The sequence below is a fragment of the Pararge aegeria genome, chromosome 10, assembly GCF_905163445.1.
Source record: "Pararge aegeria chromosome 10, ilParAegt1.1, whole genome shotgun sequence".
NCBI lineage: Eukaryota > Metazoa > Arthropoda > Insecta > Lepidoptera > Nymphalidae > Pararge > Pararge aegeria.
The window spans coordinates 14,379,633-14,451,721 of NC_053189.1; the positions used below are offsets into that span (position 1 = coordinate 14,379,633).

Here is a 72,089-nt window from a genome sequence, read left to right on the forward strand (position 1 = left end):
TCGTATAAAAAAAAAAACCTGCATGCCTGAGAGTTCTCCATAATATTCTCCAAGGCCGTGATTGACTAAAGCAATTCTTATTCTTGGTGGGGACCCGTGCCTTGTAGTGGGCCGGTTATGTTTTTTTTTTTATACATAGACAAGTGCTCGAATGTAATCACACCTAATAAGTAAGTGATGATGCAGCCTAAGATGAAACGCGCTTGCCTAGAAGATGCCTATTCACTCTTGATTTGAAGGTACCCAGATTATAGGTATCGGGGAAGACGGAAGATGGGAGGGCATTCCAGGCCTTTGCGGTGCGGATCAGAAAGGAAGAAGCAAAACGCTTCGTACGTGTTGATGGTATTTCAATCTGTGCCTCGCAGTTCGATTAAATGATTTGATATGATGACGATGATGATACAATGCTTACCATACTGTTTCGAGGTGCAAACAGCTATTTTAAGCGTAATTTTGGGCAATAGTTTACATACATATCTGGAATTTGTCACAAAAACTTCTACAACAATTACATATATACACTAGTTTCTTTAGCAGCCAACACTCTTCTCTTTATATTCGACTAGCTGTTGCCCGCGACTTCGTCTGCGTTTGATATTGTTTTTAAAGTATTCAGTATCGCTAAGCCTCAAATGAGTATAGTAGTATATATATAACATGTGACTGTCAATTAATTATAGACAAATAATTTGCAATAAAATAAAATTGCGACTATAATTAAAGATCTAAGCTATCCTATCTCTTAAGTTGGACCAGACTGCTCACGGTGTGTCAATTTAATTTAAAATCGGTTAAGTTGTTTAGGAGTCCATCGCGGACAAACATCGTGACAGGAGTTTTATATATATTAAGATATGTCAGTATCATGTATCTAGGTAATACGGTACAGCGTTCACATTATGCTAATTAAGGCTGAGTACTGATACACTCGATTTTGCTCATACATTTTAATTATACTATCGCGTTTATTGCGAATTTAAAGGTATAATTTACGTTTTTTGACAAGTTTTTATTAATACGCTTATTATCAAAAAGCGAGGAATCGACTGTTGGTTACAAATTTTACAATTGATTTCGAAGTCCCCATTACCATGAAAGTTTCAAGTCAAACTTCATGTTATGATATTAGACCTCTATGTCTGGACGACCTCCCTCTTTTTTTTTTTAAAGGGGGCACAGTAGTTATATCGGACTCGTACCGGCTAAAACCCCACGGTGTTCCAACATGTCACCTGGTGGCAGGGCCACGGGAACGCTTTCGCACACAACCGCAACCCTGCTAGCGGCGCCCGCCATGGCAGACCCTTCTCTGAGACCCTAAAAATATGTTCTACAAATCGCCGAAGGCGCACGGGAACACAGGGTGCACCTTCCAACCCGAGGACTCATCTCCAGCGGGTGACGGATTCCCCGCATCCGTCACCCGGAGGTCCTCATCAAGGGGGCAGGCGGCGTTCATGAGCGAGACGCCTGCGCCCGACTGGACGACCTCCCTGGTCCAGCGTTTAGCTTTGGTTTTAAGATGGAAGTCGCGGGTTCCATCCAGGGAAGGGTATCTGTCAATCAAGTCAAAATAAATGGCGGCCAAGATACGTACAAACAGACAGACATACTGACAAAAATTAAAAAAAATACAGCTTTGGCATCAGTATCGATTATAGAGAGACGTCTAAATAAATTTAACCGTTACAGTTTATTTATGAATAGTCTAAAGTCAGTAGTAATCTTTAAGTTGGTGTTAGCTATAAATGCAACTTAAACCGCACACTCAGTTGGAAGATAAACGCTGTTATATAAATGTCATATTACCGTAACTTCAGAATAAAGTTCTCAAATAACCGTCGCCTTGAGATATAACTTGAACATACTGCGCTTAATAAATGGTTTTCATTTATAACAACTAAATATGAGACCTAAATTTGGCTGACATTATTGTATTGCTCAACAGCAGCTGCCTCGTTTGACGTGTGGTTAGTAAGTTTAACTACGGATTATGAGATTTTGGGTAAATAAAAGTAGGTTTAAAAAAATATACTCCCATAACAATTTAAGTCACTCATCATCTTCATTGACGGCCGACTGGCGCAGTGGGCAGCGACCCTGCTTTATTGTTTTTATTAATTATTTTTTTTCCTATAATTCGTTCAATACATACGCTAAAGTGCTAGTAACTTTAAATGCGTCTTCTCGGAGTTTTGTTTAATTCCTCTAAAAATTAACTGCAATCTCACCTGGTGGTAAGTGATGCTGCAGGCTAAAATAGTAGTCCGCTAACCTGTAAGCAAGTTTGGCGGTTATATTTAACCCTTAATGCTAATCGGTTTATACGCGACATCGTAACGGAACGCTAAATTGCTCAGCAGCACGACTTTTTCGGTAGGGTGGTACTAGCTACGGCCGAAGCCTCCTACCACACCAGACAATAGAAAATTATAAATTCATGAATTCCCAAATTACCCGCGCCAGTATTCGAACCCAGGGCTTCCAACCTAAAACCAAAGTGCCCACCGCAGCGCCAGAGAAGTCATCACGTAGACCCTGAAATTTTTTTGTACGTAACTATATTACATGAAAAATGTGTAGGTAGGTAGTAAGGTGATGGCGATAACCATATTCGCAAACTTAAAACTAAAGTAACGAGGCCAGGGTTCCAAACGCGACTGAAAAAACTGTTTTAATAACAAGCTCACAACCGAGTGTTCTTTTTGTTACTACCATCTCACATTGTTATTCGCAAATATAAGAGAATAGCTAGTTAATAATAAAACCAGCCTATACCCAATTGTCTGAACCACAAGAGGTTTCAGCAAATTGCCTATGAAAGTCACGTATTATTCAATAAACCTAAAATTAATACTAGGAACGTGAGGTGCGTTCGGAAGAGGTGAAGCTCTGTTGTGCCGCCGTAATGAAGATTGGGAAGCCGCAAACTATTTACTCTATACTGTAGTTGCTATATTTCGATAGTTGTATCTACGCAATATCATCCTTACCAGTGGCGTGCACTTCATACATGCAAAAAGCGCTGCCTATCCTAACATTTTTATATGACTGGCAACAGACGGGGAGTTTGACCTTTTATGCCATTTTACTGCTTTATGCTTACCCTGGTCCAAATTCCTATGCACGGCTATATTATAAATGCGCAAGTCTGTTTGGTTGTTTCACCTTCCTTCCGCGAGGCATCGTTACCATTAGGGGTGTGGTTTTTTTTATATAACTGCCATACCCCTAACAGGTGAGCCCATTACCATCTTAGACAGCATTATCACTAACTAGGAGGTAAAATTGTAGTGGAATAAAATAAAATATTGTTGTGTTAGACTTTTTTGCCTTTCCTTCGTCCGCGTTTATAACGGTTTTTCACAATCCTCGAAAGTGAAGTCGAAGTCCTACCCATTGGGCTATCGCCGCTTGATCATACAAAAAGGAATAAACAATTATTAGAACTGTAGTAGGATAGCGGTGAGGCCACGAAAAGATGCAAATAAACATACCATACAAATATCACTTTATTAATTTACTTTGTAAACTATGACAATCTGGACTTATTTTTTGCAACCTCGCATTTCTTCCTGGCCCTATAGAGAACGATCCATCCCGCCAAGAAGAAAAACCCGATCTCCCGCCAAAACTCACAGCCGTCCAGATAGGATCCATTCAATTTGATTGGTTCCCGCTGCCATGTATCTACCGGCGTTAACCAATCGGAGAATGAAAACCGATCGTCTCGTTCAAAAATAAGATAAAATTAAAAAAAATAACAGATAAGTGGAAATTATAACGCTAGTTAAATTTAAATCCTAACAATATTTTGACGAAGAAGCCAACAGAAGAATACGACTATTAGTAAGTAATAATTAGAGTAAGTGCATTTGGGAAACTTAGTCAAGTCTTCTCATCGTTGATACCCCATTGCCTGAAAACCAATTTTCAACCAGTGTGTCCTTCCACGGGAGGACCCGTCACTTACATAGCTCAAAGTATCAGTAAGTTAAAATGGCAATGGGAAGGCCATGCTTGTGGTAGGTGCGATGGCCGTTGGATCAGAAAAGTTCCAGAGTGGAGACCACGGCAGCGTAGTGCGGGACGCCCTCCAGAGTTAGGAACCTCCTCGCCTTCTGTGTACGACCCTTTATCCAACAACCTAGCGAAAGCTTCTTAAGATGTTTGACTGGATCAACTATCGGATTTTTTTTTATATTATGATCGGTCCTTTTTATTTGAGTACAAAGTCAGAAAGACAAATAAAGTAGTCTAACTCAAAAACCTCGTCGTAGCGTTAGGCTTTACAAAAACACCTAGTAATTCGAATTTTCACCTTTTTATAGAAAGGAAAACAAAGTCCTTACGCCACGGTTCACGTCAAATAAAATAAGAAACTGTAATGAGAATAATAAATTATTGTGTTAACATAAATCATGGTGGGTAAACAGGGGGTGAAAAATTGCGTCCTCTCGCCTCTTTGTAAACCTTCACAGTATTCCTTCCCCGCACGCACTCCTAAATCATAATAACCCTGGGAACCATTTTAATATATGAAAACATATAGCACATAAGTCATAAAAGTATATTATTGAAGTTAAAAAAAAACTCTACAATTCAAAATTCACTTATTTCACGTTTTTATAAGCACTGTGGGACGTCAGGACTATCCGTTGGTGACTTTACATAGTTAAGAAGGCTCTTTGTAACGAGAAGAAGCCGGCGAGGAAGTCGTTTTTTTGTAGTGTTGTCGCTCATCTGTTTAACGCCTTTCCGAAAGGAAACGATGGCGTCACGTGACAATTATAGCAAAGTTTTACGAACGCGACCGAGGCGCCATCATGGAAAATCGTGATCGGAAGGTCGTTAGATTGAAGTATATTTGCGGAACTGACGTCTGTCAGGCCATAAATAGTGCTGGAGCATATTTATTGTTAGTTGTTTCTCTTTTCTTTCCAACTTCAACATTGCATAGCTTTACAATTAATAATTATTCTAACCTAAGAAAGCATTAAGTGAAGCGGTAATATCCCTCGCGTAGTTGGAAAATCTTTCTGTAATTGACCACCGTGGCAAAAAGCCTAAATCCATACTAAGTCTTATGAACTATCCGTTATAGTCTACACTTTATATATAAATGAAGAGGTTTTATTTGTAATTTTTTTTAATTACATCTTAACTAAATAATGGCTTAAAATTTAACGTCCTGCGGTAAAAACTATGCAAATATATTACAGATTATATATATATATTTATATACATTTGTCGACATGCCACGCATAATAATACTTCTTATTGTAATATTACTTTTGTTTAACTTTTTTTCTAATCAGTGTGACTAGCCACAAAATAAAATAAATATTCGTGTTTCCTTTACTATGAATTGTGAACAAGCTGTTGGTGTTCCTTTAATAAATGAAATAAAAAATAAAATAAATAATACTCTGTGCAGCTCCGAAAGACTTCGAATCGTATCCTTATACGTTTCCAGCTGCGCCAAAGCTTCACAAAAAGCAACATAAACAGTAATTCGCTGCGTAAAGCTCGCATAAACTGCCATTATCGAGGTCGGTTGCAGTTTTAAACAGTAAAAGACACAACTGCTGAATTTTATCAGCATACAAATTCGTTCCTTAATTGGAACTTCGTGTTTCCCGTTAATTTCATGCTCATTTGCATAATGGGATTACACGCGCATGCAACTCTGTCGGCATTTGCAGCAACTAAAGGTCCTTGCCTAGTTATAAACAGTATCCATCGTCGTCAAGCGATGATAGCCCAGTGGGTAGCACTTCATCTTCACTTTCGAGGGTAGCTAGTTTGAATCCCAGCACGCACCTCCAAATTTTCGAAAAGTGCGTTTTTTTAGCAATTAAAATACCACCTGCTTTAAACGTGCCTCGCACCAGATCAGACCAGAGAAAATTTAAAAATTAAAAACTCCCTTATTGAATCTGCCGGGAATCGAACCCGGGACCTCGCACTTGAATTCACAGCACGCACCGTTGCGCCAGGGAGGTCGTCAAATTGTATATTCTCTGCTGTACCAAAAAGTACGTAGTTTTGCTTTCGTGCCGTGTGGTGACGGCAGATACAGTATGTATACAGTTGTCAACAACCTTCGTTTTCCCGCTGGTGTCATTAGAGCCGACTAAGGGAATACATCGGAGCAGCCTCCTCTGTGCTACTACTACCATCTACCCAGCGTGGTGATTCTGAGCAAACCAGTGGGAGAGGCCTTTTATAGTCCAGTACTGAACTATTATTGGCTATCGAATTTGCATATGTAGAAATTCCACCAACCTGTGTTGGAGCAGCATGGTGGGTCTATGATCTAAAACCGTCTCCCCTATGAAAGACGAGGCTTGACCCGAGGCGCATTGGGACGTTAATAGGTTATGATGATGATTTATAAATATAGTCAAGAGGCCCCGTGAGTTTATTAATGTCTTATGTCTGTCCAGTGGGTGTGAACTCTATTAAATGAGGTCGATAGACAATCATCCTGACGAGAACCACTCAAAGTATTTAACAGACCCATTTATTGGATATTAGTATAGTTTAAAACTCTATTTGGGTAACGCTTTAGTTGGCAACACCATTTTGATGTTTGAAAACCTATTATCTAAGTGTCCAACTATATAATGACTTTACTGTTGCGGTTCATATTGCATAGAACTGATTTTCGATGCGATATTGTCGAAGAATATATTTGCTAATATTTTGATTTTCGATATCCAGATAGTACTCAATGTTCTCGCTAATATCGCTGTATCGTCTTAACAAATAGTTGAGGTTGGCAAATTGCAAACGAGACAATGTAGGTGTTACGTTCGCATTTAGTTCAGTTTAGTTCCAATTTAGTTCTCGATGATTCGATAAAATAATGGAATCTCTAGAAAACGGACTAATTGACTAATAGTTGTAAAGCTTAAGCACGCCTAATCCTCCACCGCGATACCTATAAAAAAGATATATAGAACAAAATGGACGGCCTATTGGCGCAGTTTGCAGCGGACCTGCTTTCTGAGTCCAAGGCTGTGGGTTCGATTCCCACAACTGGAAAATGTTTGCATAAGCATGAATGTTTTTCAGTGTCTGGGTGTTTATATGTATATTATAAGTATTTATGTATATTATTCATAAAAATATTCATCAGTCATCTCAGTACCCAGGGGCTAGATGGCGATGTGTGCGTTGTCGTAGCATATATAGTATGTGTATATAAATATGTGTATTTAAAACTAGCAACATAAGGTTCAATCAGCATTTAGTTTCAAAAAAGATTGGATGTTAAAAATCCTATATACACATACACACATACTGATCGCATAAAAATATTATCCAAAGAAATACAGCTGACGTCATTATCAGTCGGTTCATAGCATATTCGTCTTATAGATACTGTCCTATTTGGTATACCCTCTTAGTTAATAGATCAGGACACTAATTCTTTAGGGCAATTAAATCTCAAGGTCACGTAAATTTTAATAGTTATTTCATGGAGAAATGTTAATTTGACATCATTCATTCATCATCATTCAGCCATTATTGTGTGTAGTGTATTGTGTCCAAAAACAGTGAAAACGCCTGCGCACGTCTCATTTTACACACGCGGAATGTTGCTAGCTCACAAACCTTTCCCATATTTCCATTTTATGGTGCTTAGAACATGAAAGGTAAAATAATTACTGTTAACTGCTAAATGATATGAATTGACTAATTGTTCGAGAAACCATTCTAAAGTGGAGTGGTTTTTGATGCTTCATTATAAGTCGTGTACACGGTTTCTGTATCTTCTTAATTCTGTACATTTAGGTATGCAGAATCAGGTCCGTGTTGTTTAGAAACAAAAGCTAACAAGTAGGCAAGAGTAAGTCAACAAAAGGCGCTTCTTAGCATTCTCAAAAACTTAGTCAAGAATGCAAATAAACAGGAGAGGAGAGAAATTTCTGCGGAGGCACGCAATTCACTTGTTGTTTTAAGTTTCGCTGAACCTTCGTCGCACAACTTTTTAAATTAACATGCTTTGCGTCGACGCGCGCTCGTAAACAAACTGGGATGCTTAGGAAAATACTCTTAGACCGTATTTTGCGAGATTTTCTTTTAACAATTTGTAATTATTTTAATTCAAATCTGACCGGATTACACTTATTTCAACCGATTTCGACAAAGAAATGGTGATTTAATGAACAATTTTTTTTAATTTAAACTTTTTACCGGTGACTGGGTTCCAATTATATTTTTGAGTCGATCGAAATACACAACGTGTCAATGAAAACCGAAATAATATTTCACAGGCTTTAAAGGTACATTATGCACTGTATCTGAGACTTATCTGTAAAACCGAAAACCTAATAGTTTTTGAGTAAACAACTGGTATAGTTTTTATTGAAAGAAATTAGATACAGCCCTAACATCACATGCAAAATTAAAATCACGTGACTCCTGTCACTTTATTAGGGATGTGGACGTGTCGGTCTTTTATCTTCAATAGGGTTGTCATAAGTAAACACTTAGAATGTTTTGAATTCGTTTGTGTGGAAAATAATGCTTCTTTATATTTAATATTTTTACATGGTGATTCGTTATAAAATATACTTATGCATCATTCAATATTATTTCGTAATTCTGTTACACGTTGTATAGAGACGATCTGCAGTTGAATTATAATAAATTAGGAATTTAAAACAGTTTTGTTATCACCCTTAATTTGAATTACTTACCTATGTTAATAAGAAGGCAATTTCACTAATCGAGAAAAAAATAATTTATCTATCCTGCAAAGAAATTATTTTCATGAGTAATTTTGCGTAGTAGATTTGGCGAAATTAGTAGGTAATGAAAACGAATAGATAACATTTATTTCACATTTTACCCATAAACATTAAACATGGTTCATCAGCAAAACAATTTATAAATGAAATGAAATCAAATAAACAGATTAATTTAGAAAGTTTTAGACACATACATTTCAAAAAGAAATCTAAAGATTATATTAAATTAAATCAAATCAAATCAAATAAAAAAGAAAACAAAACAGAACTAAAAATAAAAGATATGGTATGGATTTTTACTGGAGATTGCAAAAGCTATAAAAACAAGTTCAATACCCCCATATTCGTGTAATAACGTATTTGTTGTATTATACAAGACAGTGGAAAAGAGGTAACCTAACACAGTACACATTGTGGTACAAGGAAACTCCATTAGGGAGCTTGTAACTCAGCTTTATGTCGCTGATTCTATATAAAAGTTTAATAATGTGTAAGTACTGTTCACTAACAATATTGCTAAGAATTTTCTTAGAAATACTCTATTATATATTAAGCGGTGATAGTCTTATTGATTAGAGCTTCGGCTTCCCTTTCGGAGGGACCTAGTTCGATCCCCGGTACACACCTCAACTTAGGGTTTATTAGAAGTCAAAATAAACTCGTTGTGCAGTTTACTAGGCTACACAAAAATGCAAATTCATTCAAGGGCAATTGTATATTATTTTATAACAAATTACCAAATGAAATCTTTGAGATGTCTCTCAATTAGTTCAAAGGTCATATAAAACGTAAGCTTAGATACAGAAAAATCCTATTAAGGATTACTTAAGCGATAAAAAAGCTTGGGTATGAATTGCTCTAGCTTCATAGCTTAATATTAATTTACTGTGAGATGGTAATAACAAAAGAAAATTACCCGGCTAAATTTGTTGTGGGCTCTTCTTAGACCAGCGCGCGAACCCCTTGTATCTTTAGATTTAAGTTGGCGAACGAAGTTATCACCATCCCCTTACAATTATGTAAACAAATATGTATGAACGCTTCATAAGTGCCTGCGATAGGCATACATGAATAAAGAAATTTTGAATTTGAATTTGAATTTGGTGTGCTCCTCTTTAAAATTATAGGTTTAAAGAAATCTATCTCAGAAGAAACAGTTTCACTTAATGAGAAATTAAAAATTACCATAAATAAGTGGTAATATATTATCTAGTTAGTGTGGTACAAAATTAGCAGCTTAAACATAGAATTACGACCATACAGAATCCTCATTCAGCCGTTGTGTCGAGACACACTAAAAACGCACACGTCTCACTTTACACCAGGCGGAATGTTGCTAGGTCACACGTTTTTTCCCATCTTCCTATTTAATGGTGAACGCTTTGAACATTAGAGGTAAAATACTACGACTAATCGTTTGTTCGAGAAACCAGTCTAAAGTGGACTGGTTTTTGATGCTTCAATATTAGTCATGCACACGGTTTCTCTATGTTCTTAATTCTGTGACCTTAAACTAATAACAACTTTATTATAAAAGGTAGCGTTTGGAAGATTATAAAACAATGCTTTTTATATGCAATAGCTTATTTTTAAATGATTTATCACAAACAATCTCTTTAGGTAGAGTATTGTATAGAAGAGCTCCCTCAACCTATATAGCTTTACCGCAATACTTAGATCTAGTCTTGGGTAATCTTAAATGTATTGTTTTCTTCAACGGTAATGGAAACTTAGTGAGAAAATCCGCATGACTTTCTTTTTTTTTTGGTGTGGTGGAAAAGCTTTATTGCTACTTCCGCATGAAAACCTTTAAAACCTGCATGCCTGGGAGTTCTCCGCGATGAACTCATAGGTGTGTGAAGTCTACCAATCCAAACATGGCCAGCGTGGTGGACTACGGCTCAAATCTGAGAGGAGACCCTTACCCTGTAGGGCCCGATAATGATGAAGTTGACTTCAATAGATTAAACGTGAAAATATCTGTTTATGTACAATAATGGTTATGTATAATAATAATAAAAATTTTAACAAATTTTTCTCTTATAATTTCACTAGTGTAAATTTAAAAAGAAAGTAGCGGGAAGTCCCGTAACGACGGACGGCACCTACCGCCGGACATTCCTATTATCTAGACATGTTAAAACGTGAAAAATTAAAACGTTGGTAAAAATGGGTGTACGACGGTGTATCGGTATAGGGTCACACAAAGTTTGTTAGTGAAGCTCAAGTCGAAATCGGGAGAGGTCGATATCTGTTTTAGGCTGAAGAACACTGCGTCACAAAATATCCAGGTGAGTGTTACAGCTAAATTTATGTGTTTAAATCTGTTTGGTATTTATTAGTAAATGTGGGGTTCCATAATTATTCGTAGCCTATGGAACTTTTTTGTGATTTTCAAAACTGATCTTGGTTTTGAAATATAATTATGCTGTAGTTGCGTTTTTTTTAATTTTTATTAATTTGAAAGTTTATTGACTTTATTAATTAATAAAGAATGTTATACTTTTCGCAATAGTTTTGATTTTATTAGAAAACCTTAGGTGTCCGCTACTAGGGGACTTCCCCTATAAGTATAAAAAAAATGAATGATGATGATGAGTTGTCATCGATTAGTAATAAGATAATAATAGATATATTATTATCTTATTACTAATCGATGACAACTTACCCTGTAGGGACGCCGCCTTTTGTATGCTACTTCCCTTTTCGGATTTCTATTCTTCTTTTATTTCCCTAACTTCTTACTGGTGTACAAATAAAGAGTCAAATAAATAATAAATAAGCAATGCAAAAGTTTGATTGTTCGTTTTTATATGCTTCACGCCCTAGCTAAGCCATTAATCAACTGGATATTTGGCATAGAGTTATTTAAAAGATCGGAGTGGCTACTTTTTATTCCAGGAAAAAAACAGTTTTTTTATTTATTAAGGGTTTTTTTTACAAACCGGGATTTGTAAAACCTTTATTAAAAACCCTTAATGAAAACGCCCAGCGAACGCGGACAACAACCAGTATAAACGAAAAAACATGCAACGTAGCTCAATACACCATTTTTTTATAAATTTACCGTATTCTTCCATTAAAGTTGTGATAAAAGACATGTTATGTAATCCAATACAACGTAAAAACCTGCCTTCAAAGTCCCCAACAAAGAACAAACGTATTATTTTCATGACGTCCGTTTGCCAACGTAATAGCTCATAATGCTAAGGCAAACCACACTTTAAATGCCTTATCGTACTAATACCTTAGCTAAGGGAATAGCGTGCACAGGGCGTAAGGGTGTAAGCTAGGGCGGGCATTAAGCAGACAGTTTTATTAATTACTAGCTGTTGATTTTGTTTTTTGATGTGGCATTAAATTTAGTTGTAGTTCTAAAAAAAGAAAGTATTCAGTATCGCTAAGCCTTAAATGAGGGGTTTGCTGCTGTCCTCTGAGAAGTTCTGTCCTCTATCTCCAACCATAGTTTGGGCAAAATTAAACACATATTATAACCTTTACAGTACAAAAATAATTATTTAAATCGGTTATAATCGCCAACACTTTCATCCCCTATCCCAAAGGAACCGAGCTTAATGTCGGGATAAAAAGTATCCTATATTACTAACAATATGTGTACAAAGTTTCATGAGGATCGGTTAAGTAGTTTTTTCGTGAAAGCGTAACAAACAAACTTACATTGACATTTATAATATTAGCAGGGATTAGTATATGATAATTGACGGACAAAGCATATGGCCCATTTAAATTGGAAAAACATCACCTATAAACCGAGCAACAACGCCTGTTGCCTATAAAAAAGGAGCACGTCCAACAAAGAACTGCACTGGGCCCATGAACCTGGCGGTGATAAGACCCATGCGACTGTAATCACTCCGGAAACCACGCCTTTCAGAATATCATGTAGAACTCAGCATGACGATTTCCTCACGTTGCTTTCATTCACCGTTGAAGCAAGTGATATATTAAATACTTAAAACGCAAATAAGTTAGAAAAATAGGAGGTGCTGGGATTCAAACTTGGCGCCACGAAAGTGAAGTCGAGCTCCTGCCCACTGGGCTATCACCGCTTTTAGTCTTTATAATGGCTGTAATATAACTTCTGTATTTTTAACTGGTTAACCCGCTATGATCTAACATAACTTGCTGTGGAGATACAAAAAAACTACTTACTTACTTGGATAATTCTTTAATTTTGCTGTCATAACCACTTTTAATAACCTTTATGATGAGCTTCATTCCAAATACAATGTGTCCATGTGTGACAAGCCTAAAGAAAACACGCCTATCGACACGCTCGATACATCACACAACATCCGGTGTTTGAGAGGACACGTTAACGACCTTCGGCCTGGAGTTATTCCAGTCTACAAAATTGCCTGCCCCGACACACCCTCGTCACAAAAGACACCCGACACTGAAAGCTGTTATGAAGGTAGAAAATGCGAATATTTTCGACTCGATCATTTTGTGAGGGTAATTTTAATAATGAGGGTACTCTGAAATGTTGAGTTCAATCTTTCTTTTAGTTTTTTTTGTTTTACATTCATACATGAACGCTTCATAAGTGCCTGTGATAAGGTCTACATGAATAAAATAAATTAGAATTTGAAATTGAATCTCTATCTTGTTATATTGTTTTTATTGTTGTTTTTTATACCACTTTAAGTTATTTTACAATGTCACCTAGCTGTAAGCGATGATGCAGTCTAACCACAGAATTATGAACACACAGAAACCGTGTACATGACTAATACTGAAGCATCAAAAAATACTCGAACAAGCGTTTAGTCACTTAGCAGTTGACAGTAATTAAAATATGAAAATCAGAAAAAGTTTGTGAGCTAGCAACATTCCGCGGTTGTGAAGTCGGACGTGCACGGGCATTTAAACTGTTTAAGGAAACTAAGCACTTCATCCAATAATGGCTAAATGTGAGTTCTGTATGTTTTTAATTCTATGAGTCTAAGATGCTACGGTCGGTCTTACCCGTAAACGTAAGGGGTTATTTTATATATATATATATATATATATATATGGAGGAGGAAAATCCTCATGGATCCCATTAACTGTCATGCCCGACTTCCCCACTTATTAAATATGAAGTGACCTGCGGACTAAAAATCTCCTTCATCCTCCACTGTACTTTCCGATATGCATGCAAAAAAAATATAAAAAGGATTTTTGACAGCTAAGACTGCAAGATCTTCGCCTATAACAAGCATGTCGTGAGATACGTAATCACCTTGCGGGTCTCCTCCCTTGTGGCATCACGACGGGTCTTCACCCACATTGAGCAGGTTTTACGCCGTTATCCACCTCGCTGGCCCAGTGCGGATTGGTGGACCTCACACACATTTGAGAACACTATGTAGAACTCTCAGGTATGCAGTTTTCCTCACGATGTTTTCCTTCACCGTTGAAGCGAATGATATCTCAATTACTACATATCATCTGATGAATAAAAATTAGTTAAAGCGCGCTAACCCAGATAAGCCTATTCACTTTTAGCTAAAGGCATGGTGGTAAGACATAGTACGTTTCAGGAAATACGAACGCCGAAAGAGCATTTCACAACGTCTTCCTATTCTATGGTAAAATGGTGATGAAGGACCAAGATTATGACGTTCCTAAGCAATTGCGTCAAGCTTTCAACTTGACTGCAATCTCGTCATGTGTTGATCAGTCACCCGCTAGACCAGACCACTAAAAAAAAAAACTATAAACTCATCAATTATAAATTCCCCCAGGGATCGAACCGGGGGATCACGTCAACGAGGTCAAGGAAAGCCAAGCATTCTGAATATTGAATTGCATTTAATAAAGTAATAAATTTATTAAATTGCATTTAATATTCAGATTGCTTAGGTCCATTTCTAATTCGAATAGAAAATTTTCTTCTACGTTCGCTTATAGGAAATTCCTTTGACACAGTAAAGTTTTTTATTAAATCATAAAACTTTAATCCAATTAACGTTTCCATCAAAGCTACACCACAGTTACACTTGGAAAAGGTATTTTTATTGCGGAACAAACTACTATTCGCTATGTCAATTTTAATTGAAGTTTAAAGTAGTTACAGTGAAAACTCTCTGTGGTACGAACGGTTTTTCTAATTGGATTCTCGTATGGTAATTTAAATTATAACGTTGTGCTACGACACACTCACTTATTGACAAAAAACGCACAGCTTAATTTAGCAGTATGAGATTTCACAGGACAGGATTAAAAAACTGGACCTGGATCTTTGAAAATACTTCCCTAGAGAGGTAAAACCTTCACAGCATTATCAATTCATTACCCTCTTGAGTTACCGATGTCTTCTTGGAATGAGAGGCCGTGGTCCTCTACGCTCGTCAGGTGCGGATGGGTAGAATTCACACACTGAGAACTAGACTATCGCTGCTTGGGTGAAAATTTTTATAACAATAACTGCCCACTGAGGGTGAAGAGGGTGGAGAGAGAAAAATGAAGAGGATTTAATGCATAGACTCACCAAGCTGCTCCAATGCGACACGATGTCCAAGGCACTTAGAAAAATCAACTGAAAAACTTAATACTTACCTAAAAATTCTTGACCTGACATAATATCACAACATCGAAAAATTCGAATAAAAAAAAACTGGAAACTTTCTACTGTAGAGGAATAATCTATATATATAAAAATGTTATGTTAGTTTGTGTACCCTTCAAAACTCAAAAAGTTCTGCACCGATCGAGCTGAAATTTTAGCATGATATATAATACGCATCAAGGATTGTTTTTATCTATTTTTCTCAACTATTCAATCACAATGTGCCACAGCGAAGCGTGGCCGGCTACAGCTAGTTAATTATATTTGTGTGGGATAAACCATTCCATTGGCATTTCCCTCCTTTAGTCCAGGAGAGGACTGTTATCTATAGGTTATTGAAAAACCAAAATTGCAAGTGCGACATCTTTGACGGCCGATTGGGGCAGTGGGCAGCGACCCTGCATTCTGAGTCCAAGGCCGTGGGTTAGATTCCCGCAGCTGGCAAATGTTTTTGTTATGAACATGGATGTTTTTTGTCGGGTGCTTATCTGTATTATAAGTATTTATGTATATTATTTATAAAAAAATTCAGCAGCTATTTTAGTATTAATAAGACAAGGTACACTTACTTTTGGGCTAGATGGCGATGGGTGTTTTGTCGTTGTATATTTTTATTAATATTCTAAGAATTCTTATGATGAATCGTCCAGTAGGTAAAAGGGCAAAGTAGCAGACTTCTACTAATTAGAGACACTTTATCATATTCAAAACATGACAAGACCGTGACAAGGCCCGAACAAAAACGAAATAACGACAAGAAGACAAAGCAGGAGTGTCCTAATGAAAAAATGCAAGCATTTTTGTGAAGGTTCTAAAAAGTTTAATTAAAGTTAAGTAACTCATGCTAATTTATGTTTGTCCGTCACAGCCCTTACATTTTACGAGCCGTCGAAATGAATTTTTTTGTTGCAGATGCTATTATATCTTTGTCTTTCCGTGTCACAAAACTTAATAGGAATGACTAGAACAAAAAGAGAGCTTCGGGGTAATTTTCCTTATACATATATAGTACTTATACCACCAGAACCAGAAGTACCCACAGTTTTTGTTTTTGATGAGGACAAAAATTCTCACTAAAAATCAGAGATTATAATTAAATTGGTGTAGCATTATTTGATCGGGACATATTTGGAACCCGTCTTTAAAATCCCCCTTAATTACATCAATGAAAACCGATCGTCAAATTACTAAGTTGTCGACAAAAAAATAGTAATATGTGCCAAAACTTTCGAAAGTATAATATCCCTACTAATATGATAAATGTAAATGTAAGTTTATTTGTTACGCTTTCACGCAAAAACTACTTAACCGATCCTCATGTAACTTTGTACACATATTCTTGGAAGAGTTAGAAGTACTTATAGTTAGAGTTAGAGTAAGAAGTACAGGATACTTAATACTTTTTATCCCGATATTAGGCTCGGTTCCTTTGGGAGAGGGGATGAAAGTGTTTGGGATGAAACTCCGACAAATTATAACCGATTTTAATAATTATTTTTGTATATAAAGGTTTTAATATGTATTTAATTTTGCCCATACTGTGAAGATCTGATAAATGTGGTTGGAGATAGAGGACATAACTCCTCAGCGGACAGCAGCAAACCGCTCATTTAAGGCTTAGCGATACCGAATACTTAATTTTTTTTAAACTACATTTAAATTGAATGTCACATTAAAAAACTAAATCAAACGCAGACGAAGTCGCGGGCAACACATACGCGGCGGTGATAGCCCACTGGGCTGGGTAAAGTCAAAGTCAAAGTCAAATATTTCTTTATTCAAATAGGCACATAGATGGCACTTTTGATGCGTACATTACGTGTAAAATATGACATAGGAGTGAGTTGATGGCGATAAACAAATTCGTCAACTTAAAACTAAAACTACGAGGGTTCCAAACGCGCCCTGGTCTAAGAAGAAGCCCACAACTAACTTAGCCGGTTGTTATTTTTTTTTCGTTATCACCATCTCACATTGTCATTTAAATTGGCTAAAACTGTCATTACCTAAATATCTTTAAATTTATCTCTCAATGACTCTCTCGGACCCATTTTATAGATCGCACGAACATCCCTCTTCTGCAGCACAACAATAGTGCCAATATCAGCAGCATTACCCCATAGTTTAATTCCATATGACATAATGCTGTGAAAGTAGCTAAAATAGACTAGCCTAGCAGTTTCTATGTTCGTTATGTGGCGTCACTGCATAGGCGGTAGAACTAAGCCTGTTCGATAAATTATTAACATGAGGGCCCCATTGAACTTTAGCATCTAACGTTATTCCTAGAAAGGAAGCACGCAGCTCTAACTTTTCTAAGTTACGTGCGTTTTCAGCAATTAAATTAAAATTGCTTCAACGGTGAAGGAAAACATTGTGAGGAAACGAGAAACCTGCATACCTGAGAGTTCTTCATAATTTTCTAAAGGGTGTGTAGAGTCCGCACACACGAATCCGCACTAGGCCAGCTTGGTGGTGATAGATGCAAAAACAAACATACACCACACTATACTTTTATAATTATCCTATACAAGTACAAGTACAAGTACAAGTACAAGTACTTGTGGTGACATTACATAGAGTTTGAGAATTAGATATATTTCAAAAGTATCGAAGAATCAATACACGAACTGCCCACTCACTTGTAAATATAGACGCGCAAGATCGTTACTCGAACCGCTTACCATTTTTCAATATATAAATGTCTATCAAACGATACGAGAACCGATAGCTAAATAAATGCATTATAGTAAAGTACTATGTAAACACATATTACATATACGCAATAAGGTAGGTAACTTTAAATTGGAGATTTTACATATTTAATACTACCGAACAAAAACCGAACCACACCCGTCTTTTACTGAAAACTATTCAAAATAATTATTGCTATTTTTCATTCTCATTCAAATATAAAATTTTCAGCCTTAACCCCTTCTCACTGTGGGAGGAGACCCGTACCCTGTAGTGGGCCAGTTATGGGTGGATATGATGAATTTAATATTAACGATCTAAAATATTATCTGTGAGCGCAGAATTTTGGGGCCATTGGACGACCGGCGTCGTTAAAATTGACAAAGGAAATGAAGCTTTAGAGACTGAAAGCCTTGTTGACAAAATTATCTCTAATAAGCTCGTTATCTCGGCGCGGTGATTGAGGTCGGTGCGGGACTCGCGTGAAATATTGCCGTCTTTGCTTTTAAAACCTAATTTTACGACGCGGGGCGAGATAAAGCTCGATTTTGGCCTTTTAACTCGGTGCTGCTCGTAGCTTGGCGAAATTATAATATCGACGGGATCGTATCTAAACTCGCGAACAAAGAATTTGGGTCAGCCAGGGGAACCTTAAATCATGTAAAACTGACAAAGTATTGCTGACTAACACCTAACTTACCTAACCGCTAAAACCAGGCCTGATTTTCTATAGCAAATTTCTAATAACCAAGTTCAATAGTTTGTTATTGTGAACAAAAAACCTTTTTTGTATGTGGTTTATATCAAATTTGTATGTGGTATATGTATATGTATATAACAAAGTTGTTTATGTGCTATCACATCACGCTAGTGCGCGACACTAAGTATGTGGTTTGTCGGAAGGAAATAATTATATGAATATTGGTTAAATTATCAGAATTTATACGCACACGAGGTTCCAGGGACGTACATACTTTAATTTTAATCTTTCTTCTCCTTTTTCTTCTTAGGGTGCCGTCTCCTTGCGAAGGATGAATTAGGGCTATCTCAACTTTGGACACCGCTGCTCTACATAATGATTTGGTGCTCTTTCTAGAATGTCGTAGGTTTTTGAGCCATGATATTCTCCTACGGCCAGGCCTAACATTTTACCTTGTATTTTAAGTTGTAGAAGTTCATACTTTTTGGTATTCCGCAACGACAAACTATACTACACGCCCAAATTACTTGATGTGTACAACGTTTTTCTACATAAGACTGCCTTTTTTAATAGTTAATATCTGAAACCTACTAAGTGCTAGAATACGTTTGTTACTTCTGAATAAAAAAGCTTTCTAAAAGTGATAGAATTACATATAAAAATCGATGCAGAATTGTCTGCTTACAAACAAACAAATAAATATTTTTTCTCAAAGATTTGTTTTTTGTTTGTTGGTGAAAGAAGGGCAAACACACTTGCGCTTCGGATTATTCATAAATTATTTTGGGACTTTTAACACCAGTGAAGACACTTGTGTAAAAGTCCATCAAGGTAAAAAAAATTGTTTCAAAGCATTTTTATTGCTACGGCTTTTTGGGACGTTATATTTATAGGACATATTTCTTTGAAAGCATGTTTTCCAATATTTGAAGGGATATTTTCCAATACCTTTAACGTTAACGATCTTCAAATTATAATTTCTTAGAAACAACAAATAACTTTTGTATGTACGAAATATCACATTGATTATTATTCATTTCATTTTATAGACGTGTTTCAAACGTTCCTGTATCCTGTATATTATCTGAATGAAATATCATTTGTCGTTAAAATTGCTGGTATCAAGCAACACATCTAAGAGTTAAGATACTGCACTCTAACTTGATATATATTTCTAAAGCGTTCATTTCTTGCGGGTGGAAATTGAAAACACTCTTTGACAAATGCAATCTCGTTCATCGCAGCCTTGCATCATGCAGAAAATAAAATATTACTCCTATAATTCACAATAACTTCGACCTCTATAATATACACGTACATCTAACTGCCTCCTTGATCTATTTGTGTTTCGCAAAACTGGGCTCAGCTTCCGTCCACATTTTATAAGATAAAGGATAATACGAATAAAGAAGTTATACTTTATTGCACACAATCTCCAAAATATTCATAAAATGAATTAGTAAACAAAACAAAAAATTTATGTTTGCAAAGGCGACATTATTGCGGCAAGCAATGTCTTACGGGCAACCTCTTTAAGAAAGGAACAGCTGCAAGAAGAGATACAAATAAACATATTCTTCTTAGTCGTTACAGTCTTGACAGACTGGTCGTGGTCGTCATCTGGGTGTTGTGGCTCGCTTTACAATCCTTCGCCACTCTTCTCTAACGGTTGCCTTTCTTGCGCATTCATGTAGAGGAGCCTCGATTGTGTCTCGAGTGGCGTTCACTTGGTCCGTCCATCTCACCGGTGATCTACCGCGTGCTCTGGTACCTTCTACTTTCCCTTGAACCACAAGACGCTCAATGGACACGTTATTACGCCTGGACACGTGACCGAAGAAACTAAGAATTCGCGCTTGAACTTCAGAAGATAGGCTGTTTGATGATGAGTTCGTCAAGAATTGATTCATTAGTACGGAACATATTCCAGGTAACTTCCTACATTCTCCTCCAGCACCACATCTCAAGAGCATCTATTCTTTTCTTCTCAGTCTCCCTCCGGGTCTACATCTCCGAAGCGTAGAATAATTTGGGGAATATCAGTGCTTAAACTTGCCGGATATTTGTGGCATTCGTTATATTACGATTCCTCCATATCCTTTGCATACATATCATAAACATTAAAAGATTAAATATATAAGTACATAGAATAACAAAATACAAATTAATAAAGATATTTTTTATTAATTTAATTTCAAAATCTTATAACTGTCTGTCACTATAATTTCAAATGATTTATAGAATTTATGGTGAAGGTGATAAATATGTATTTTATTTTTCAATACTCAGCCCAATCAATATGCAGTTTATATTTCCTTTGAGTAGCCAATGTTCTTTCTCAGAAACGTATAATTGGCGGCGCTCAAGATTTTCTTTGCCAACGAACAACTGCGTAATTACACTTGTAAAATAAATAAAAAGTTTGCAGTAAGCAAAATAAACATTACCTCACTATATTTTCGGATCCAGTGGTCCCATAATAAGGCAGAGAAAACATGCGTATAATGCCTGCTCGAAGGAATGGGACTCATCGCTTTTTCTTTTTTTAGAGCGGCCCTCTACCACGAACATTGTTTTTTAATTGACAGTGATACTTTGATCGCTCTTGGCTGGATTATCCTTCTTCTTTTTGTCTTTAATCGAAGCTGGAACGTTCGATTTCTAGTCCCGTTGAACAGTATTATTTTCGATAAATCATATTTTAATACTACACTTATATATAACATACATTTGTCCAGATACTACCTTTGTTTAAGTTTACTATTGTATTTCTCTCTTTCATGATTTCGTACTCCTTCGTTCATTCCTACGTCAGATGTATCTAATCATATGGTATTATTATAATTTCGTAGCAGAGTAACACCATATTCTTAAAGCACAATTTCACCAATATGGCCTCAAGCCAAATATCGCTTTTAAGATTCCAAGATTGCCCCAAGGCGTCCCATTACCTATACTCTGTCGAAGTTTAACCATTTCCGTTTTAAATTATTAGTCTCGTAGCCGAACAATGAATAGCACTTTCATACTTTGTCTTAAATTCGTGATCCGATTATTGCTGTTCATTTTCTACTGCTAAACTTGTTCGCAGTTATGAAAATGTATCTGAAGATTCTTACATTTTGATAATATCCATACTATCAAGGTACGTAATATAATAAAAAGAATTATTTTCTATAATGTTCTTAGTTTATAATACATAAATGAAAATACCTGAATAACACCTGAATAATGAATAGGTGCTGCTTTTTTTTAAATATAATAAAATTTTATTTAATAATGCATTAAAACGAGCAAACAATTTGAATGAACCGCTTTTTTCCATAGACGACAAAGCAACAAAAATATTAAAATGTAAAAAAACATAGTAAATTCAAAATGACAAGAACCCAGATCAAAAAGAAGGTCATATAAAATGGCGGAAAAAATAGAGGTACAGAGGAGTACAGACAGAAGTGTGAAAGGAAGATTGAAGAGGTATCTCTTTGCAGTTATCTAATTAGCAGTGGGCTATAAGTTCAGATAGATTGATGTTTGAGTTTATAATGCGCCATGTTGCAATAAGATACTTAAACGATTAAACGTTGCAAGATATGATAATGGTGTTTCTTTTACCTAGTACATTTTGAAATTGGGGACTTTCATTTGTTTTACTGCCTAGTTCATGATTGTTTTTCTTTGAAATGTTGGGTATGTCTTTACAACGAAAATTACTCACGTAGCAAAATATTATAGTCTAAGTACACACACCGGTTAGAACTCAAGCCAACATTCCCAGACAGATACTCAACTAGAATCCACGGAGGAAACGCAAAGGGAGAAAATAAATCTGAAAAAATGTTCTCTAGCAAAAGCTAAATAAATCTCACTGTAACCAGCACGTTACTATGCAGAACCGGTATGAAATCATCATCATCATTATATCAAGCTATTATAGGGCACAGGATCTCACCACATTTTAGTTATTTTCACAGCATTATGTCCTACGGCATACTATTATGGGGTAATGCTGCTGATATTGATTCTATTTTTGTACTGTGAAGAGGGCTATTCGTGCAATATATAAAATGGGCCCAAGAGAGTCTTTAAGAGATAAATTTAAAGAAGCTAAAACGATGACGGTGCGTAATAAATACATATTTGAAAATTTAATTTATGTACATAGAAATATAACAAAATTTAAAAAGAAAATGGACGGTAACAATATTAATATTAGAAGTAAAAATAAACTTTTAGTGCAGTTTACTAGGCTGCATAAAATTAGTAATTCATATAAGGGTAATTGTATATCATTTAATAACAAATTACCAAATGAAATCCTTAAGATGTCTCTCAATAAGTTCAAAGTTTATATTAAACGTAAGCTTATAGGAAATGCCTATTATAATATTAAGGACTACATGTACGGTAAAAAAACTTGGGTATGAATTGCTCTAACTTCATAGCTAAACATTTACTCGACTGTGTGATGGTGATAACAAAAAAAAACCTGGCTAAGTTTGTTGTGGGTTTTTCTTAGACCAGGACGCGTATGGAACCCTCCTAGCTTTAGTTTTAAGTTAAGGAATGCTAACTGCATTCCTTAACTTAAAACTACCAACACCATTACCTAACATTAGCGTTAACATGCAAGTTAACAACAAGTGCCTGCCTGTGATAGGGTCTACGTTAATAAAACATTTCTGAATTTAAATTTGAATATTAAGAAGGATTTACATGCCTCAGTCGTACGCACTGTTACAATGAGTCATTTACCATCAAGGAAGTAAAAGTGTTAAATGATCTTCCACGTGACATTTTTAATTTATTTGACATTATTAATTTATTTTATATATGTACTGTTTTTGTAATTATTAATATGTATGTATATTTTTAAAACTTTGCGCACCGTTATAAAGATTCACATGTGAGTCAATTCCTGATAATGGTTGCCTGGAAGAAATCAATATAAGTTATAAGGCCTTTGTTACACAAATTTAAATTACTTGTTTTCTTTATCTATCTCTCTGTTGTTCTTGTATGCAGTAAATTATTATTGATTAACACTGTGGAGAACTCTCAGGCACGCAATTAAAACGCACATAGCTTAGAAAAGTTGGAGGCGCGTGCGAGAACTCGGCCTACCCGAAATTGAAGCCGGCATCCTAACCACTAGGCTATCACGGCTTTGGGTATTTGATATTCTCTCCTCTTCTTCTTTCCCAATAACAGGTATCTAAGTGGTAAGTTCTTAACATAATATTAAACTGCTTTAGCTCTACCTCTTTATAAAGACTAATACACTTTAACTTTTTAATAGTGTTTTTACCTCAACCTAGGAGGAAATATATCAAATAGCTACATCTTTAAAATGCATATAAAGTTTTCGGAACTAGCAGGTCGAACCTGCATTTCTCCGGCTATCGCGACCTGAGTGCTCGCCGGAGCTTTTAATACATTAACTAAAATATTTTTTTGTAACTATTTTTTTACACTGGCACTTGTAGCTCTGTATTTTAGATTAAACGCGCGCGTGTCTTTTAATAAATATTTGTAGTGGACAAGGCGATTTTTGACCCTTAGAACATCGGGGTCGGGTTCGAACTCGGCATGGGCTTCGGCCTTGGCTAGTTACCACCCTACCAACAAAGACGGCCCGGATGGTAGGGTGGTAACTAAACGATTTAGTGTTCCGTTACGATGTCGCGTAGTAACTTATTAGGCATTATGGATTAAATTTAACTGCCATAAACCCGTGAGACCGATACCATATTAGTCAGCATCATCACTTACCAGGGTGATACGGCAGTCAAGGGCTAAGCTTTTATTAGAATTAATTTACGTAATCTATACTTATAATAAAACTGTTTTCTGTACATTTAATATATTTTTAAAATTATGACCACCCGTTTTCAGTAACGTCGAACAAGACAATGATTTAATAAGTAACTCCTAATCTAAGGACATACCTAGGCATACATCAACCGTTCACCAATAGTTATCACCTGAAAGTTGGTTAAACGTTTTTTTTTTCTGTAGAAATCGCCTTGATCATAAGCCATTCGTAATAGGCGATGCCAGAGTTTTGTGAAAACGGCCGTAAGTCATAGGTTTTAAGATGCGCGCTCGCAACTTCAACGTGGGATCGCAACGTGCATGGGGCATGTATAACTGGATTTAGTACTATTAAATAATGACATTAAACAATATAAACTAAATGCCAGCACTTATTGAAACCATAATAGCTACAACACATAACCGGCCAATCAGAGTGTTGCCAAATTACTGCATTTGTCCCGTAATGACCCGGTGCGCGCTTGCAAATATGCACATTTCATTTTATATGCAAATCTAAACCCGAAACTTCACTCTTTATGTACCAGGCGTGGAATTTTATATTAAAATGTATCAAATTTTCATGAGTTAACCTTACATTGTTTACGTGCTCATTTGCATTACACAAATTTTCGGATGAAAATTACCTACTAAATATGTATTTTTTTTGTCTCTTGTTTTAACCTTGTTTTGGCAGCAACTTTGGAAAGTTAACAAGCTGGAAAGTGAAAAATGCATTTTATTTGATTTTTCGCAAAGTAATAATTTACGGAGTAGAAAGTGAAATTGGCTTCTTTTGATCACCAGAAGTGCATCTGTTGAAAATAAAGCGAAACTCTAATATTACCTCGTCATGCTGAAATTTCTTGAAAGATGCTTAAAAGTTTTCTATAAAAGGTTTATTGGAATAAAACACAGCAATGATTTTTCACTAGAAAACCATAATACGCTGTAAAAATTCCAATTTATCTCTTTCTCTTTTTTCATAGATAAGCCAATTTTCAAAATAATTATGGAAAATTAGGTTTACTAGGTAACATTCTATTTTAAAATAACATAAAATTTGCTTGCTTCCATCACGTGGATAAAATATTGGGTAAATAAGTTTAAGAAATATTTTATGCAATATAATGTATAAAAAATAAAGTTTCTGGATACCAGATTTAAGCCGAGTGAATATAAAGACAATCAAACATGGAGCAATTACTGTCATATAGTTTATGTTGGACTTACTAGGGTTGTGCGAATCTTGTTCGAATCGATTGCATCGGGCAGTTTGAAGCGAGTTCTGCTTCAAGCAGAAGTGTATTTGACATTTAAGTTGAATTTCGAACAGTTTACGAATTAATGGTTCAAATAGTTTTAGAGATTCGAGCATAGGTACATAAATCAATAATACAAAATAAAATAAATATTAAACATGTAAAAAAAGCGGCGATAGCGCATTGGGTAGGAGCTCGACGTCACTTTCGGGGTGCCGAGTTCGAATCCCAGCACACACCTCTAATTTTTCTAAGTTATGTGCATTTTAAGTAATTAAAATATCACTTGCTCCAACGGTGAATGAAAACATCGTGTGGAAACCTGCATGCCTGAGACTCCTACATAATGTTTTCAAAGGGTTTGGAGTCCACCAATCCGCACTGGGCCAGCGTGGTGGACTGCCTGCCGGCCTGCTGGTCTTAACCTCTTACGCCCTTCTCATTGGTTGATGTGATGATGATGAATAAATGAACTTGTTCTAATTGAACATAAATTGTAAAAAGTTTTAACCTGTTTATTCGTTCCGTATTGCTTTGGACGGTGCCATTTTTTGTTTCCAGTATCGGCAAAGCACCTGAGACAAAAACTTTGATACTTAACAATCTGCTTATCCAGCTAAGAAAGTGAAAGGTATAATATTCGATTTACCTATCAGGTCTACAAATACACATCCCTACAAATTATAGTAATTGTAACGAAATGAACCGATGGCCGCCTACAAACACGATCATTTGATATGTAAATCGACTTTAATGATATAGGTGCTCAATCTCATTCAATAACAAATGTGAATGTTACAGATATTGAGATATACAACGTTCTGGAATTTAGTTGTGTACAAAAAGGAGTTCCTTTGGTCACAATGAAACGATGTCTAAAGGTCGTAGCCCATTTAAACCGCACCGCAGCAAAATGTGCAGGAGTTTAAGCTCTTGGATGAACTTTTACAATACGAGTATGTATATCGGTGCTCTGGCAGATTTACGTTTTGTTTACCGCAAATCATAAGCGAGCAGCATGGACGGTCCACAATAGGTTAGGTTGGGTTTTGGACAGCGAGCTTTTTATCTTCATCTTCTTCTTCATACTGGGCCGTTTTCCGCACGCAAGATATCCCCTTGTTGTATACGTCGAACTCAGTGACGGGCACTTCATACATGCACAAAAGCACTGCCTACCTTTCCTCTATACACCTCTGTACCGTTTTATGCAGTTTTCCATCATACCCTGGTCAGAAACCCAGTGCACGCTACTGGTCGAACACTACCCCGCTGAGCTTGCTACTCCAGCCATCCAAGGGCGTTCCAGAAGCCTAGCAGGTCGTGCATGTGTTGCGTTATAATAGTTTTGTGTGAGTTATGATCTTCAAGGTCACTCATTATAACTTCCCAGCTTCTTCGCCAGGGCAGAAACGGCCCAAACCAGCTTGAATGAATCCAACCGTTTGTCGACATATCACTACTGCGACTGCTCTGGCGAGGTTACAGCTCCTGCCACCTGGTATTAAGGGCCCCATCTCTGCCCAATCTCGGCAAAATAAATCTGCCAGACGTTAATGGTATTAAAGTTTGTTCATTTTCATTTTATTCCATTAGTAACTATCACTATGTAGTTGATCGATCACTAGCGCGTAATATTTGTGCAGGGCTTTTAATAAAGAATTCAAAATGAAAAACTTACGGTAAGCGAGCGAAAAAAGAAAAACTTAAACAAACAGCCCCCGTTAGAGACTTGTTTACCAACGGAAATTTTATTTATAGTATAATTGACTCTTTTTTTCGGAGTAGATGCTAGGTCATTAAGTGCCCTTCCGACCGTTTTGGGCATGCGATGCAATATTTAGTATTCTAGATAATTCAGATCAATGCAAAAAAGCTTCTGGTTTCGGGACCGCCGGATTTTCAACCTGAGCTATCATAAACCTTGTAGATATGATGGCGTAATTATCTTCGTATTCTATTGATATTGTAGCAATTTTTCATTGCTTTAAATCACTGATAAACCGACGTTTTCTATAAATGCAAGCTAGCTTAATCTATTTGCCCGAAACCCTCTGGATACTAAATGTCATAAAATCTTTGAAGCCGATTCCGAGATTCAGATTATAAATATCCATAATATATATTTACAGGAAGCGCTAGTTTAAAGGTATTAGATAGTTAGTTAGTAGTTCGGTTGGATACTAAATATAGTTTGTGAATGTTCGAGTAACTGGCCAATAGAAATGGTCAATAAATTTTGCTGCTATATGAAATGTTGATTGATTAGTAGTATTTAATATGAGTTTGCCTCGTTAGTGTTTCGGAAAAGTTTCGTTGTTTTTTTTTCAAATACTAGCACGTAGTTAAGAAATTGGCGTTGACCACTGTGCCTGGTAGGGTACGCTATGTTGCTTCGGCCCATTGATCCAGACATTAGAATCGGTTATAAATATTAAATTATAGCTGTTACCCGTGACTTCGTCCAGGTTTGTCAGGATTTTTCGAGAACCCCGTAATGTGAAAGAAAATTCGAAAACTTTATATACTTTATTTCTTTATTTGGTCAAAATCAATTTTGCTGTTCAGCCACTCTTTCCCTGTCCCTTAATACTTTTCATTCCCCATAACAAGTAACTTTAATATTCACGTACAGGAATCGACCAGCTACTATTTTATTCCAAGAATCATCATCATCATATCAACCCATTACCGGCCCAGGGCACGGATCTTCTAGTTGACTACGCTGGCCCAGTGATGGCCCAGGCCCAGATTGGTAGATCCATACATCTTTGAGAACAATATGGAGAACTCTCAGGCATGCAGGTTTCCTCGCGATGTTTTTCTTCACCGTTGAAGCCGGTGATATTTTAATTGCTTAAAACGCACATAACTTTGAAAAGTTAGCAGTACGAACTAGGATTCGAACTCGGTCCCACGAAAGTGAAGTCGAAGTCCTACTTACTGGAATATCACTGCTTCTTATGATAAAATACTACGACAATACACACATTGCCATCTAGTCCCAAAGTAAGCGTAGTTGCTTATAATATACAGATAAACAGACATACCAGACAGATACTGAAAAACATTCATATTACAAAAAAACATTCATAAACATTAATTACAAGAATATATATAGATTTAATTAAGATATTTCTAACACACGACCTCGTTACTAAACAATTTTTGGGTGTTATTTAACCGGTTTTGTGTTTCATGTACCCGGGAATTGAGTTCTTGTGATCGTAGTCAATCATCACTAAACCTACGCAGCTTTTTAATTCACATTTGTCCATCTTTTAATTTTTTATTCAGTCAATCGAATTACGTTCAGTAATTAAGAACTTTTTTAATAAAAAATGAGTTTTAAAATTGAATCTCGCATTCGTGGTAATTATTCATTCAAGTGTATTAAATTAATAAGAAAAATAATAAATACCGAAACTCATAAATGAAAAACAAAATATTAAGTTCAAAAATTTCATTGAAGTAGGTTCATGTAATCACATATTCGGTGCATACATTAAAATTAAGTATATAATATCTGAAATTCATTTTGTGATTTTAACGTTCAATTAAACAAACATTTTACGCAGACAAATATGGTTAACCGAGATTTTAAAATTTACCTATCTTTAATTAATCGCAACTATTTTATGAAGCATTTAACGGTTTGGTTTGGGTCAACGTTCTAAACAAAGTATTAAATTTTAGACCGCTTACTAACATTTTAAAAATACTGTTTTATAAGACAAACTTTGACATACCTAAAGTTTATTTCTTTACTAATTGTTTGTAGGAATTTATATCAAACAAGAACGTCAATAATATTATAATAATACAGTTTTAAGCGATGATAGTAAGCCTCAAAGTCTAATAACTTGGGGGCATATAATATTGTAAGGCATAAGCTAAGTATCATGCAACTTGACAGCAGAGTATTCGTAATACCGCTTTATCTTTCTCTTTTAGTACGGAACTTCACTTTCATGCGGGTGTTTTGAAGGATGATGATGATTTATATACATGCCTACAAGAAGGTTTTTAATTCATCACCATAATTACATCAACCTTTTAACAGCCTACTACAAGGCACGGGTCTCCGCCCACAATGAGAAGGGTTTAGGCCGTAGCCCACCACGCCAGCCCAGAGATAGAACAATAAGGAAAACATGGAGGCATTCAGGATTCCTCAAAAGGTTTTCACGTTGAAGAAAGTGATATTTTAATTACTTAAAACGAACTTAGAAAAACTAGAGGCTCGTGCTGGGATTCGAACTCGGCCCACCGAAAGTGAAGCCGATTTTCACTGGGCTATCACCGCATCAATGTTTTAATCATGCGAGTATAATTAAATATCTTTCATCTGTTAAAAACTCCTGTACAAAGCTCGATCAACGGATCAAATGTACACACAAGCATATGCGTCCATGTGTTTTACTGAAACCACCAATTTCATTACCATTCTACACGACTGTAATGAATACGTCGAAATTAAAAAGGGAATATAGATACGCGTTAATAAAGTTTACCAGCTATCTCGTAGATTGCATAAAATAATCCCCTTCAAATTTTCAGTTTGTTAAACGTTATTGTACCTTTTATGTGTGTCTTGTCCATGGCTCTACTCGCTGGCTATACTTGGCTCCGTGTTGGCCTTTAATTACGGAAACCGAAAACCTAAACATTCAATACCAAGTTAAGATTAAACAGTAAATAGCAACGAAATATCTCTTGGATGGTACATCCATAAATAAGTGTTATGTAGTTAAAAAGTCTGGTAAAAACAAAAAAAATACAATAAACGCATCTGATGCATACACAATATCTGCGTCCATGTGTTTTAATGAAACCACCAATTCCATTACCATTCCAACCACTCCACGCGTCTGAAATGGGTATTAATTCGAAATTAATGAGAGGATTTACGTGCTTATAATATTGATACGCTTTCTCGTAGATTGCATAACATTGTAAAACCCTGGATGGAACTTGCAGTTTGTTTAACATTATTATACTTTATGATGGCTTTTGTTCGTGACTCGACTTGTTTGAGATTTTAATTAAAATGGGTAATGGGTTAGAGTGTTTACAGACACATAGAAAGCATTTTATTAGTAGCACAACGTGAGCAAAAGCCGTCATGTCTTTTTAAATTCCGGTTCAAAGCGCGATCGACGTATGAAATGTAAACAAGCACATGCAACCATGTGTTTTAATGAAACAACCAATTCCATTACCATTCCACACGTCTGAAATGTACATGGGAATACGAAGTCGAAATGATCGGAGGAATTTACGTGCTAATAAAATTGATTCGGTTTCTCGTAGACTGCATTAAATTGTAAACCCCTAGATGGAAATTGCATTTTTCACAACATTTGACATATTTTGGTAATTTACGGCTAACATCTTCACCGCATTAATCTTTAATATTACTAGGCCGTGTGGTGACGGTACATACAGTTGTAACCACTCCTTCATATGCAAACATATATAATATATATTTTACAACAAATTATCCCTGGACTGCAATTTCACCTGCTGTTAAGTGAAGAGGCAGTCTAAAATGGAAAAAACTAACTGGTTTGGGAACATGGCAGTTATATAACCCATACCCCTAATGGTACCTACTCGACATCTTTGTCGGTAGGGTTATAACTAGCCACGGCCGAAGCCCAGACCAGACCAGAAAATTCAGAAATTAATTAAATTCCTGAATGTCTCCTCTTCTGCCGCGGGTTTTGTACGAGGCGACTCAGAGAACATAAATAGGAGAGCAGCGTATAATTAATTTAAAATAAGCTAATAAAGCTTTTGGGTTCATGCCCCAAATATAAAGGAAATACCTTTTTATTAAAAATAAAGTGCCTGATAAAAGGATTATTTATATAGTGTGTTATATAGTGATTATTTTAATGTAGAATGTTCTGATACGCGGAAAGTTCGATTTCAGGACTGAAGAAATCCGGCGCAACCACCAGATTTTAATGAATCGGACGCAGTGCAAGAGAGTGTATTTTAGGCTCTGTAATATTATGTTCTGATTTCGAGAAACGGAACACCAATCGAGTACGCAACAACTCGTACAAATAGTAGGTGCTACGGCTATTTCTCAGCTGGAGTGTGTGAAGCACTGAAACCTGAAACGCGGTCATGTCGCCCGGTCCGTAACCACGACTTAGCCCGGATGTGACCCAGACATGACATGAATCGCACCTGACCCGACTATGTTAATAATAACCAATAAGAAACCAAAGCATATGTAAATAAACCAAAGAAGTGTCATTACCTACGTTTGCATACACTGATACAGTATAGCTTGAAAACCGTACTGTGTATTAGAGGCGAGAAATAAGGGTGGATAATAAATACTGAGTTCGTATTTTGAACTCCCGAAGGACACAATATATTAAATCCCCAGTTGTTTTCCTCAGATTACTATTTTGTGTTTACATGGATAAAATAACCCGACTTGCAAAGGCAATTATTTTATGCAAATGTGAATAAAATGAACGCAAGACGCAGTCTCCTAATTATTTCATTTGTTAGCTAATTAATCAAAGTAGATTGCTTATTCAAGTTGTAATGAATAACGGTTAGTGGTGGCATGCAGTTTTTGAACTGATTACACCTTAGGCTGGAAATATGGTGTTGGCAAGTGGTCCTTAGGCATATCGAAAATTTTTAAACTTTTTCTCACTTGGACTTTTCACACAAACCTTGGGTTTAAATGATTATGCAGTCTAAGTTGGTAGTAGGCTAACCATACTCATACTCGGTCTCTGCGCGGCATCGTACCGGAACGCTTGGCCCTTATTTATCAGTTGGGTGGACACTGGCTACGACCACCAGACCAAACAATTCCCTGCCGTAAATAAAGGCGACTGCCTTTATTTACGCAGGTCAGATGTCGGACATGATCGAGGCTGAAACCAACACACGCGATAATATTTGTTGGAGCCGATAAAAACCCCATATCATAGAGATTACAGGTCCCGCTCGCTGTTATAATTGGTGAGTTAAATAATTTCTGTAACAAATGGGTCAAATTCTAATGATATAAACCTGTTACCTGCGGCTTCGTACGCGGTTTTTTGGTTTTTCGTAAATTCTGCGGGAGCCGTACCTTTTCCCGGGATAAAAAGCAACCTATATGTTAATCCAGGTTATAATATATCAGCATTCCAAAATTCAATCAAATTGGTTCCATAGTTTTTGCGTAAAAGATTAACAAACATCCATACAAACTTGGTTGTCGTAGGTGTATTATCAGCTTTTCTGACAGGTTCCCAACCTCTATACAAAATTTTGTATAAAAATTTAAATGACTAACAGCTGTGGGAAATGTAATAATATGGTATGAGACCTTCTCGATGCTCATTACATATTTATGCAGATTTTGCCTGGTTTATAACCCGGGAAGAATTACATTAAATTAAACGAAAAACACACTTCTGTTTGCATGAGACTAAATAGCTGTTTCGGTACCGGAGACCAATTTTAGTATGCCAACATGAAACAAAATAATAGTTATAGCATATAGTTCATAATCGTATTTAAATACCTACGAGTAATGTGATCGTTAACACTTCACTTTTCAATATGACTGACATATTATATTTGTGTTTGTATGAGGCTAATTTGGGTCTATGCCGGGGACAATAATTTAAACATGTAAAAACGAAACTTAAAAAGTATTACGTTGTACGTGATGAGAAAATATACGTACGTACGACAAAAATACTTAATATTTAATGTTAATAAAAACTGAAGACTAATCTTCTTCGACGCTTAATTACAATCGGTTTATTATTAAAGAAGCGTAGAACTTTAAACTAAATAAAAACACATTATTGTGTTCGTTTAAGACTAGCAACAAGTGTTTCGACACTAGAGACCAATATAATTTTGTACGAGTATGTTCACCAAACGAAATGAGCGCTGAGCGTTAGACGAGGTGAGGTTTTGATGAGTGAATTTACATACCTAAGTAACATGTTCTTTAACATTCAACTCTTTATATAAAGGCTTATCTTCTCAACGCTACGTTACATATGCAAGCAGATTTTATGAACACGAGGAGCATTATATTAAACTAAACGAGAAACATACTTGTGTTTGCATGAGACTAGCAACTCGTTTCTCGACACCGGAGACCAATTTCATTATGTATACACGAAACGAAATGAGCGCTGAGCATAAGGTCGTAGTTGATGAGCAAATTTACATGCTAATAAAATTCGTCTGGGGTCGGTTAATTGCATAAAATTGCAACAGAAGGAACGCGAGACTTGCAGCGGGTTTACGTGATTAAACTTTGCTGCACTTGGTGTTTTAACTTTGGCTGGACGTACTATCAATTTTTTTTCCATAATTATTATCGAAGTAAAATAGATAGCAGGAATAGGTGGGGAGATAGATAATTAGAAATACGTACTAATAAAAAAAGTCCGCTCCAGCACGGCTAGCATGGGCAAGAGACAATTATCTCCCCGGGGAAAGAATAAAAATTTACCTTCTCCCACAGCTTTATCAACTTTAAGAGCAAATACTGTCCAAATAATATATGTGTATTAATAAACGGAGGTAAACTTCTCCTATTCCATGTTCCAGTGTTCTAGCTGGTGGACACGTTAATTATATCCCTCGTCAGGGGGATATTATCGGGGGATATAATTTTTATCTCCCGGCCGTGCTAGCTTTGCTGTTGGACTACGGCCTACGCCCTTCTCATTGTGGAAGGAGACCTGTCCTCTGTAGTAGGCTGGTAATAGGTTGATATGATGATCATGATGATATTAATGATGATAAGCACAAAACTAATGTCACTACTTATTATAGAATAACTTCATATATTTATCTAATTATAGAAACAAGTCAGCGTTCTCACCACATGTAGTAAGGCATTTACTGTATTTAATTTAGGAGTCATTAAAACCAGCACTAAACTGCAGTTGCATCGAGTTGCAAGCTAATACTAATTACAGCGGTCGAAGCGGATACAATTTTTAGAAAAGTAGAGAAATAACAGCTCCACATATACTTTTGCGATACCTTAAACAACCTCTGTCTTTGACAATGTCAACAGTTTTTAATTTACCTTTGATACAAATACCTGGTAACACCTCTTCGCAAAGTTTATACGTAAATCATCCGTAAGTTACGCCTGAACGCATACGTAATTTCGTAATAAACTTTGAAGTGTTTGTGCGAAAATTTTGTTCTAATACTGTTAATTTACGTGCATAACTTAGTATTTCACATTATTGTATGCGAGACTAAAAATTTTAATGAAAATATTTACCATTATTTCGTTCACCATTTTTCAACTTCACCCGGCTTCAATCCCTGGCAAATACCACTAACTTTTTGGAGATGTGCGTTGAAAAAAAAATATCGTGAAGAAATCTGCATGCCTCAGAGTTCACTATTCTTCTTCGTGAGTCGTTTCCTGAGGTTTACTGAGGATTGTGGCTCCTAAATGATGTTGCTCAATTCACTATGTTTCTCCATCTCCGCCGATTCTCCGCCGCATATTTCACACCACTCCGCTCGGGCGCTGAGCATTGCGCATATCTATCTCTTTTGTAACTTATCGTTAGGAGGTTTGTTAGGATAATCGCCAATGGTGGGGTCCCATATCCTTCCATGCCAGTCTTTTAGGCATCTCATGGCCACTGCCTACCGCTTCTTTTCTGCTCAGACAAAACAGGTATTGGGCTATTTACCTCCGCCCTGATTCAGAATTCTCTATAATGTTCTCAAATGTACCAACGTCTCAATTCTAGCAGTCCGAACTAGGCCAGCGAGGGTTGGTAATTATAAAAAAAGTTGGTGATGGAATAGCCGGTAACATTCGTACTTAACAAAAAAAATCGTCGTTGTTCCTTCTTCGGGCTACAAAATGTAAGAAGTTTATCTGTAGCAGAATTTTCAGTACTAGCTTGAAATTGGTGATGTCCAACCCATTGAATTCCACTAACCCGCATTGCAGCAGTTTTGCCAAAACCATTTCATCTATATCAGAGGAGGTCTGTGCCAAGGAGTGGGACTGAATATGTGGATGGCATAAATCTCTATTCATCAATTATTCATTGTTAAGTCAACATCTCCAGAAGATGCTCCGGTTTCGAAGCGAAACGTGCGAAGAGGGTATATTACCGAAGATCTGTTTGGTGTGGAGTATAAGGATTGAAGAAATTATAAATTACACCATACAGATTCTCCTGCTGTTCGCGGAGTATAGCAAATTAAGCTTAATTTTCATAATAAGTACCTTAGTGACAAATATAAGAATTGCACATATTATGTATGATGACATATGCAGTCGGTAAGCGAGTCTATTAATATGGACCAATTTTTTATTTCAATTAATAAATTTACATACATTCAGTAGTAACCTTTGTTAAAGCCAAATAGAAATAAACCATATTTCAAATAAATAGCTTTCCACAACTCGATACGCAATTTATGTTTACGAGGTGTGGAATTCCGTGGAAACTGTCAACGAATTCGCATTTTTCTATTTTCGTGAACCTCCCTCAATGTGTTATCAAGCGTATGATTATTCATTATACAAAAAATGGCTTCGTTGGTAGTCACGTACCTCGCAGCTCATACATCTGGATGCCTAGTTTGAAATTTCCAACTTTTACTTATTCGATAGCGTAAATGTTAACTACGATTTATATGGAATCGAAATGGCGCCGTCTAGTGACAATATTGTTTCCTAGCAAATCCAGCTCCACTTCGAAGAATGTTATAATTATATACCTATGTAAACATATCATATGCCAATAGTAAGCTATTGGCAGCGAATTTGTTAGCGTTATTTTCTTTTTGTATTTCTGCAGGCACCATAAGTATTGCCATGATACAAAGTATCCAATGTCCATCTCCAGCATGCAAGCCATATATCTGGTAAATTTAATCAACATCGGTGCTGTGGTTCAGCCGAACATATACAGCAAACAAACAAATAAACAAAGACACAGTTTGGCATTTAAAATAATAGCATGAATAACCTATGCTACGCATAGATGTGCTTTCTAGTGTTGAAAGGATATTAAAATCGGTTTAGCAGTTTTTAATGTGATTATAAACAAACAAACAATTTTTTCCTCTTAATATTATTAATGTATATTTCATTTATTTTAATCTTTACACCAACTGTAACATTTCATAATTACAGATGTTTTGTTACATATGTATGAATTGATATAACAACCTTCCTGCCGATAAACTCTGCGGTTGCGTTATAAATAGCAAAACGGTTAATACGCACGTCTTTGCCGATAGGGTGATAGCTAGCCTCTGCCGAAATCTCTTACATGACGAAACGGACGAAAAAATCTCCTAGATGATATATACGGTATCTATTATACCCCTACCCTAGAGTTCCCTTCGTTATTTTTTACTCCTAAATATATTATACTCCACAATAATTAATTGGCCAAAAATGTTGCGTAATACCAACATACCAAAATCGATGCAATATGAAATGTACTGTACACAACTGTAACACAATCCAGCGATTGCTCCGTAAACAATCCAAACAGTATATGTGTTTATTGAATCCATTGTTCTGAACCCAACTATCACGTTTGTATAAATACTGCACTGTTTACGATGTGATACTATTTACAAACACAATATCGCAATAGGTTACGACTCTATGTTATTACTTGAACAAAATTAAAAGCTCAGTTTTGTTTAAGTAACTATTCCACATATATCCAGCTATTGTAAAATAGTTATTACATCTGTAAAATTTCACTTTGTCGAACTGTTTGCCTATCCATAACTCAGAGCACTAATATTTCTGAATTAAGGAACGCAATAACTTGAAATTAACAAATGTTATGTAAATCTACGATGGAAAGACAAAAATTAAATAATAATTAAAGAAAAATGATTAATGAAATATTTTTGAAAAACACTTTTCTTCAAGTTACGTTAATTGTGACGATGCTGCCTCGATCTTTATAACATTAAAATCATATTTTAATTTTACTTCTGTATTGTGAGTTTTAGCATGAAGACAAATATATTTCATAATTAATTCAATATAATAGAGATCCAATATCTGGTCAATTGGACAATTATAAGACATAACCTTACATGTACCTTTTAATTAAAAATACATTACGCTAAACTTAATTTACTTATGCTAAATTACATTATGAGCTCTTAGTTTAAATAAATATTAATATACAAAAGTCATGCTAATTCAAAATCTATTCAGGCAAACTTCATTAATTTGCTACACCATTTTCAAATGTTACAATAATTATATTATATACTCGCATATTCACACATTTAGGCACCTGTCACTGGTGACTAGATAGTTCCAACCTAGCCCAAGTTCTAACAGTATTACATAATTCTTAATAGAAAACAAACAAAACCAGTCATTGAAAAGAAGGGCACCATTCTGAATCTAAAACTAAGCACAAATTACAAGCATCCTCTCTTATTAGTTTTACATTCATCCACAAATATTCTTAATAATTTATAAGTATATTTACACACCTTCAGTTTGAAGACACTATTTAATAAAAGTGTAATATACACAAATATGTAATTGGAATGTTGTAAATTATTCTACCGATAGATTTTATCGTCGTGTGGTGGAAGACTAATAAAATATGGTGCTGGGGGTGGTGGCGCGGCTAAATATCGCACTGACCCCGGACCTGACTGTATTTTGTGAGGCAAAGTTGCTGTCGATAATGATGGAGGTGGCAACGTGCCTGCATAACCAGGCCAAGCTGCACCCCATAAGGGAGCACCACCGGCTCCTGGACTATTGGCTAACGGACCACCTCGGTAAGACGTTGTAGTCATCCGAAGACGAACTATGCATATAGCGACAATTAGAATAGCAATGAATGCTACAACTCCTCCTACAATTCCAATAATCAAATTATCATCGTTTGAAGAAGTAGCGACGCCAATAACTGGCGCTCCTTTGGGCTCCCCTTGAGGTTTTGGCCTTTCGTGTGACGGTGCTACTGACCAAATAATATCAGGCTCAGCAGAAGTTCGGTGAACAAGACGTGGAGGGGCTGTTGTTGAAACGCTACTAGAAGAAGATGTAGCGGTTGTTTTGCGCCGTGTATCGCAAGACAGCTCGTCGTCACCAATTTCAATTAGTAAAAATCCCGATAAATGCTCAGGAGAACTACATCGTATCTCATCAATCCCAACAGTAGGAAGCCATCTTCTTAAAGCTCTTGAGTTACAATCACAGCGGATTGGATTGGTGTCTAATCCAAACATTGACAAATCTGCCTTACGATCATCAAGTGCAACCAACAATTGAGGTTGCAGCGTAGTTAATTGACTTCCACCTACATCTATAGTTATTCTAGATGATCGTGGTAAAGGAAATAGCAAGGCTGGTGGCAGATTTGTTACGGATGTATTTCGTAACCGAACGGTAATACTAGGAGCTTTCAAACCTGCGAGTACACCCGAGGAAACAGTTCTTAAGCGGTTGCCTCTTAAACCTAGTTCCTCGAGACGTGGATGCAATATTGAATGCAATTGATCTGGGCCAATGTTAGTATCTTTTACCTCAACGTCTAACTTCTCAAGTGCCAATAAATATTGTAAGGCGCCTTGCACATCAAAGTATCCTAGCCTTGGATATCCATAAGCTCGGAATTCCACTAAGTTTGATAAAGTTCTAAAAGCATTCTTTTCAATTTTGGTGCTTTTTTCTAAATTTCTCATATCTAATATACGAAGAGACGTGAGGCTTTCAAAGTTTCCTTCAAGAATCATTATAATTGGGTTATCCGAAATATTTAGTCTCAAAAGGTTTTTTAATTTCGGCCAAGAAATAGCTAGTGAATTGGAAACATCTCCGAATTGATTATTCGACAGATCTAATGATTCTAGTAAAGTAGTTCTCGTAAAGGTTTTTTCAGTAAGTTTTGATATATTATTGTACGATAAGTTTAGTTTATGTAAAAATGGAGTTTCCAACTGACCAACCGATTTCATTCCAGTTCCTGCCAAATTCAAATCTCTAACAGTTTTTGGCTCAGTTAAAACGTTGCTAATAGTTTTTTCTGATAAAGGGTTAAATGATAAGTCTAACTTTTTAATATTAACCATTACGCTATCTTCAGCTGGTATATCCATAATATCATTATATGACAAATCTACGGATGATACGAAAAAGTACTGTTTTTGTAATGCTTTTAATGGAGCTTGTTCAAACAGATTATGACTAAGTAATATTGTCTCAAGCATATGCAATCTTGATCTATCAAAAATGTTGTCAGGAAGTTCAGTAAGAACATTTCCTTTCAGATTAAGAGTTTCTAATCTAATAAGACCTTCAAAAAGTCTATCACCTAACCGATCAATTTTATTATATGAAAGATCTAAATGTTGAATCTGAGAAGAATTATGGAAAGCCATTTCACTCACAGTTTCGAGTTCATTTCTGGCCAGTAAAATTGATCTCAATTTAGGTAACCGAGCAAAATCTAACTCGTCGACGTTCTTCAAAGCGTTTCCAGATAAATCAATAAGTTCTAAATATTGAAGAGTACTTATAAGTTCAGAAGGGAAAAAATTAAATTTATTATTAGTCAAGATAATTTCTCTTAACCTTGGATGAATCTTGAATGAAGATGGGAATAAATAGCTTAACTGATTGTCAGAAACGTCAATCACTTCTAAACTAGTTCCTGTATTAAAGAACTCACCTTTAAAAGCATTTAGCTGATTTCCTTTTAATGATAAATACTGAATAGACATAACATTCACAAATGCAGGTGTTCTAATCGTGGCTATATTATTATAGGACAAATCAAGATGAGTTAAATTCTTAAGATTTTTAAAAGAACCTTCGGATATTTCTTGCAAATTATTATGGGATAGATAAATTTGTTCTAAATTATGAGTTTTTGAAAACAAATTGACTGGAAGTGCTTTTAAACCAACGTGGCTTATGTCAACTGTTAGTAATGCATCGTTATAATTAAAGACATTTTGAGGAAGAACGTTTATATGTAAATTATGACTCATATTCAAATGTGTTAAGCTTGGAATGGATTGAAAAGCGTTGACTGGAATTTCTGATATTTGATTTCCTGAGATATCTAAATACCAAAGGCTCACAAATTTCAGTTGCTCCCCAGTAAAGCCCAATATTCTGTTTTGATTTAGAGATAAAAATTCAAGAGTTGTTTCTAAGCCACTAAATACTTCTGCTGAAATTGAGTTCAAGAGATTTCCTGATAAATCCAAATGTTTTAAAGTTTTGAAATGCTCAAAAGCAGCTGGTGGTAGTTCTCTTATGACATTCCTTGAAAGAACCAAAGAAGTTATTCTATCAGAAACAGCTCTCAATATGTCACTTGACAATGCTGTTACTCTATTAAACCCTAAATGAACAGACGTAACACTAGGCAATCGAGACAGTGCGGTTGCAGGAATGAGGAGAATATTGTTGTCTCTTAACAACAGAGTTTGAAGACTTGTCAAACCATCAAATGCGTCATCCTCCACCTGAAAAAGAGAAAAAGATTAGTCTTACATATTCAAGCTCGGAAAGCAAAAAAAAATTATGTTTGTGTAGTTTATTTTATCTTCCAGAAAGAACGTATATTTTATTATTTATGTTATTTACATTTTTTTTCTTATAAAATTACTATACAAATGTGTGCAAACGAGGCATAATGCTAAAGCTAACAAACAATTATAGGTGAGCAATTTAGGCTAACCAGAATACATCTATGCACAATGTGGTATAACCAATAGCAGGACTGTACAATATACTTACAGTACGTAAGGAATTAACTCCGATGTCCAAATATCTTAAATCTGTCAGTCCAACAAAAGTACCAGGAGATAACTTTACTAGATTATTTCTGCTCAAATCCAACACTTGTAGGGAACTCAACGAGTTAAGATGGCTAGGGTCCATATTCTGGAAGAAAAAAATGTTAGATAGAAACCAAAAATGATAACATGTTTGTCAATAAAGGTTGATAAAGTAAAAATTAATAAATATACGTAAATTAATTGCATATTAATTATTTATACGCAACCGTAATTAGAACGAACTGTCCTTTGACATTTACATATTATCGCGTGACCTGACATTTGAAACAGGTATTATAGGTGATTAATAATGATTTTGATACAAATCTTATCTATATTATTATTTATGCTTATTTCAATTATAAATTACGCATAAATACATAATTATTTTATGAGTATTTCATAAAGGTAAAATCTGAAGCGCGATATGAAAAAATCTTTTTTCTCTACGCTGATTGTATCCATAAAAGTTCTATCCTATTATAAACCTTAAAACATTTTAGCTTCCACTTAAGGCTTACCAGTACGGCATACGTAACAGGTATTTTTTCTATAGCGATAGACGACATAAATGGTAGACCTAATTTATATAGATTTCATGCATGAACAAACTTTATTTTATAATTAAAGGAAAACTTACAGAAATCATGTTGCTTGATAGATTTAAATGCTTTAGATTGCCGAAAGATTTAAGTGCAACTGTCGGGAAATCAGCTATGAAGTTCTCAGATAAATCCAATCTTTCCAAGGTTTCTATACCTTGAAACACATCACTGTTAATCTTGGAGAGTCTGTTACGACCTAGATCAAGGCTTTGTATCTCACTCAGGCTGATAAATGCACCGCCTTCGATTGTCGAAATCATGTTTCCGTGCAAATCTATTTCTTCTAATGTCTTCTGTGATACGAACGTAGCTTGCCTTATTGTACCTGAAACCATAAAGAAACATGTATAAATATTAGTAATATTAAAATTTTTTTGGAGGTTAATAAGATTTTTTAGAGACAAAAACATGGCGTGTGGTGATGGTAGATCAGAATAGGTACAGATGTCTCCTCCCCTACTCTTCTAGTGGGACTTACGTGTGTTGGCAACACCGCGCGTTTTGTGTGCGACAATGTACAAAGATCGACGCAAGCGCCACCTCGGCAGCTTGTCGGTCGTTGTGACGTCAGTATCCGGTCACCAAGAGGGGGAAAAATATGGCGGCTCTGGCCTGAGGGTGGGATGACACGACAGGGCACTTTTGGCTGTGACTTCGAATAGGACGCAACCATTTAGTATAATAAATCGAGTGTGCATATTGAGTATCGGGGTGTGTTTAATTTTTACACGTGGTGACAAAGGGAATTTAACCGTGAACGAACAGCATAGTCCTCTTTGCTATTATTACACCTACTGCCATCGCCAACCCGTCTGACCAGCTTGGTTCGTATGGGCAACCCAGAAGTTCAGAATCAAAAGCCTATAACAGTCCACTTCTTGACTGGCTATTGAAGATTGTCTCTGTCATTCAAATAACGCAGCTATCGAAAATTTTACTTTTATACATTTATATTTTGTCAAACATTTATAGGAGGGTAAACCTGATTTTTGGCGTGGCGACACAGGCCGTGGCGACACATCGCTACGCTATATGATTGAATTTTTGTATTTCGTATGTAACAATTAAATTAAATATTAATTTTGTAATAAAACCGTCATTATTAACCGATTTACAAAAAGGAGTGGTTATCCATTTGGTTGTATTTATTTTTATTTGTGAAACTAATTTGTAATGCTTTATCTTTTCATTATGCAATATCTGCAATAACTTACGGAAAACAATTTCGATGTTTCACATCTGCCAGGCGTCCCGTGACGGCTGACACGTTTTTTTAATTAAGTTTGTACCCTCTATCATTACGTGTGGCATCCCATGGATTGCAAGAGAAGACCCGGTAGGCCATTGAAAAGATGGGAGGACGACATCGCGAAAGTTGCGGATAAGACATTGAGTACTGTTGCAAGGGACAGGTGCAAATGGATGAATATGGAGGAGGCTTTAACCGCCGGTCCTTACATAAATGTTATAAATTAGATAGTATAAGTACAATATATTACTTAGTTAAGAAAACATTATAAATAGAAAATAAGAAATTTTAACTGTATTATATCTAACTCTATTACTTTATTTATTTTTAAGTTAACTTATCTTCTGCTATGACGGCCGAGGGGCGCAGTGGGCAGCGACCCTGCTTTCTGAGTCCAAGGTCGTGGGTTCGATTCCCACAACTGGAAAATGTTTGTGTGATGAACATGAATGTTTTTCAGTGTCTTGGTGTTTATCTATATATTATAAGTATTTATATATTATATTGATAAAAAAATATTCATCGGCTATCACAGTACCCATAACACAAGCTACGCTTACTTTGGGGCTAGATGGCGATGTGTGTAATGTCGTAGTATATTTATTTATTTATTTTATTTATTTGCTATGTAACATGTCTATTATTTCTAATATCAACACAAATATTTTTGTTTGTATACCTACCCTCGTTTTTATGTTTATTTCTTGTTATTGGAAGAGCGGTTTCTTCTGACACAGGGGTAGTAATACTAGCCTTAAAAGAAGGCTCCATTAGTGTTTACAATAATTTTATTTACCCATATAAACTTTTTTTTTTTAATTTTTAGCCAGTAAGATATTTAATTGTAAGGAATGTAAATAAAGCTTTATGTTTAACCATTATTACGTGTGGGTAAATTGCGCTTTTGCATTATGATAAAGTTCGGTGTATTCATTTACTTATAATAATTATAAAAAGACTAAATTTAAATAATATAAATTTATATTATTACGCAAAGAAAACGAACGTAAATAATGGACCCTTCAGAAATATCAATTTCACAATTCACGTAGAAACTCTTCAACTGAAAATGTCTCCTTGAACTTCCAATAATAATAAGACATTGTTACATGAAACGTAAGTTAACAACAGAGAAAATGAGGACCTATGAGGAATTTATTACGAACATATTCATTATATACAGTTGAACTAAAGAAAACAAAACTCATACAGGCTTCCAAAATAAAAGCCTTCAAGTTAGACAACTTTTTGAAACTTGTCAATAGCTTTTGCAGTAGGTACCAAGAACAGGTAAAAACATGTATAATAGTCTAAGAGAAAACTGCCAAAAGTTCCAAGACGTTATTCATAAAATCAATGTTCGTTCTAAAAGCACTCCTTTCATAACATTCCGCAGCTTCACCCACAGGTAGGAACTGTATCCCTTCTACCCTTTTTGCCCTTAACCCACGTCATGTGGGTTCGCCGCAACATTACTTTTACAAAGTTAAAGACGAGTTTTTTTTTCATTTTAGCATATTTTTAACCGACTATTTACCTAGTCATACCCCTCCTTTGTTTTTACATTTTATCTATCTTTAACATTTAGAATGAATACGAGCTTTTACCCACGGTTTCCCTCACGTGGTAATTTTAAAAACTTTGCCAGGAGAAATAGGACCCCGATCATGAATACAGAACAGTGCACTATTCCAGGACGCTTGTGCCCCCTTTATTCTGCATCCTTTCAACTATTTCTTCATATAAATACGTTTAGATACTTTGTTAGGACGTATATTCTTGTAAACCACCTTTAGGACTCCGATGTTTTCCAGGAACAAACGTAGCTCATGTTTCTCTCCGTCCTCTAAACTACTCAACTGTTTGTTTGTTTGTGTGTGGCATAAAGATAGTTTATATCTATGCAAAAAATCACATATTTCCGTTGCTCTGTTGCTGCGTTATTGATGGACAAACAAACACACTTTCGAATTTATTATATTAGTATGGATATGAATAAGTTTTTCGAGACAAAAGTATTCTACTTTATGACTATGTGCCTTTGTAATAGTATATTTTTGTCCAAATTAAGAAGTCTATGTTTCCCTTTAACTATCTCTAGCACATCTTTAAGCAGAAAATCATAGTAGTCTTTAAATTTATTGCTCAAAGAAGAACAAAATCACTAAACAAATTGACTCACTTTAGCATTTATAACGTTAGTGGGGTTTGGACTATTACATAATTAGAAGCATGGTTTACTTTGATGTTGAATAAAGCACAAATTCGTAAATGCGGTGCGCTCGTGATCTACGCTCAACCGCCTCAAAAGATCTTCCGGGCGAGGTACTCGAGTTCTTCATTTTGGTCTACTGGTTTCCGTTCTGAATTTATATGTTTACTGTATTATAACGCTCGCAGTTGAATACTTCGTTAACACGGCATTGAGTATAGTGTAGAAACCACTAAACAATTTTGAAGTAGAACTTCTTTAGAAAATAGTTAATTTTTGATGGGAAAATAGTTTTATATCGTTGAGAAAAATGTTTTAAACTATGAGACTTGAAACGCTGGGCCAAACCTCGTTCAGATACGAGAACCGGAGTGTATGCAGTAATATTATTTTACTGCACAGTCTGATATATTGGTGTATTTAAAACTATAAAAGGGTGAAAAAAAAGCCATTTGAAAATGGAAAATTTGAAATGATAACGCCACCATCATGTGTGGCGACGATATTATTCTGCTGTTTTTGTTTTCGGAAATCGATATAAATGTAGTTTTAATATTCATACATCCAAAAAGTACTGATATATAATATCGATACTTTTTGGCATTCGCGGATCCCTTTATTCGAGCTAATAATTTTTGCGACTTGTTTTTATTAGATTTCTTCCACCCGCGACTTCGTCTGCGTGGACTTCAGAATTGGGTCTAAAGCTTCACTTGTTAACAATGTCAAATTTTCCCTCGGGACCTACTTGAGGAATAAAAGGTAACCTAAATTCTTTTCCATGTTGAAGGCTACATGCATGCCAAATTTCATCCAAATTCGTTCAGCAGTTCTTGCGTGATTGTATGACAAACATCCACACTTCCACGTTTATAAAATTGGTAGGATAGTAGGATTTATGCTGCGTTTTAATACTGAAATCAGTAGCTATGTTTAAAATTCCTCGACGATAGTCGGTCGAGGGTGGAAACTTTAAACGTGGACGAAGCCACGGCATAGATTGGTTTTATATAATTTTAATAAAAATGTTAATAATAATGCCTAGTTTGGGCAATGCGATTAAATCATTACATAAATTATATTACCATTAAGTTAACGAATTAAAATACGAACATACAAAACATATTTGTTTTTATTTTGTTGGCATTTTAGTTTCTTATAAACAAGCCAATCTGAAATAAATGAATTTTAAATTTATTTGGTTTAACTGCAGAATACAGTTGTCACGACCACCTCTTTCCGTGGCAGTCGTACTAAACGACTTGGAAAAGATAACAGAAAACGGGCAGCTGCATGCTCAGTGCTACTATCTACTGCGAACTCTCAACTCAGCGTAGTGATTATGTTCAAAACCCTCATTGTACAGCAGTGAAATGTTATAGGCTGGTAAAGTAACGATGGTCTCTTATGCTATACCCATCCTCCTTTCCCTTACTTACCTATTCTGTTTTCCCTCAGCGAGAGAACTTTTAATGACTGTGGCCCATTGAGTGAGGAGGACGGCGCGGAATTCATATTGTTACGGTCGAGGCGCAATACCTGAAAGTAGTTTTATTTTAAATTTTTACTCTAAAATTATTAAGTAAGAACTCAGTACGATCGTTTTTATAACTAACATTATTAAAACTAATATATTTACCGTTCCACTACAGGACGCGGGTCTCCTCCCACAATTAGAAGGGTTTAGGCTGTAGTCCACCACACTGGCCTAGTGCGGATTGGTGGAACACGCCTTTGTGACCATTGTGGATAACTTTATACTGTTTTCCTTACGATGTTTTCCTTCACCGTTAAACCGTTTTAATTGCTTAAAACGCAGATAACATTTGAATTCGAACTCGGAAGTAAAGTTTTATCTATTTTAGTTTTATAATATATTTAGTTTAGTTCCGTTTACATAACGTGTCTGGAGCCAACTAAGGAGGCGATAACTTAAGCTGCTTTCCCACCAGAGCTGTAAAGCTAAGGATGAGTATGATATCCACAAATTCTGTCGACCTCCCAGGTGCAGTGGTGAGCGCTGCATTCTCATCCGTAGGAGGTCCCGGGTTCAATACCCGTCAGGTACAATTTGGAAATTTATCATTTCTAAATTGTCTCTGGTCTGGTTAAGTGGGAGGCTTCGGCCGCGGTTACAATGCCGCTTTATTACGAAAGGAGAATGTGTTTAACGTTACACACATCCCTCTGAAAGGTTAGCCCGCTACCATCTTAGACTGCATCATAACTTACCATCCGGTGAGATTACTGGCCTTTGCTAACTTGTAGTAAATAAGAGAACAGTTCAGTATTGTATATCTTTTTTTTATAACGCAGAAAAGTTATTTGATGACTAAATAATATTAAATAAACAAAATTAAAGCATACCTTTAGAACGTCACATCCAATCAGGAGTCCTTCTTCAAGGCCTCGTATGCTGTTCCCACTTAGATCCAGCTCCTCCAAAGCAGGCAGGTTATGGAACTCTGCAGTCGAAAATATCGGATTTAAGTTGTCACCCAGCAGGTTATCAGACAGAACTAACTTCGTGATGTTTCCCCGAATGCCCGCTAGAAGGCGATCGGGCAGTCTACGAAGGCTGTTGTGGGAAAAGTCTAGTTCTTTTATGGGCAGGCCGTAGGATGAGAATATCTGGAACAGAGAGAGACATTGTTAATATCTGAAAAACACACATTATTAATTTTGCGGAAAAAGTTTTCTTTACTTGTATTAACAGAAAAAACAACATACGTGTATACGACTAATATTGAAGCATAAAAAACCACTCCACTTTAGTAGGTTTTCTCAAATAGTCAGTTAGTAGCTTCACTCCAGTTAGTTGACAGTAATACGTTTACAATAAAATGGGGAAAATCGGAAAAGTCTGTGAGCTAGAAAAATAAAGCGGGTGTGAGGGGCAGTTTTCACTGATTTTGGACACAATGCACTGTATGTAATAATGGCTGAATGAGGGCACTGTATATTCATACTTCAGTTTTTGTATTAAACCACAATGTTTTCCAATATAAAACAAGAATACACTTATTTTAATAAAAGTACTTAGTCTTGTTAACGTGATGATTTTTTTATGCCAGTGTGACAAGTAGTATAAATATAATGGTTTAAAGAAAGAATATTGATATCGAATTAAAAAAACGTTACTTCAATAATAAACTAGCTACTGGCCGCGACTTCGTCCGCGTTAACTACGATATTTTAAAAGTGATAATTATCCCGGGATTTTTTTTAAAGGAATCATCATCGTTATTATCAACCCATTACCGGCCCACTACAGGGCACGGGTCTCCTGCCACTATAAGGGGTTAAGGCCGTAGTCCACCACGCTGGTCCAGTGCGCATTGGTGGACTTCACACACCTTTGAGAACATTATGGAGGTATGAACTATATAAGATACTAGCGGACCCCAGCGCCATCTGTCGGGCTGATTTGTGAATCTAAACCATCCAGGGTGCCACCCAAACGCGCTCCTCCAATCACCCCCGCCAGCGCGACAACGCAGAGGCACAAATGGTGACATCGATGACTCAAGGCCCATCAGAATTAATAACATCCCCGCGCGCGCCGACGACGACTACGCTGACAGTGACGCCGACATTTCACGGACAAGACAAACCAACAGGCCCAAAGCCAATGATGGCGGGCCCTAGCCCCTAGACAGGGGCTAAAACAACAATTACCAGGGCAGCATAGCTGCCCTGCGAATATGACCCGGGTAAGGAGGCGTTGCCTCGAGGCCCGTACCCCCGACCGGCCTATTGGCCGCTTGGAGATGACCCACACGCACGCACCCAAACGCATACCGAAAAATTCATTTAAATCGGTCCGGCCGTTTAGGAGAAGTTCAGTGACATACACACGCACACAAGAAATATATATTCAATAAAGATGAACTCACAGGTATGCAGTTTTCGAAAATATATTCATCAGTCATCTTAGTGCCCATAAAACAAGCTGACGTAGTATATATATAATTTTGAAGTTATACTTCTTTTGGCGCGTTAGGGAAAAATTGTAAGAGTAAAATTTTACGATGCACGCACACCGTCACAAAAAACCGACACCATGAAGTTTTGAAGAAATTTATTCAAAATTTTAGCTTTTCTTAAAAAGGTTTGACAGTTGACTTACAATAATTCAAACAATACTTTTTTTTCTATTGTTAGTGTAGTTTTTTCAATCTTGTTACGCCAAAGAAGTATCACTTCTAACGCGTGTACATTAATACACACATTTTTTTTTTTATTATCAAAGCATGTTTCCTATATCATCAAAAGACCTGTAGGTAGGCAGGTAGGTCCGTAACCTATAAGTTCTACCGAAAATCCAATATAGTATATTGATACAATATCTCGAAACACGCTGTATAAATAGTCAAGTTTGCTGTTCTGTTATATTAAATGTACTTATTGTTTGCTATTTATAATATACAAGCGTACCCAGCCCACTTCGCCGGGTTATATTTTGCTTTATTTTATTTAAACAATAAACTTACATCATTCAATTTTTAATTTAGGTCTCATAATATATTAAATCATTTATTTCTCTCCGTATTCATTCTCTTCTATTCTCTTCTCGAGCGGGTGAAGATCATTATCTACACCCATGTACACCCAACAATAGAATATCATCATAGTAAATAAAAGCTGTATTTGACAGTTCAAAAATAGGAGTGCTCCGATCGTCACCAAACTTTACAGGATTACTCGCCAGGTCAATCCGGAGATTCCTTGAAAGTTTCATTGAAATCGGTCCAGCCGTTTCGGAGCCTATACGGAACATACCCACACACTTTCTCTTTTATATATATAGATTTCGTATTTGACCGACTTCGTCGTCATCATCGTCAAATCAACCCATTACCGGCCCACTACAGAGCAAGGGTCTCTTCCCACAGTGAGAATGGGATAAGTCCGTAGTCCACATGTACTCCACACAGCTTTGAGAACATTATGTAGAACTCTCCGGCATGCAGGTTTCCCCACGATGTTTTCCTTCACCGTTGAAGCAAGTGATATTTGAATAACTTAAAGGCACTTAACTAAGAAAAGTTAGAGGTGCGTATTGGGTTCCAACTTGGCCCCCCGAAAGTGATATCGAGCTCCAATTCAATGCCAACACCGCTTCTTAAGTCGTTTAAAAATATACTTTAGCGATAAGGCCGCCAAATTGTACGTTCTACCTTATTGTGCTGTTGTATTTGTATCTCATATTCTCATAGACCATATTCTAGTATTATATAAATAGTTATTGCAAAAAAAGGTATAGGTGATGCTAATAACTTAAAGTGGTGATAGCCTATGGCTTTTAGTGGATTAGGCCTTTTTTTACACAATGCCTGACATACCACTCCGTTGGGGTAAACGGAGTAGTTATGTGGGACTTGCTAAAAACTCTGTCCCTCGATAGACCTATAAGACTTCGTCCTACCTTTATGTGGAAGTCTCGGGTTCGATTCCCGGCAGGGGCATGAGGGAATTTATTATTTCTAAATTTTCTCTGGTCTAGTCTGGTGGAGGCTTCGGCTAGTTACCATCCTACCGACAAAGACGTGCCACAATTGTTAGTAATAAATTGCTTCTGCGCGCTTCGTCTGCGTCGGCTTTGGAATTGGGTCTAAAGCTTCGCTCGTTAACAATTTTTAATCTTACCACGGGGACAATTTGAGTGATCTGTATAGAAAGTACATGTCCGTTTCATAGAACAGGTGACATGCATACCAAATTTCAAGGCTGTCTGCCAGCGGCTCAGCTCGTAAACAATTTTCGATTTTCCCTCGGGAACCACTTAAAAAATCGGGATAAAAGGTATGCCTATATTCTTTTCAATGTCAATGGTTATATGCACGCCAAATTTCATCCAAATCTGTTCTGTCGTTTTAGCGTGAATGAATTACAAACATATAAACTTTCACATTTACAATATTAAAATAGTAGGATAGTAGGATAGTAGAATTAGTAGGATTATTAGGATAATTTAAACATAAACTTAAGCTTAATGTTCGAGTACAAAATATTACTTAATTAATAATTAACAGTCCACTGCGGGACTTAACGCCTCCCCTAACGGCAGGGTTGTCATATTCCTTAAACAATTTAGTACTATTATCTATATAAATAACACGCAAAGGTGACTGACTGACTGATCTATCAACGCACATCACTAACCACTTGACGAATAGGGCTGAAATTTTGCACAACGATAGTTATAACAACTAAGGCATCCGCTAAGAAAGGATTGAAAATTCCAACCCTAAGCGGGTCAATTGGGGGATGAAAGTTCGTAAAAAATCCTTCATTTATGAATTTATTTTTCAAGTTGCATCCATAAAACTTTGATTATAGGTTTTCGTTTAAAAATATAGAAATACGTGTTTCACAAATTTAAAAAATTCCACCCCTAAATACGAAATAAGGGTGGAATTAATAGGGGTGAAAAATTTATCTGAACGTTTCTGATTTTTTAAGCATATTTTTCTATTAGCAGCAAGACATTTTATTAAACCTTCGTAGTTAAAATTTACCAAATAAAAAATTGAACTTAACGTGAGCGAAGCTGCGGGAAAATGCTAGTAATTAATATTTATTTGTACACCATAACACAATACATTAATGACAAACAGAAACACCAAATTTTTCCATGCTTGTTAATTCTTGCTTCCATCTAGCAAAGTGAACGAAGAAAATTAAGTGAAATATAAGTCCCAGATTCTAATAAACAATATATAAAAGAGATGCATCGAGAGCGATGCCCGACTGCGGTTATCAGATCATGAATGATCGCGTGACATCGGAGGTAGAAATCAGATCAGTGTTTCAATGGATCTTTCTCAATTACCGGCAACATTCTCGGAAACTGCACATTTGCTTTTATGTCTCTTAAACATGTTCTTTGATATATTGCGTAAAGATATTAACATATTAGTGCGAAATAATTTATGCAACTATGCTTTTTGTAAACGAATGCAAAAAAAATATTACGTCTAGACATAATTATGGCTATTCCAACATTTCGGTTATTTGTTATTAGAATCGGAAATGAAAAATAAGAGCTTCATTAATTTATTAGTCCGGAATCAGAAATTATCCTTATATACCTCCTCTTTCATGGTAGAATGAGTTTAAGAAGAGCCCATGCTATCAAAGCTTAATCCCACAACCCTGTTCAAAATTGGCCGTTTAATATATAGTTAAATATTTAATTATTGAGCGTTTTAATATCTTGTCTATTCCTGAATGCAAAGAGTATACAATCACAATGATAAACTGAAAGCAATACTTCAGTTGAAGTTTAACTGTCAATTCTAGGTTCCTCCCATTTTTTAGTCATTGGAAATAGAACCTAGGACCCATAGTGGTGTTCGTCCGGTTGATCAAACTGAGTAGTCAAACTAATTTGTCAAAGATGTACAATTTTATACATATTATCCATAACACAGTCATCATGATAACAACTGAACCAACCAGTCATTTATAATTAAATTTGCCACATTTAGAGCTTTTTATCTATTTTGTTTGATTGTGACTAATTTAGATTAATTGAATATAATGACGCTTTTAGTTAAGGCCATTACGGACACAAAGAAACAATATGAGTCTTCAGTGGAGCAAGCAAAATCACTGATCACGATGAAACGCTTCTATTTCATCATGAACTTGAATCGTGATCGAGTTTTCTGCATGAATTTCCATACTTGTCAATTCCTCTCAAAGTCAATTTGTCAATGCTTAATGCGGAATGTATGATTGAAAACACAAAGAAAAATGTAGTTATCGAGATATAAACACATAGAGGGTAAAATTATTTATTAATTAATTATTTTATTGGGTGGCCTTATCTATATATTTAAAATGCGAAGGTGACTGACTGACTAGTCTATCAACGCTCAGCTCTAGACACTTGACGGATCGGGCTGAAATTTTGCGCACAACGTAGGCATCGGCTAGGAAAGGAATTTTGAAAATTTTAACCCTAAGAAGGTTAAATGGGGGAAATATAAATAATATAAAATCCTTCATTTATCAATTTATTTCTCAAGTTATATCCATGAAACTTTGATTGTAGGTTTTCGATTAAAAATAAGAAATAGGTACGTGTTACACAAATTTTAAAAATTCCAACTCGGTATCAAATAGGGGATGAAAATTTATATGAAAGTTTCTTTTTGATTTTGTAAGTAATTTACTTTGCAGCAAGACATTTTTTTAAACCTGTGTATTTAAAGTTTACCAAATCAAAAATTGAACTTAACGTGACTGAAGCGGCGGGCAAAAGCTAGTCAATGATATAAGTTGAAGTCGATGATAAGATTTAACTTTTATCAGCATGCTTTCCATTGCCAATTAGTCCAATGTGGCTAGAGAGGGCTATGTTAAGAGTTTCGCTGAAGGATTCACATAGAAATCTCAAGGAGAACATGGGATACTGACATTGCCATCAGCAACTGAAAGTGTCAGCGAGACAGTTCCGCTCAAGTCCTGGCGCATTGAGCAAATTGTGCAAGGTTATGAAGTATATATATTTGTTTGTAGCTACTAATACCTAGCTATAGAATAACTATATAACCTATTATAGCATTAAGGAAAAAAAATAACAACCGGCTAAGTACGTTGTGGGCTTCTTCTTAGACCAGGGCGCGTTTGGAACCCTCTTAGCTTTAGTTTTAAGTTGACGAATTTATTTATCGCCATCAAGTCACTCGTATGTCATATTTTACATGTAATGTACGCATCAAAAGTGCCATCTATGTGCCTTTTTGAATAAAGAAATATTTGACTTTAACTTTATATTTTGTAAAAAGCTTCCCTAGCTAGGAAAATCTAGCAACAAAATAACTTACCTATATATTGAAAATTAAAATGTATATAAATATTATAAAGCTGAACAGTTGGTTTGCTTTGTTGAGCGCGCTAAGATTTATTTACAATAAACTTTTGCATGGTAATAAAATATGTCCTAAAATAATGAATTAGAGGCCAAAGGTGTTTTCATAAGCATGAAAACACCTTTGGCCTCTAATTATCCAAATAAATGCACACGAAATGGCGGGCAACAAAAAGTTTTTAATAAAAATAAAAATATTTATTGTACCTTGCTAAATTAGCAAAAGCTAATTACAAAGTATCTGTTTGTAAAAAGTGTTCTATTTTGTAAAAAGCTATCTAAAAAAAATCTAAATTTTTCTACATAGCTTAGCAAAAGCTTTGTGTCTAAATATCTTCCTGTATTCCGAAAAGCTAGCTACATATTATCTTTAGTAACTCAAGATTCCTTATAGAGTTAAAAATAAGGGTGTGGAACTAACCTGTGTTGGCAGCGACTGCTGTCCGGCCCATCGTTGGCTGAAGGCGACAATAGGAGCACCATAAGGCAGGGGTGGGAAATCCCCAGCGAATACTACGCGGTCGCAGTTCATCAGTATTCTCAGTTGCAAAGCCCTGTCGACTTGGACTTTGCATCGGCAAGGGTATCGAAGGTCATCGTTCAGTTCGGAGCACGGCACCCACGGCTGCTGGCCGAGGACTAACGGCATGAACAGAAGCAGCAGGATCCACATTTTGCCCTGGAAACAATGAAAACGGTTCTTGAGCAACGTTTTTTACGCATTTTTTTGCACACCGACGACCGATTCTTTTTTTTTTTTGTGTAGGTAAGGAGGAGGGGATCAGGACAAACAAACCCTTGACTCCAAGTTCACCGGGTGATGGTAGAGTCTAAAATAGTAGCAGGTCAACCTGTTAGGGGTAAGACAGTTTCCTAACTGCAATGTCAGGCATTTTGCTTGGTGACGATGGACTTTAATATGGTGAAGTCTATGGGGTAAAGCAGTTATATTAAGCCCATACCACTAATCGGCTGCTAGGTTGCATAATACCTTAACAAGCATATCGCTATTTTATAACAAATTACCAAATGAAATCTTTGAGTTGTCTCTCAATAAGTTCAAAGTTTATATAAAACGTAAGCTTACAGAAAAATCCTATTATAACATTAAGGATTATTTAAACGATAAAAAAGCTTGGGTGTGAATTGCTCTAGCTTCATAGCTTAATTTAAATTTACTGGAAGATGGTGATAACAAAAAAATAAATTTACCCGGCTAAGTTTGTTGTGGGCTCTTCTTAGACCAGGGCGCGTTTGGAACCCTCGTAGCTTTAGATTTAAGTTGGCGAACGAAGTTATCACCATCCCGTTACAATTATATAAACAATTATGTATGAACGCTTCATAAGTGTCTGTGATAGGCCTACATGAATAAAGAAATTTTGAATTTGAATTTGAATTTGCTTTGTGGTAGCTTAAGTCTCCCGGGAATCGAACCTGGGACCTCCTCCATAATCAGTGCTTGTAACTGCGCCAGGGATTTCGACAAATAATCACCATCATCACGTCAACCGAAAAACAGACAGACAGACTGCTGAACATAAGTCTTGAGTAGGGAGTTACAAATGCCACAGTCCTGGGCTGCATGTATATGTATTGATGTCGTCTGCCCATCTCGTTGAGGGCCAACCAACGCTACGTTTGCCGGTGCGGGTGTATATCGCTAGTAAATAATATATATATATATAAATAATACCATTAGTTAATATCTTTAAAATTGGCATTTCCCATTCCAATTTTAAATCAAGTCTTTTTTCATACTGTTCAGTCTGGCTTTACAGGAAGCGGAGATCCGGTAACGATAGTTGATTTTCGCTATTAACACGGGATATCGTCTCAATCCTGAACTGTAATCCAAACCACTTGTAAACATTTTATTTAGGAAGATTTATCGCATAAATTGCTTTGAGGCCTCGAAAAAGCCAGATCACGTTCCAGGTGTTTAACTTCGACGTAACAACAACAAAAAAGCTAGATGTTTTCATTGAAAGTTTATGCTTTTTTACTCAAGAAAAAGGATAGTACATGCCTACTTTTTTAACAAAAGAAGATTGGTGAAAGCACTTTTTTGTTTTCTTCGAATTCTATTTACCTCCGAATCCTTAAAAGGATCTTAAGGAAAAGTTAGGAAGACCTAACGTTTTATCCGACGTATTTTTTGTACTTGGCTTAAATAATATTGTTGACTCTAATCACTGGATTCGATTGAGACTAAATATTCAACTAGCTTTTGCCCGCAATCAAATTCCTAAAGGTGGTTTACAGGAGTATCCGTATTTTTGGTCCTTTCTTCACGGCCTAACAGAGCAACAGAACTTTTTTATTTATTTGGTATCTATGAACCATCTACACTATAACATAACTAAACTAAATCAAAAAAAAACTTTCAATAAATATTAATATGCAATAAACAAAAAGTTACAAATTACAATGTCTGCGTCCAGGCAGACATACGCGGAGTTTAATATACAACTTGTAAATCGGAGAGTCGTATCGATGTATTAATGCTTTCAGAATGCCGTTACTGCTTACCCACGTTCTTTTCATCAAGGATGCTATTCGTTTTCTTCTGATGGCAAAAAAGTCATCAGTATGAGCCCTCGCGAACATCTCTGATGCACTACAATAACGAGGTAAGCCCAACAGCATTCTGAAACCATCATTATACTGAACTCGTAGGGCGTTTAGCGATGCCTGTATATAGCTGGTCCACAGGGATCCCTTGTAAAAGGTTTGAACAAACTAACTTTTGCTTGATGGCTACAACAGGCAAACTTAAGTATACTCTAAGCGCATCTGTAGGAACCTGTGCGTACAATATTGATTTTAAATTTTTGTTACTACTACCTTCTCTTGACAAGGGTGTGAAGGACGACCCTTAAGTAAATTTTTAATTAGAAAATTTATCCTAAAAGCGCCCCAAAGTTTTAAAATACCAAGTTTAATTCCATTAAGTTTTATCAAAAGTTTTAGTTAAATAACGATCTTTGGATTTGGTTTTAATTCGTAATTGCTCTTTGTTGGTTGGAAAATTTCATTTCAAGTGATTTCGTAAGCCGCAGATATCTTCGTGAATAACGTAAAAAGATCAGTCTTCTTGATGCTTTTCTTATTACCTTCCCGGCTCCCATTACCGGCTCACTACAGGAAACGGGTCTTCTCTCAGAATTAGAAAGTTTTAGCCTGTAGTCTACCTCGCTAGTACGGATTGGTAGAATTCTCACGCCCTTGAAAATGATATGAAAAACTCTCAGGCATGCAGAAGTGATATTTAAATTTCTTACAACTATTCGCATGCAGTGACTCACAGTGGCGTGCATAGAGGGTATGCACAGGGTATGCAGATGATATAAAACGAAGAAAATCTCCAGTACGAGTTATAAAAAACTTAAATATAGGCATTGTTTAACTTATAAAAAGCCTACCCTTAAGTATCTATTGTTCGTACTGGATATTTTCATCATTTTTTATCATCTGCATACCCTGTGCATACCCTCTATGCACGCCACTGGTGACTCAAAGTTCCCAGCAACCTGAGGCGTAGCTGTTGAGCCTCATGTGCCCGATTACACCGGCAACCTCATCCTTCAGAGTACTTCCCTGGACGACCTCTGTCACAAAAAGCTCGTCTACTATCAACATCATTATCATCAACATCCGATTTGACGGCCGATTAGCGCAGTTTGCAGCGCCCCTGCTTTCTGAGCCCTAGGTCGTGGGTTCGATTCCCACTACTGGAAAATGTTTGTGTGATGAGTACGAATGTTTTTCAGTGTCTGGGTGTTTATATTTATATTCTTAGTATTTATGTATGTTATTCATAAAAATATTTATCAGTCATCATAGTACCCATAACACAAGCTACGCTTACTTTGGGGCTAGATGGCGATGTGTGTATTGTCGTAGTATATTTATTTATTATTATTTATTAACATCCAACAACTGTCCACTGCTGGACTAAACACCTCTCGCAACGGGAGGGTTTGCTCATTATCAACACGCTTGGCAGACAGGTTGGTGATCGTACTCCCTTAGTCGCCTTTTACGACACCTACGGAAAGAGGAGGGTAACAAATGTATTTTGATCTGCACGTCACGCCACACGTCAACTACTGTACACCACCGTTATGTTATTAGTAAGAGGGCTTGTAATTTATGAATAAATGTTCAACTTTCCAAATCAAATTAAAACAAAAACTGCATCTAACTTTTAGCGGGACCCATAAAAAATAATAAATTAAAAGTTTCAAATAGCGCTCCACTGCACCTATAAATTTCAAAATTTATTAAATTTCCCAGTAGGTACCTAGCTCTCGCGCTACCACCAAGTCGGCACTTAAAAGTTATAACACGAGTAAAGTAAACAAGATGTATTTTATAACTGCGTCGTAAAATACATTAAATCTATATTTCATTTGACGGCCGAGTGGCGCAGTAGGCAGCGACCGTGCTTTCTGAGTCCAAGGACATGGGTTCGATTCCCACAAATGGAAAATGTTTGTGTGATGAACATGAATGTTTTTCATTGTCTGGGTGTTTATCTGTATATTATAAGTATTTATGTGTATTATATTCATAAAAAAAAAAAAAAACATAAGCTATCTTAGCGCCCATAACACAAGCTACTTTAGGGCTAGATCGCGATGTGTTTATTGTCGTTGTATATTAATTCTTCCACGTTAGAATGGTTCTTATCTTATACTAGTAAATAAAGCTGAAGAGTTTGTTTGTTTGTTTGTCTGTTTACTAGAACACAATGATCTCAGGAACTACTGGTCCGATTTGAAAAATTATTTCAGTGTTACAAAGCCCATTTATCGTGGAAGCCTATAGCCTATGTATCATCACACTAAGACCAAAAGGAGCATAGCGTCAATGAAGAATGTTTCAAAATCAAAGTATTTGTTTCCTTTTGAGAGCTCACGCTGCGTGCGTAAACGGTTAAAGTTTTGATAAAACCATATATGACAGAGTTGTTCCCTTTAGAAGTTCTGAATAAAAATCATATGTCTTATCTTATAAGGTAATCTTATACGCGGACAAAGTCGCGAAGGACCGCTAGTGAGTAAATATAATCAATATTCAAATACTAAAATATTTGGCATGTGCTATCAAACAGTCCCTAAAATAAAACACATACTGTTTTTTCATTCCCATAATAAAACAATTTAATAAAAAATATATCCTGTTTTTTCAGCATACATATTGTTTGTTGTTTTGGGAATCATGTATAATACTTATCTTAACGCAAATGATCATCACAGGCGCTTTTGAAGCAGTATTATTTTATAATAATTATTTTGAGATGATGGTAATTTTATTCCGAATTTAAAACATTTTAAAATCTGGGTGACAATGATGGGGAAAAAAGTCAACTTGCTGGCTTAGGACTGGTACTGAGAATTTATTGAAAGAATCCAATATTTATTTTAGTCTTGGCACTGAGGTTCAGGTTGCTATTTGGAAACTTATAATTTCTGATGTTGATGATGGTGTAGTGGCGAGATGCTTCGGCCGTGGCAAATTACAATGCTACCGATAAAGACATGCGCTTTAGTCGAAACCATGGCGGTATGAGCGTAATAGGACATGTAAAGAACCCTTTTCTCGAGTTCGTATATCGAGCCCTTTCTTAAAGTTACCAGTGTTTTTATGACATTCATAAGTGACATTAAAAAAGATATTTAAGAGTTTATTTTAAGAAGGGATTATTTGATTTAAAGACTTTAAATGTTGTTTCTTATATTTTCACAGAAACGCAATTTTGTCTTTATTTCAACTACTCATTGAAGGGAATATTATAAACATTATTATATATAACTATAGTTGACTGTCATTCTTCTACCAGATTAGGTTCCATCTTAGACTGCATCATCACTTACAATCAAGTGAGATGTCAAGGGTGTGAACAGTCAAGGGCTAACTAGTAGAAGAATAAAAAAAAGCCAGCTAAAGCGTGATAACGTCATAACCGACGAGACAGTTTGAGTTAAGTATGTGAACACGCATATAGATCTATGCGTAGATAAATGAATAAGAGGGATTAGTTTCGATTTCACAATTACTTATTGTCTACGGTGTCCATTGTTAGCCGCATGTTACTAAAGTTTTGTTAACAAACACTTCGTTCACGGTTCATCAGTGACAGGAACGAGAGTTAATACTCAACCGTGCTTACATAGTGGCCGAATGGCGCAGTGGGCAGCGACCATGCTTTCTGATTCCAAGGCTGTGGGTTTGATTCCCACAACTGGAAATTGTTTGTGTGCTGAACATGAATGTCTTTCAGTATCTGGGTGTTTATATGTATATTACATGTATTTAAGTATATTATACATAAAAATATTCATCAGTCATCTAAGTACCTATAACACTAGCTAACAATATGCTTTCTTTGGGGCTAGATGGCGATGTGTGTATTGTTTATTTATTTATTAGCTTTTCAAGGGAAACAAGCACAGTACTATTACAGATACGTAAAAGTAGTGTCGTATTTTTATATAACATAAACCAATGATGTTTCCACAACTTAGTTACTCACACATAAACGATAACATTAACCACAATTACTAAGGAATTAAATACCAAGCGAAAATTATACTACAAAAATAAAAAAAAACATAAAATTTAAAGCTTATGTTATTATTTAATATTACAATCTTTTCTCTCTATCTGCCATCAGTAATTTAACATTTGTAAGAAGAACACAAAACATTGCGTATCTATAGAACCGCTTTACAACGTTTATTATTAAGGGGGTTAGTTCACTTCCTGTATTGTAACAGCTTAAAGCTCTTACAATACAGGAAGTGTTCCTTGCATGCCCTGTGAAGAATTTCTGAAAAAGGACCGTGTGTTTGTTCCATCAAATGTTACTATAAAAATCAAAAACAAAGTACGTCGTTTCTAAGCACGGCGCATTGGGTTTTGATATGTAATAAACCTTATTAATGATCAATAAAGGAAAACATATACGTAGTACGTACCTATATAAAAAAAACAACTCAACGTTGCATCCATGGTTTACATGTGAATGTACTTGAAGCCATGTAATCGTATGGGCAACTATTTTATAATAGATATTTCATTCATACAGTTACCACGCATCAAGCTGTACGAGTAAGAATGTGGCTGTCTATTGAGTAACCTTTGCGTAGAAGAGATTTAAAAAAAACAGATTTAAAAAAGGAGTGTTGTTATGAAATTCAGTACAACATTATATCATCCGTTTGAATAATATAATGGTTACGACATAATATAATATTTTAATGTTGGCAATAAGCTAAGCTTTCAGAATCTTTCATAGAGGATTTAAAGCATGAGGTTAGATTATAAAAATCTTTTTAAAACGTAAACCAGAATATATGAAACTTAGGTATGCTAATGTAACCAACTCCAGTATGCTTTTCCGCTGAAATGTTTACTACAAACGTAAGTAAGCATGTTATTTACAAAACAAACGAAAGCAAACTTAATTTTACGTCCTCGTGCCACGTAAAACCTAAGGAGGACTTAAAATTTCCTCGACAGCGCTTTAGTCTGCGAAAATAGAAAAGCTTATTTTGCCCCGACTGTAATAGCAAGCTGTATTACCTTCAAATAAAATTTACGGGATCCGTTCAAAGAAAAGGTGAAATTTAAAAAAGCATTTTCTTATCCGAGTGTAGTATTTCAAGTGAACTGTAAGAATAAAGATTTGGAGATTGTAAAGCCACAGCTAAAGTTACGTAGCGAGGTATGCAAGACAAAATAAATTGGAGTTTGTATTTCTCATACAAGTGCCAGAGTGATTCTTTCTGTAGAGTCAAGTGAAAGAGTCACTCTGCAAGAGATGGAAAGAATAGGAATAATTTATGCCTGCTGAGTATATGAATTTTCTAAACCCATATCAAATCTAAAGTTCAGGGTATCTTGATCATTACTGCCATAGTGAATATAGATTTTCTTACCCATTAATCTTAAAGAGCTGTGGAGTGCACAGCGAATTGGCTTACAAAATGTACGATTAAACACGAACATCCTGAACCGGAAGAATCTAATTTTCTGAGCTTTAAACTACTAATTTATTCAACGGTATTCTTAATATTGGTTGGTTATATTTTTATGATATTCATTTAGTACATAATATACTTACTAAATTGCATATTTGGACGGCCGATTGGCGCAGTTTGCAGCGACCCTGCTTTTTGAGTCCAAGGCCGTGGGTTCGATTCCCACAACTGGAGAATGTTTGTGTGATGAGCATGAATGTTTATCAGTGTCTGGGTGTTTATTTGTATAATATAAGTATTTATGTATATTATTCATAAAAATATTCACCAGTCATCTCAGCTAACACAAGCTACGCTTACTTTGGGGCTAGATGGCGTTGCGTGCGTTATCGTAGTATATAAATTATTTAAAAAATATGTATAGTACCTAAATTACTGTCCGCCTAGTGTGGTGTTTATGGGCAGACCCTGACGTTGGGAGAAGCCTTTATTACAGCGGAACTGTTAGGTTATATTGGCTTAATCTCATTGATGATTGATGATAGCAATATAAGTTCATTGTATATCATGCACTTCCGGAAAGCAACTTTTGCATATAATATGTTTTTAATATTTTAATAAATTATTTTTTTAATCAATTATGTAATAAACATCGTTAGTATTAGATTAATGTTTTAAATCAATTGTGTAATAAACATAAAACAAAGTTCATTTTATAAATTACAAAACATAGTCATTTTAAGTGTATTCAAATTACCCGAGAGAACTATGAAACAAATCTATTACTGTGAAACTTTAAGGGCACAAAGGCGTAGCACAAGGGATCATCCGAGAATAAATCGTTTTCACGGTAGATCTGTGCAGCAATCTGTTTCAGATAGAGCCAACGAGGCAAGAAAGCTCCTTTTGACCCTTTATGAGTAACGTTGTGGGCGTAATAGATACATTTAGGCACCATATTTCACTTTAATCTTATTTATCTGAGACATTATAATCGTACCTAAAAAAGGTAGCCAATATTCGGTACATTATTATCCTTTTGGATTATTATTTTAAGTTCAAAAACCCCAATTCGAGAGCTCCAAATGCGTTGTGTAATAAACGGTTACATTTTTTCCTCAACAGAACGCGGGTGAAACCGCCGCGCTGGTTGCAGTTACAATAAAACATATAGCGAGGTTAAAATTGACTTTAACTTATTACTATACAAGTCATGCCCGCGTTGAATCGTGCTAAGAACGCTGCTCAAAATAAGCAATAAACGCTCGAAATAGGTACATGTTAAAAAAAAGAAACGTGTGTGTACTTATGTACACGCGTTAGAAATTATACTTCTTTGGCGTGACAGCATAAAAATCTTTTCAAAATTTTTATTTTATTTCTTGTTCTACGTTTGCAGAAAAAACTACACTAACTAAGGTATTAAATACATTGAAAGTTTTATTATAGTTATAATATAACGCATTATCTAATTGAAAAAAGTTTATTTAAATATCACAAAAAAAAATATTTCTACATAGTTAAAGAAATGGACATAATAAACATAGTTAAATTTGGAATACTCATAGACTCATTATCGGACAACCAAGATACTCTACAGTGAAATAGAATTAATTAAATCACCGAAATAAGCCCGCAGACTTTGACAATTGAAAGTGTACACTGTCAAACCTTATGGCTAACTTCAGGGTGTCGGTTTTTTGTGACGGTGTGCGCGGGCATCGTAAAAATTTACTCTCATAATTTTTCCAAAAGAAGTATAACTTAAAAAAATTGAAACGGTTCAATGATTTGAAGGCTACGATGATATAGACATGACAAACGTAATTATAACACTCTCTCTTTTTGAAACTGGGACTAATAGGTATAAAATGTAACCAATAATCAAATCCAGCCAAAGTAAAAAGGCTTGAGAGGAATATACCAGCTCCCAAGACAAATACTGTCAAAGGAAAATTATACAAAGGTTTATCTGCTAGTGGCGGGGACGCACAGCCGGTAAAGACAATGCAGGAAATTGAAAACTAAACAACCTAGAAGCCTTGGCCACTGATTCTCCATTACAGTAATCGTTATGCACTCAAAACTTTTTACTTTTCTTATTTTTTGTTCTGCATGAATGTTTTTTTAGTGTCTTAGTGTTGATCTGTATATAAATAAATATACTACGACAATACACTCATGTAAATAATTTAGTTCTGCCGCCTATGCAGTGAAGAAGATACGCCACATAACGGACATAGAAACTGCTAGGCTAGTCTATTTTAGATACTTTCACAGCATTATCCTGTGGAATTTTACTATGGGGTAATGCTGCTGATTTGACACCATTTTCGTGCTGCAGAAGAGGCAGTTCATGCGATCTATAAAATGGGTCTGAGAGAGTCATTAAGAGATAAATTTAAACATGTTAAGATAATGACAGTTTTTAGCCAATACATATTTGAAAATTTAACGTATGTTCACAAAAATATATCGAAATTTAAGAGAAAATGTGACTGCAATAATTTGAACATTAGAAGCAAAAATAAACTTGCAGTGCAATATACTAGACTATATAAAATAAGTAGTGCATTTAAAGAAAATTGTATACAATTTTACAATAAACTACCAGTTGATATCTTTAAGATGTCTCTGAAAAAGTTCAAAATTTGTATTAAACGTAAGCTTATAGAGAAGTCCTATTATAGTATTAAGGACTAGGTCAACGATAAAAATGCTTGGGTGTAAATTATTGCTCTAACCAGGTTATTTCTTTAATAGTTTTAAAAGACAATGTGAGATGGTGATAACAAAAAAATAAGTTTGTTATGGGTTTCTTCTTAGACCAGGGCGCGCTTGGAACCCTCGTAACTTTAGTTTTAAGTTGACGAATTTATTTATCGCCATCAACTCCCTCCTATTTCATATTTTACATGTAATGTACGCATCAAAAGTGCCATCTATGTGCCTATTTGAATAAAGAAATATTTGACTTTGACACACATCGCGATCTAGCCCCAAAGTAAGTGTAGTGGGTTGTTAGTGTTATGGGTACTAAAAATACTGATGAATATTTTTATGAATAATATCCATAAATACTCTATACTAAATCATCCATGTTCATCACACAAACATGTTCCAGTTGTGGGAATCGAACACACGGTCATGGACTCAGAAAACAAGGCCGCTGCCCACTGCGCTAGTCAGACAATATATATTCATAAAAATATTCATGAGTCGTCTTTGTACTCATAACACAAGCTACGTTTTCTTTGGGGCTAGTTGGCGATATGTGTAGTGTCGTAGTATATTTGTATCTATTAAAATCAGGATTTCCACACGAACAATGTCACCCCGGTAATAAACAATGTTCACCAATTGATAACTACTAATCAAGACTACTGTATTTATACAATATCTATCTGGACCTAACAACGTCAATATAGGTGTTTCATATTATACGAGAGAATATATTATCAATAGGATTCATGTTTGCTAATTAATATCTGCCCATTGTTGTTGTCTGTTTGACACGATTATTGCGTTATAGAAGCACGGTTATATGAACCACTACCTCATACAATACTAATACAAGTAGGGGTGGCAACGCTCAGACAAAACTCCTTTATTTACTAATAGTTTGAGTAATCAAATATAAATACATTTACAGAGTGTAATATACAAAGCCACCCAGTAAAACACTTTTGGCTTAGAAGCTTCAAATCCAATGTGTGTACTAATTAATTTTGACTTTTCACTATACTATATTCAAACAATCGCTATCTGCAGCAATTTCAATATATACAGCGTTCAAGTAAACAGCATCAATACATATTATAATATCGGTCATAATTCGTGTTCTATGTTAGTTGTCTCTTTGACACGATTATTGCTTTATCAACATCATCGTCATCATCATTGGTCTCCTTACAGAATGATAAGGGTGTAAGCCGCAGCCCACCACGCTAGCCAAATGTGGATTGGTAGACTTCACACTACCAATGCATACGTAGCCTTTGAGTACCTTAGTAGTAGTAGAGTTGTGCTACAATTAGCACAACTCTAAGAATTTTCCTTTACCGTTCCTGCTAGTGATATTTAAATCCTTAAATTAAAAACGCTCTTAGCTCTGAAAAGTTCGAGGTGCGTGCCGGGGATCGAACTTTGTCTCCCCGAATAGTAAACCGAAGCCTTAACCACTAAGCTATCACATGTCTAGCGGTTGCAAGGTCGTTTCCGTTTGCCACACTGCATAAACTTTTATGCAGTGTGGCAAACGGAATAAACTTTTATGCTCCGGTTTCGGAGCGAAACGTGCGTAGAGGTTACATTGCCGAGGATCTGTTTGGTGTGGAGTATACGGATTGAAGAAATTATAAATTGCACCATACAGATTATCCTGCTGTTTGAGGAGTATGGCAAATTAAGCTTAATTTTCATAATATATTATGGATTTCCACAAAGTAACGCCTGCTTCTATCCAATATTCACATATTCCGAATTATTTATTGCTCTAAAGTTGGCAGCCCTAGCTAAAAGGGCTTAGTTCGGGTCGCTGCACCTCAATAGATAGCACCGAGATAACTAAGCATAAGGTACGCTTCACAGGCCTTGCGGAAACATTCAGAACATAAATGAATTCCAAATTTTCTTTGACCGTAAGTAATACATATTTCAATGATTTGATCCTTTGATCTAAACACCTATGGGAACAGGAAATAAAATGTGAAGCATATGTCTATTATTTCGTAATAACTTAAGCTCTCATGGAGTGGGGTTATTTGTAGCCGAAAGATGCGTTTGAAAATGTATATCTGTGCCCCTTTGAATATCTTAAGAACAATGGAATCAATGATGTATCGTACATACTAACCAGTGCATTTATAAGTAAAATTATGGATCATTATTAACCTCATTCTAGTTTTATGAATAACTAATAAAACGTAATTTTGTTACTAATACTAAATAATACAAATAAATGAAATAAATAAAGTAGGCTACGGAGGCGAACGTCTACTTATGTGATGAAAGTCTACTACCAAACCAGAAAAAGACAGAAAAAAACTAAAATTATAAATTTCCTTTGCTGGACATAGAACCCGGGAGCTCCCTTCCACAGCTGCGCCAATGAGGTCATTAAATCAAGCTGCTTTATCTTAAATCACAACGGTAACAAACTCATCCAGTGCCGGAAAAGCTATAAAATGTAGCATTCGAAACAAAAACTATAAGATTCATTCCCACATATCATTCACGAAAGCCGCCAGTCCGAAATTTTATAAAAGGCTCGGGCTAGCTGAATAACGTATTTTAAAGTCAATAAATACCCCAGGCTATTTTTGAATGGAACAGTAACTATGTTTTAAAAATAACCCCGTAATGCTGCTCAAAGGATTCCACCACCCCGCGCTTAACATAGTATGTAATTATTCTTCAAGTTACGAATCTCGAACACATTTTCTAAGCATAATGTTTATATAATGTACTTCCCACGCGATATGTTTCTGATATACATACAAGATGAGAAGAAAATTCGAGAAGTTTTCACAGAATCCTTTTCTAAATGGAAAAGTGGGAAAAGAATAGCATAACTAAATTCCACCTTCTATCTGAAGATTTCGGATTAGATGCATCATTAATTTCCGCCGTTTTTTAATATACTATATACTACGACAATACACACATCGCCATCTATCCCCATGCATAGCTTGTACTAAGATAACTGATGAATATTTTTATGAATAATATACATTAATAATTATACTATACAGATTAACACCCAGACACTGAAAACCATGTTCATCACACAAACATTTTCCAGTTGTGGGAATCAAAACCACGGTATTGGACTCAGAAAAAAGGGTCGCTTTCTTGCCCTAATTATCATCATCCTCAACAATATTAACGTCCCACTGCTGAGTACAGGTCTCTGCTCTCATAGGTGAGACGCTTTTAGAGCATAGACCCACAATGCTGCTCCAAGTGGTGGGCTTGAACGACTTTTATAACAAGACTAGCTGTTGCCCGCGACTTCGTCTGCGTTTGTTTTTTGATGTGACATTAAATTTAGTTGTAGTTCTAAAAAAAAAAAGTATTCAGTATCGCTAAGCCTTAATCAAGTGATTTGCTGCCGTCCGCTGAGGAGTTCTGTCCTCTATCTCCAACCACAGTTTGGGCAAAATTAAACACATATACCTCTATAGTACAAAATTTTTCGGAGTTATCGTGTAAAATCGTCAAACACTTTTTGCCCCTCTCCCAAAGGAACCGAGCTTAATGTCGGGATAAATATATAAACTTAAATCACGTGAATCCCTCCGTGAAAAATTTAAAGAAATTGGTATACTTACGGTAGCCTCACAATACATTTATAACAATATAGTATTTGTAAGACAACATATTAGTCTTTATAAACAAAAAGTGGATATAAACAGTCGACTTACAAGAAATGGTCATAAATTAGTGACATCTGCATATCGTCTGCGAAAGGTGCAGAAGTCATTTGTGGGATTGAGTATACGCTTTTATAATATGATTCCTAAGGTAATTTTGGACCTACCAATGCATAAGTTTAAAGAATGTGTTAAAACACATTTATTACAGCGAGGTTATTATACAATTGATGAGTTTCTTAATGACAAGGTTGCTTGGAAGCATCCGGCTCCGCTTTCATCTCTCACAAGATAGAAAAATGAATGTTAAAATATAAAATGTAAATTTTTGATGTTGGAAAAGAGCAACTGCTGAGTTTCTTGCCGGCTTCTTCTCGGTAGAATCTGCCTTCCGAACCGGTGGTAGAGTCACTACACACGGACAGACTTGACGTTTCAAAAGTGCTTGTATCAGGCCTACTTGAAATAAATGAATTTTGAATTTTGAATTTTTGAAAAAAATATTACTTCTAACACTTCCAAGAATATGTGTACAAAGTTTCATGAGGATCGGTTGAATAGTTTTTGCGTGAAAGCGTAACAAACAAACTTTCATTCACATTTATAATATTAATAGGATAGGATAGGATTAGTAGGATAGGATAGGATAGGATAGGATTAGTAGAGGATTTTTTGTGACAAAACAAGTCTTGGGATGTACCACCCCCAAGCTCATTTCTGTCGCCAAGCAGCATGCTGTGTTCTGGTCTGAAAAGCGTGGCTGACGCTGTAATTACAGGCACATGAGGCTAACCCTAACCTCAGGTTAACGGACACGGGGCTGCACTTTACACGATGACGTGTTCCGTCCAAGCCCCGCGAAGTGTTGCTCTGTTTATATGCGACGGTTTTCCATTTAACACCAGTTGGAGCATTTGCTTGGTCCATAAATAACATAAGTAACGAACAAACAAACAGACTTTCGCAATATAATATTAACATAGGTTTATGCATCTAGTTTATGTTATAATAAAGCATTCCTATGTTATGATCTCTTGTAATCAGAAATGTATCTCAAATTGTTGAATAAATAATTTGTTCACAAACTTGCCTCATATTTAGTAGGGTGACCATTTCAAGTTAATAAAATTAGGAATACATACTATATCACTATACTTATTTTAAAAATGTGAAAGTTTATTTGTTGTTTAGCCATCCTTCGCGCCCTAACTGAGCAGCCAATCAGCTTGGTTTATTGAATAAAGTTAGTTGAAAGGTCGAAGACTAACATAGGCTACTTTTTATCTAAGAAAAAGAAACGGTTTCCACGTGATTTGTAAAAAAACCGTTAAAAACGCGAACGAAAAACGCGGGTAATAGCTAGTAGTAATATATTTTAGCTTGTAATTTATACAACTGTATACAAACTAGCAGTATTATTTAGATACATATTTGGTTTTGAAAAATGCTTAAGTTTATCACAGTCAGTTCATGGATTTCTTCATAATTAAATAAATAAATTGTTATAAATTATAACAATCAACTATGAAGAAATCCATGAACTGGTATTATAACTTATAATCATGAATAAATGCAATGATTTTATGATGATATATGCATTACGATGTGATGATGTCTGATGAATGAAAGGAAATTTTATAAGTTTTGGCATCAAAAAAAGGATGTTACAGAAAGATCTGGAATACCGAGGTTGGGGTACCAAAAATTTTAGAGTCCTGGCACTAAAAATATTTCGTAAGTGGAACTCTAACAGTTGAAATTATGGCATATAATGAGTCTTAAGATATCGCTGGACGAATGCGGCACGCAATAGTAAAGTATGGAAATCCTTAAAAATTTGACACTCACTGGCACCCTACGTCTCGCCGGCTCTGATTATTGTATCCTTGACTGGTAACGGGATCAAAGCAACATGTGTGTGTATAACTACTAATCACATGGCATTCATTACTCGACTACGTATTTGTTTTAATTTAACAAAACGAATATATCTGCCTCATTAACATCATCATCATAAAAACCAAAGGATTCCACTGCTGGACACAGGTATTTTGTAGGAGTTCTTAAATCCATGGTATTTTGCCGTTTGCGTCAACGGGCTACCTGCGACTCATTTGATGCCGTATGTCCACCTAGTTGGGATCAATACTGCTTTTCGATAGGTGACGCAATTCCAGCACCTTGGAACCCCAGCTTCTAACAGTTCTCCAAGTTCAGTGCCTTTTCAATAGCTACTTCAACAGTTATTACTTTCTACAGATATCCTCGTTTTGTTCTAATCATGTAGACCGCTGAATAACTCTTAGCTTACTTTTAACGTCTAAGTAAGGGAACAAGATTCAGAGCAATAAGTCATCACTGGCAACACGACTTTTGCCTTGATTTGATTTTTGAATGCCGATCCGAGTTGGTTCAAAACTTTCTCAGAACTGGACATATCTATACGTAATGACGTATCAATAATTATATTGTACCTTTATTTGACCTAAAGCCACAGTATAAAATCATCTTACTCAAATCCTGGGGTGCCGGGATAATATAGGTAAACAGAGGTCTTATAGAGATAAGCTTTCCTGTGTTTACCTATATTTGTGTTTGTAATCACAATTTATGGTATACAAAAAATAAATAACGTTAGGTTTTGTTATTAAAAGTTTATGCATTACAACTTTTACTCAATTGGTCGATCCGTTTAAATTGTTTTTTATAATGGCTGTACATTAGTAGACGCAGCAGATTCAATTGGGAGCTACTTTGATTTCAAATAACTAGGTTGCTCTAAGAAACAGACCATAACACCTTAACCAAGAAAACAATAAAAGCCTTCAAGATTTCCTAATTGCGCTTCAACCTTGACTCCTTTTGTTATGAAGCCTAAACTCCGACAGTTATATTCGCTATGCTGTTTGTCATTTAAAGAACGATCCGTTCCATTTATTAATGAGGCATAGATACCTACTAGATAGCACAAATAATAGTATAATACAAGGTCGATATTTCATGTTTGTAAACTTATCAGCTCATTTATATAAAAAGAGGGGTTATGGGGATATAAGGTTGTATGTGTACCTAGCTTCCAAACGAATGGACCAATGTTTTAATTTTTTTTCCGTGAAAGCTGACGTCATCGGCTTGGTTCT

The 72,089-nt window shown here is 35.8% G+C and overlaps 1 protein-coding gene across 1 annotated transcript; it reads right to left on the reverse strand.

Annotated features, from left to right (window-relative positions):
• Positions 1-38,105: 38,105 nt before the first annotated feature.
• LOC120626867 (protein artichoke) lies at positions 38,106-55,257 on the reverse strand. The gene is made up of 6 exons (XM_039894648.1): positions 55,006-55,257; positions 48,071-48,334; positions 47,143-47,242; positions 42,278-42,567; positions 41,597-41,743; positions 38,106-41,322 (listed from the first exon to the last, which is right to left on the reverse strand). Exons 1-6 carry the CDS (start codon positions 55,255-55,257, stop codon positions 38,398-38,400), a joined length of 3,978 nt encoding a protein of 1,325 aa, XP_039750582.1. The 3' UTR covers positions 38,106-38,397.
• Positions 55,258-72,089: the final 16,832 nt, after the last annotated feature.

Coding starts and splice junctions, on each gene's coding strand:
- LOC120626867 (XM_039894648.1), bottom strand. CDS start 55,257: ATGTGGATCCTGCTGCTTCTGTTCATGCCGTTAGTCCTCGGCCAGCAG. Junction 47,243..48,070: donor TTGGATGTGACGTTCTAAAG/GTATGCTTTAAT, acceptor AACTACTTTCAG/GTATTGCGCCTCGACCGTAA. Junction 41,323..41,596: donor GAGTTAATTCCTTACGTACT/GTAAGTATATTG, acceptor TCTCTTTTTCAG/GTGGAGGATGACGCATTTGA.